At 40.7% G+C, this 72,089-nt stretch overlaps 1 long non-coding RNA gene across 1 annotated transcript; it reads right to left on the reverse strand.

Annotated features, from left to right (window-relative positions):
• Nucleotides 1-26,193: 26,193 nt before the first annotated feature.
• LOC138841674 (uncharacterized) lies at nt 26,194-30,755 on the reverse strand. Its single transcript, XR_011376476.1, has 3 exons — nt 30,674-30,755; nt 28,382-28,454; nt 26,194-27,102 (listed from the first exon to the last, which is right to left on the reverse strand). It is a non-coding gene; the product is annotated as an uncharacterized lncRNA (long non-coding RNA).
• Nucleotides 30,756-72,089: the final 41,334 nt, after the last annotated feature.

Consider the following 72,089-nt stretch of genomic DNA (forward strand, 5'->3'; position numbering starts at 1 on the left):
ATCTACATTTTGGGATGTCTCACCTTGATATTTTGTGTAAATATTGTTTAAGTAACGTCTAAGATTCAATCTTCTAGTTCCTTGGTTGAAAGTGGTTGTGGGGATTGTGTCACTCCTATGAACAATATTTTAGATTGTGTCTTTATTAGATCCTGTATATCCAGCAAGATGGCCAGTTTTCTTTATGTGAATGTTTAGAAAACGGGGCATTTTCAAACTGGTATTTTATCATTTTAAATGATGTCCTTTGGCCAACTCAGGTTAAATGGCTAACTGCAAGTAATTGCCCAAGTTTCCTCTGAGTATTTGAATACAGGGACATGTGCTATTTAATAACCATTATTGTAACATCATAAGACAAGAAATATATATTGTGTATATTTTTCCCCAGGAAAGACTTATACTTGAATTCCCCCTACATCTAGTTGCTGAATAGCCACACTTGGCTCTTTTATTTTTGTCGGACATGGGGCTTGAACTCTGGGCCTAGGCATTGTCCCTCAACTCTTCAGCTCAAGGCAAGCAGCTCTACCACTTGAGCCACAGTGCCATTTCTGGTTTTCTGTTAGTTTATTGGAGATAAGAGTCTCATGGTCTTTTCCTGCCCGGGCTGGCTTAGAACAGCGATCCTCTGATCTCAGCCTGCAGAGTAGCTAGGATTACATTCATGAGCCACTGTTGCCTGGCACCTGTCTCATTTTCTTGAGAAAGCTAATTGGGGAAGGGAAAGAATAGTGGGATAATAACAAAGGGAGGGGTAACAATTTTTGAGAAGAAATGCAATTTCCTTACTCATGTAACTGTAACTCCTATATGCAGCACATTTACAATAAAATAAAATTAACAAAAAAACAAAAGGTTCTTGCTTATAGGCGCTGGTGACTCACACCTGTAATGCTAGCTACTCAGGAGGCTGAGATCTGAGGATCAGGGTTCAAAGCCAGCCTGGACAGGAAAGTCCCTGAGATTCTTATCTCCAATAAGTCACTCAAAAAAACTGTAAGTGGGGCTGTGGCTCAAGCAATAGAGTGCTAGTCTTGAGCTGAAGAGCTAAGGGACTGTGCCCAGGCCCAGAGTTCAGCCACATGACCAACCAAAAAAAAGTGGTTCTCATCTTTCTATTGCCCTATTAGGCTCAAACCCTGATGCTCATCTTTGCCTCCTGAGTAGCTGAGAATTTGGCCACCATGCCCAAACAAAGGAATGAATATTCATGGAAACAGACAATTGCAAATGTTAAAGTTGCTGAAACCTTTTGCATGTTGATTCATGTTCTCTTCTTATTACCATTTTATGTGATCCGTGGTCTGGATCTCTGAGCCAGGACACTGTTTCATAGCTTTCTCACTCATGGCTGGTGCTTTACAACTCCAATCACAGCTTCACTTCTGTTTTCTTCTTTGGTTTGCTGATGAATTGATGATAAGAGACCATAGCCCTCAGATTTAATCTGTCTTAGTATTTAGGATTACACACAAAAACCAAAAACTCATGAATCATTTTGCAAATTTAATTGGATTTTCTTATACTTTTTTTTTCTATTTTTTATTTCCTTATGTATGCTGGGCTTGGGACTATAAATCAGAGTCTAGGTATTGTCCCAGTACATTTTTAAGACTGGCACTCTAATATGTGAGCCACACAATTTGTGGTTTTCTTTACTCTAATTGGCTAATTAGAGATGAGTACATGTCTTCTCCTGACTGGGCTGTCCTTGAACATTGATCCTCAGATGTGAGAATCCAGAGGAACTACAATAACAGGTGTGAACTACCTCAGTTTTGCTCATTTTAACCTCTAAAATTGTCTCTTCCTATTCTTCTTCCACCTTTCTTTTTATTTATGTATTTTATTATTTTTGTGTGTGCTGGTCCTGGAGCTAGATCGCAAGGTGTGGGGGCTGTCCCAGAAATAATTTTCTCATTTCTACCATTGGAGCCACAGGTCAACCTCCAGCTGTTATTTTCTTCTTTTTGGTGCTTAATTGGAAATAAGGTGGCTCAGTGGTAGAGCACTTGCCTTGCATGCATGAGGCCCTGGGTTCGATTCCTCAGCACCACATAAGCAGAAAGTAAAAAGCCAGAAGTGCTGCTATGGCTCAAGTGGTAGAACGCTAGCCTTGAGCTGAAGAGCTGAGGGACAGTGCCCAGGCCCAGAGTTCAGGCCCCATGACCAGACCCTCCCTCCACAAAAAGAATCTCATGAAAAGCACAGAATGACTCAGAAAATTGAAATCCGAGGATCACAGTTTGAAGCCATCCTTCACAGTAAATTCCATGAGACTCTTTATCTCCAATTAGCTGGTAGGGATCCCACCAATAAATTGAGAGTGATAGAACTCCAGCCTTGAGTAAAGTAGAACATGTTCAACCACCATGGCTGGCACACAAGGGAAAAATGCCCCATGGACTTTCTTGCTTGGGCTTGTCTTTAAATGGTATTTTCTGACTTTAGCTTCCTATGTAGCTAATACAACATGTGTAAGCCACCAGTGACTGACTAAAACTCTGTCACTGTTATTCCTTCTCATCTTCTATACTTCATTTCTTTTGTGGTGGACCTGAGGGTTGAACTTGGGGCATCAGTGTTGCTCTTTTTATGTCTTTTATGTAACATTTTTTCAGTTTTGTTGCTCTAAGGTTTTATTTTCTATATGGCTTTTTATTTCTTATACAAGTAAATTTTTATATCTTACAAAAATAACTTATATGGGTACTGGTGGCTCATACCTCTAATCCTACTCAGGAGGCTGACATTGAGGATCACAGTTTGAAGCCAACATAGGTAGAAAAGTCTGTGAAATTCTTATCTCCAATAAACAACCAAATATCCTAGAAGTGTTGCTATGAATCAAGTAGTAAAGTGCTATCCTTGAGCAAAAGAAATCAGAGCCCAGGAGGTGATTTCAAGCCCCTGTACTGGCACGAAAAGAAATTCATTAGCTTTACTAGGATTTCTGGTGTGAGCCACCAGTTCTGGGCTTAAGAACCAACTTTTGTAGCAGTTGCCACTTTTGATCTTTTCCTTAGGAGCTTTAATGATTTTTTTTCCATGCCTATATTTACATTCCACTAATGGCTTTATTTTTTTGGTTGGAAGGACAGTTCAATAATTCAATAACATATCAAAAAAGGCATGTCTTGAATTTTTTATTTTAAATAGGAAAGCAAACCATATGCTTAGTCTGAGACCAGCAGAGTGTGAATGCTGGTTTGATTGCAGAGCTGTGGAATGTATTTCAGGAAGTGGGAGCCTACCAGTTTGGGTGTTTCAGTTGTCAGGTCTTCCTGCAGCTTCACAATAAACTTCTATGATGTCACGGCCATCTTTGCCATCACAAACCTTAGGTGTCAGGCACTGATCTCACCCTTATGTGGACTTAGATACACAGGAAGGAAAAAAATAGAAGAAATGACGATTGACCACAAGACCACAGCTTTATGAGCTTTCCTGATTGAATTCTGAGATTTCATGAGCAGAGCAGGCTCATCTCCACACAAGACTCCTAAGAACTAAGGACCAAGCACTGTTGTAGACAACTGCAGAAACAGATGTGAATACAACTGCAAATGGCCTGCCTCCATGTAAATTTCATGCTGAGGGAGAAAACCAGAAATCACAATGAAAACGTCAAACCATCAGAAGGATGGTGATCTGGGGAGAAAGCTTCACATTGGAGGATCAGAGGAAAAGACATATGATCTAACAGCACGGGCCATCATCCATGCAATTAATGCTTTTCCATGCTGGCTCCAATCTCAATCCAAGATCTTATCCTCCTGATATGGAAACTGTAGGTGTGAGGCACCTGGGCTCTTTGATAAGAATATCTATTACCAATGTGTGCTAGGTTTCTTGGAATTTTCTTGTAAGGAAGGTTCAAAATTAAACGTATTATACTTCTTAAACTTTCTTTTCATTATCTTCTAATTATTTGAATATGAGTTGTCTTCTTGACTTCTTGGAAAAATCAAGATAATATTTTTCATTGTTAAAATCCTGGGGAGGGAAGGAAGATCACAGTTTCTTTGCCAAAATACTAGAATGCAATAGTCATTTTCACTGATCAGTTTTACCAAATAATGTGTCTTGTCCTTGATGGACTTTTCATCTTCCATAATATTAGATGAATGAAACTATAAATAGGGGGAAAGCAACCACAGAGTAGCAAGTTTATCACAATGACAAATATAAATTGTCCACTTTCGACCTAATGAAAACAGTTGCCTGAAGCATTAAAAACTTGAATAAATACTTGGAGATTCTTCCACTTTATACAAAGTTGTTTTTTTCTTAATTCCTTTTTTTTTCTTTTTTTTTTCTTTTTGGTTGTTCGTTGGGCTTGAATTTTTACCCTGGGGGCAGTCCCAGAGCTATTCAGCTCAAGGAGAGCGCACTACCACTTGAGACACAGCACCACTTCTGGTTTCCTGGTGGTCATTTGGAGGTAAGTCTCACCAACTTTCCTGCTTAGACTGGCTTTTAAATGAATTGCTCAGATCTCAGCTTCCTGAGTACTAGTACTACAGACATGAGCCACCAGCACCCGGCCAAAATAGTATTTTCTTTTCAGTTTGGCTAGTTTGAATGATTACCAAGGAAAAAATATAGAACCTAAAATTTTTAGCTTGTGCTAAAATTTGCAATAGTTTTGCCGTAAAGAATAGTGAAATATTTAGAATTACATATTTTGAAAAATGCAGCTGGTTAGCTATTATTGATTTAAAATACTACAGCATATCTTTTTTGGTAGACACTGAAGTCAGTTCAGAACTTGTTGGTGAGCATTCTGCTCTGTGAGCCAAATCCTTCGGGACCTTTTTAATTTGATCATTGATTAATTAATTTGAAACTTACAAAGCATCTTTTGGTAACAATAAGTAAAATAAGCCTAAACTCCCGCCTTTTGTGTAATGGAAGAAATCGTAATATCTAGAATGTATAAACTCAAAAAATTAAACACCCGTGGGGGAGAGACATGCAAAGCAAAAAAAAAAAAAAAATCTTCTGAATATGTTAGAAACAATCTCAAGAAAGAAGAACCGTTTGAATCTTTATCTTGGGGTTCATTTCACCTAATACCAACTTATCTGCTCTTTTCTGCTTCTTTCAAACATATATACTAGTTATTGCAAATAAGGGACCTATGTTTCTTTGCACCTGGCTAACTTCACTTAATATAATTATGACCCCTGTTTTCACTGTATTTGATGTTGGTATAATTTGTGAAGGGGAAGGGAAAAAACAAATAATTTAAATAGAGATACAGGTGGACACATTGTTACAGTGAAATGCACAAGTCTTTATGTGAAAAACGAACTTTAGAACTTTGGCCTGGGGAAATTGGGAAGGTGGAGGGTGAAAGGTGGGAGATGAGAAGGGATGGGAAGGCGAAACATAAGAGGAAGCAATAATGCTTGATAAAAAATGTACTCAATAACTTGCCCATGTAATTGTAACCTCTCTGTATTGTATTTTCACAATAAATAAATATGAAATTCCCAAAGATCAATAATCTTATTAATAAATAGGCAAGTGAATTGACTAGATAGGTCCAAAAAAGATATAGATGTCTAAGGAATACCCGAAAAATATTCTACATCTTTAGTAATCAAGGAAATGCAAATCAAATCTATGTTGAAGTTCCATCTCTACATAATCAGAATGTCTATTATCAAAGAAAACACAAATACCAGAAAGGAGTTGGGGAAAGGTACTCTACACAATGTTGGCAACTTAGAGAATCAGTGTAGCCACAACAGAAATCAGTGTGGAAGTTCCACCCAAGAAAACCTATATATACACTTGAAGAAACATAAGTCAGCCTTATGGTAGAGCTGTCTGTACACACATTTTTTACACATTCCAAATAGTCATGTTCTACAATAAGCCACCACAGGTAGAAAAGTATGTAAAACTGTTATCTCCAATTAACAATAAAAATAAATCTGAGAGTAGAGCTGTAGATCAACTGGCAGAGTACCAGCCTTGATGGAAAAAATGCCAAGCAAGAGATGAAGGCCATAAGTTCAAGCCTCAGGACTGCCAAACACACACACACACACACACACACACACACACACACACACACACACACACACACACACACACACAAAACCAATGCTACCTATATTCTTTTAGCCAAACTTCTTATTCTCTTATGATTCACGCACCTATGACAGAGCTAAATACAATGAGAAAGAGATATTTATAATGATAAACTTTTCACCTAACATCTGTTTTCATGGTATTTGATGTTGTTATAATTTGTGGAGGGAAGGGAAAAAACACGTTGTTTAAAAAGTGATACAGGTAGACTCATTGCAACAATGAGATGTACAAATTGTTATGTCAAAAAACCAATTTTACAACTTTGGCAGGGGTGGGGATGAGAAGGGATGGGAAGGGGAAACAAAAGAGGAGGCAACAATGCTTGATAAGAAATGTACTCATGGGCTGGGAAGGTGGCTCAGTGGTTGAGCACTTGCCTTGCATGCATGAGGCCCTGGGTTCAATTCCTCAGCACCACCTAAGCAGGAAAAAAAGCCAAAGTGGCACTGTGGCTCAAGTGGTAGAGTGCTAGCCTTGAGCTGAAGGGCAGAGGGACAGCACCCAGGCCCAGAGTTCAGGCCCCACGACCGGACCCCCCCACCAAAAAAAAAAAAAAAAGAAAAAGAAATGTACTCATTATCTTGCCCATGTAATTGTAACCCCTCTGTATAGTATTTTCAATAGAAAAAGAATGATTTACAAAATTCAAAAAAGAAAAGGTAAACTTTTACTGAAGAACCCAGGTATATTTCTTGTGTTGTTTTGTTTTTGTTGTCACTGGACTTGATCTCACAACCTGAGTGCTGTCCCTGAGGTTTTTACGCTCAAGGTTGATTCTCCACAACTTGGAGCTACAGTTCCACTTCTGGTTTTGTGGTAGTTCATTGGAGATACAGAGTCTTAACAACTCAGTCTTCCACATGCTGATTTCTAACTGCAACTCTCAGATTTCAGCTTCCTGAATTGGTAGGATTACAGGCCTGGTCCGCCAACGCTGAGCCAGAACCTGAGTATTTTCACCACTGATCATTGAAAGAGTTCAATTCTTTTTCCTCCAGACTGCTTGCCACGCACATTTCTCTCTGGATGGCAATTGAGCAAATAGAGAGTTTCCAGTAGTTCACACCTACACATCCTAGCTACTGAAAAGTCTGAGATCTGAGGATAGTGGTTTAAAGCCAGCCCAGACAGCAAAATCTGGGAGACTTTTAGTGCCACTTATCCACAAAAACATCTGTATGTTGAACTATGGCTCAAAAAGTAGAGCTCTACCTTGATCAAATACCCCTGGGATAGACCTCAGGCCCTGAGTTCAAACCCCAAGACAAGCGCACAGGTATATGCATGCGAATGTGTGCTCGCTAGCGCGCAAACACACACACACACACACACACACACACAATTTTATAACCGAGTTCTCAAACCTAGCAAGGTGCCATCCTAATCCCTTAATGTCCTGTTATGCTATGGAATTAGAAAAGCCTAACCTCTGGCTTGGGCTGCAATCCCTGCTGGTAAACAGCATCTGGAGGGATGAAGTAGCTCTGAGCCTAGACTGACTCACGCAGACCAGAAGCAGGAGTGAGGTCGTACAGGCAAGTCGCCCCTACTCACCCAGAGTGGAAAGGGGAGTGAGGTGACATGGACACATGGCCCCACTCACCCAGACCAGAAGTAGGAGTAAGGTAACACAAACATGAGGTCCCCACTCACTCAAACTAGAAGGAGGAGTGAGGTGACAAAGGCATGCGGCCCCCACTTACTCCATTTACTCCCTCTTCTCCAGGAGGGGAAGCAGGAGTGAGGTGACACAGACACACAACAACTACTTAGCCAGACCAGAAGCAGCAGTGTGGTGGTGCAAGAATGTAGCCCCCACTCACCCTGACCAGAATCAGGAGTGAGGTGGTACAGGCACATGGTCCTTACCCACCCAGACCGGAAGCAGGAGTGAGGTGACACAGGCATGGGCCGAACTTTCAGTCAGGAAACAGAAGTGAGGTGATGGTCTCATGCCACACCAAACGAGCCTTGAGAACCATGGAAGCCCCCTGAGGAGGAAGGCACAGTTCAGAGACCATCCAGCCTTCTCTCCTGCCTTTTGTGAAGGCCTGCTTAGTTTCATGGTGCACTCAGAAGGTCATAAGGCTCGAGCCATGGATGCCGCTGTCCTTTTCCCACTGGTATTGCACCTGCTGCAGCTACAGTAGCAAACTCAAGAAGTTCTAATTCACAGAATGTATACTATGAACCATTAATGTCTCCAGGTACCATGTGCCACTTGCTAGTCACTTAATAAAAGAGTTGCCAATGTCTTCAGTGTTCACTGACTTGTAAAAATGCTGGGTTGGGAATCTTAATATTACTGATTGTCTTTTAATTCCTAGGAATGATGATTTTTTAAAATGCCCATTCTGTGTTCTATATCTACTAAAAGACTTGTGCAAAGATCAAATTACTTACAGCCTGGTTGTTAAGAGTATAGACTCAGGGACTGGGAAGGTGGATCAGTGGTAGAGTGCTTGCCTTGCATGCCTGAGGACCTCGGTTCCATTCCTCAGCACCACATAAGCAAAAAGAAAAAGCCAGAACTGGCACTGTGGCTCAAGTGGTAGAGTGCTAGCCTTGAACTGAAGAGCTAAGGGACAGTGCCCAGGCCCAGAGTTCAGGCTCCACGACCGGACCAAAAAAATAAAAAGTAAAAGATATAGACTCAGATTCAAATAAATTCAAATTCAATTTTGTCTACTTACTGGCTTTTGGTTAAAGAGGAAGGCACTATAACACTGAGCTTTATTCACTTTTGTACATATGTGAATTGAGCCAGGGACAGGTAGCTCATGCCTATAATCTTACTCAGGAAACTGAGAGGGAAGGATTGTGTTTCAAAGCCAGCCCCGGCAGAACAGGCCCTATGAAATTTTTAGTTCCAATTAATCCCTCAAAAACCAGAAGTGGGATGAGAAGGTGGCTCAAGCATGCTTGCCTTGCATGCATGAGGCCCTAGGTTCGAATTCTCAGCACCACATAAGCAGAAAAAGCCAGAAGTGGCACTATGGCTCAAATGTTAGAGTGCTAGTCCTAACCTGAAGAGATGAGACACAGCACCCAGTCCCAGTGTTCAGGCCCCATGAACAACAACAACAAACTCCATGACCAACTAAACAAAAACAAAATCAGAAGTGCAGCTGTGGTTCAAGTGGTAGAGTGCTAGAAAGTGGATCAGGAACAGGCCCTGAGTTCAAGTCCCACAATGTACCAGAAAAAAACAAAGAAAGAAAGACAGAACGAAAGACAGAAAGAAAGAAAGAAGGAAAGAAAGAAGGAAAGAAAGAAGGAAAGAAAGAAAGAAATGCAATTGGATACTGGTATTTCCCATCTCCTAGGGTTTATGAATATTCAATAAACAAAATTTATTGAGCATTTCCTATTGAAAAGAGGGATTTTGTCTAACCATTAACTGATTTATGATGCTGCAGAGCATGCAATGGATACCCTCTACTTCAGTGGAAAGTTGAATGTAAATTTTGTGAGTCCTATTTGAATAGCTGGTGAGAAGCCAAATTGATGAGCCACAGACTCTTCTGAAAAATGGTTTCCTAAGGAAGATTCAGTTTCCCACATGTCAGTTTGCCTTTCTGCTTCTAGTCAGAAAATCTCTAAGGCTCAGGAAAGGATTCAAGCTCTCTGTTAAACCATGCTGTAGCCATTTTTATTTTTATTAAATGAATAAGTACTCTAGACATAGGTGGATCCTGCCTATTATCCTCCCTGCACAGGAAGCTGAGATTTTGAGGATCATGATTTCATACCAGCCCAGGCAAAAAAGTCCATAAGACTTGTCTCAATTAAGCAGTGATAAACCCAGAAGAAGAGGTGTGGCTTAATAATTAAAGTATCATTCCTAAGGAAAAAGCTCTGTTTAAGTTGCCCTAATGCTTCAGGTCATAGGTTGGGACATTGCCACCTACAATACTGCTGGACCCTGCCTTCCCTTGGTGTGATGGCCTACAGCCTGGCTTTCACTCCTGTGCATATAGTCTGTTTGGCCATCGACATTGGGGGTGGCATGATCCGTTTATGGAATATACTGCCCATAAAAACTAACTATGATGTAAACAAAGTTTGACAAGTTGTTAAGTCCAAAGGTACAGTGGTAAGGATGATTACTATTTAGCTTTTTTTTTTGGGGGGGGGTCCTGTCGTGGGGCCTGAACTCTGGGCCTGGGCACTGTCCCTCAGCTCTTCAGCTCAAGGCTAGCACACTATCACTTGAGCCACAGTGCCACTTCTGGCTTTTTTCTTTTGGCTTATGTGGTGCTGAGTAATTGAACCCAGAGCCTCATGCATGCAAGGCAGGCGCTCTACCACTGAGCCACCTTCCTAGCCCTAGCTTTTTTCTTTAAATAGTTAATTGCTTTTTGAAGTTTATTTGCTTATTTAATCTAGGAAATCAAAAGTTAATATTTGGGTTTTTGGTGAAATTTGAAACTAGGCAATTAAAAACACTCATTGTCCTCAAATTGAACATTTAAAATTATTAAAACTTTGTTCATTTGTTTTAGTTGTCAGAAATTTGAGCCACGCATGGGAGCTCATACTTGTAATGCTAGCTGCTGGGTCTTGACTGATACAGAGAGGATTATGATTTGAGGATAGCCCAGGGAAACATTCACAATATTGGATCTAAATCAATATCTGAACCCAATGCATTGTGCTTTATATTTCATCTACTCAGAAAAGGTAAAAAGAAGGATTGTGAACCATGCTAGCATGGTCATAAACAGAAAACCCTGCCATAAAAATGGATAAAGCAGGGCTGGGAAGGTGGCTCAGTGGTAGAGCGCTTGCCTTACATGCATGAGGCCCTGTGTTCAATTCCTCAGCACCAAATAAGCAGAATAAAAAAAGCCGGAAGTGGAACTGTGGCTCAAGTGGTAGAGTGCTAGCCTTGAGCTGAAGAGCTGAGGGACAGTGGCCAGGCCCAGAGTTCAGCCCCCCCTCCCAAAAAAATAAGGCTAAAGCAGAGCTGGGCTCAGGTGGCTCATGCCAGGAAGCTACTCAGAATGTTGAGATCTGAAGATCACAGTTCAAACCCAGTCTAGGCAGGAAAGTCTGAGAGACTCTTATCTCCATTAAACCACCAGAAAATCAGAAGTGGCACTGTGGCTCAAACAATAGAGCACTTGCCTTGAGCTTAAGAGTGCAAGGACTGTCTCCAGGCCCAGAATTCAAGACACATGACCAACAAAAACAAAAGTGACTAAAGCAAAAAGAGCAGGTATGTGGCTCACCTTTTCAGGACCTACCTTAAGTGCATGAAGCCCTTAATTTAACTGCTAGTATAGAATGGAGGAAAGGATATGAAGAAAAGAAGTAAGGGAGGAATTATGATATAATCAAATACTGGAATGATAAGTATTAAATAAAGAGATTACAGGTATTTTATATTAAAAGATACTGATTGTTTACTAAAAGGAAATTATAAAATGTGGAATTAAGGCTGAAATACAGATACAACTTTTGTTTTTCTGTAAAATGATACTTATGTGTCCCTTTAGTTTAAAAGTAGTAAATGAGTTTAAAACAATATGAGTGGTTAGAAATGAATCATTATTTCTTATCAATTTTTCTGCTATATTCACCACTTAAAAAATCCAAACAATGTTGATCATTTTAATTATTAATTCATTAATTTAATCTTTCATCTTTAGTGTATAGTCTATTGTGCACATCACTTAAATGTTTGAACTCTTTTCGTTTGTTTGTTTTTTGTCCATCATGGATCTTGAACTCTGGCCTGAGCACTGTCCCTTCGCTCTTCACCTCAAGGCTAGCACTCTACCACTTGAGCCACAGAGCCACTTCTGGCTTTTTCTGCTTATGTGGTACTGAGGAATTGAACCCAAAGATTCAACATGCAAGGCAAGCACTCTAGTACTGAGACAACTTCCCAGCCCTGATCTCTATTTTTCCTTCAGACATGGGACTTGACCACAGGGCATGGGTACTGTCCCAGAACTCCTTTGCTCAATGCTAGTACTCTACCATACCAGTTGAAACCACAGTGCCATTTCTTGTTTTTAATGGTTAATTGTAAATAGCAGTCTCATGGGAACTTTTCGGCCCAGGCTGTCTTTAAAACACCAAATTCATTTCTCAGCCTCCTGAAATGGTAGGATTACAGGTATAAGCCACCTGAACCCAGCTCCTCATTTTTTTTAATGTTATATGTTTAGTTCCCCCTCAAATACATACAAAGTGAGATGCAAATTAACTTTAAATGAACCACCAATTGAGGATGTTGAGATTACAAGTGATTGCAATTTTTTTTTACATTCTTTTATATGTGGGCCTTGAACTCAGGGCCTGGGGGCAGTCCCTGTTCTTTTGTGCTCAAGGCTATCACTATACCAGTTTGAACCAGTGCTGCTACCAGTTTCTTGCTAACCAGTTTATGAGATAATAGTCTCACAGACTTTCTTACGCAGGTTGTCTTTAAAGCTCAAATATCAGATCTCAGCCTCCTGTGGTGCTATGATTACAGGCATGAGCCACTGGCACCAGATTTTTAAAAAAGGGACAACAATTCATATGCCAGAAGCTTTGACTTATGCCTATAATACTACCTACTCTAGAGGCTGAGATCTGAAGATGATGATTTGAATCTAGTGGTGCAAAAATGTCTCTGTGAATCTTTTATCTCCCATAAACTGTTCAAGAAAATCCAGAAGTGAAGCTTTGGCTCAAGTGGTAGAGTGTACACTTGAGCAAAAAAGAAGCTCAAGGATAGTACCTAGATCCTGCAATCAAACTCCATTCTTACACACACGCACACACAAACACACACACACACACAAACATACACACACACACACACACACACACAAACCCAAAAGCAAATAGAAAATATGAAGAAATCAATGAAAAATTTTAATATTGTAAGGACTTTTGGGTTTAGAGTTATGACTTAGTTGGTAGGACAATAGCTATTGATTGAAACTATCATGTACCAAGGACATAAAAATGGAATTATCTGCTCTGTATTTTCCTATTCTCATATGTTCTTATTAGGGAACTCTCTTCTTTTTAAAAAAATTGTTTTAGCGGTGATATGTATGTCAGGTAACTAGTACATTTCCTTCCTTTTACGTAATCTCATCTGTTCCCCCATTCTCTTCCATACCCTCTCTCCCATCTTGACCCTTGACTTGCATGGTTCACTTTCATCAATGTCCAGTACAGACAGAGGGCTCTGCTGCTGCAATATTCTGTGTCCTTCCCCCATCTTCCCTGTATATTATGTGAAGAATACAGACTCATCAGAAAATGAAAAGACAAATTAAGAAAAGTCACTTTGTTTTCTTATTGGAACTCATATATATATACAGAGAGAGAGAGAGAGAGAGAGAGAGAGAGAGAGAGAGAGAGAGAGAGAGAGAGAGAGAGAGAGAGAGAGAGAGAGAGAGAGAGAGAGAGAGAGAGAGAGAGAGAGAATTATATAGAAAAGGTGCTTGAGTATTACAACTTGGTGATTTTCGCCAAAGGCTTCCTCTTCTGTTCTTACTATATATGATGCCTAGAGTCCTGTACAGTATGTCATATCCCATTGTGTTTTAAACCTTTCTTTTGCATATCAGGGGAAAATGTACCATTTGTCAATTTGATGTTGGTTAACTTTCTTAATATGATTTATTCTAGTGTCCTCCATTTCCCTGCAAATTTCATTATTTTATCCTTTCTAATGGCTCTGTAAAATTTCATTGTATATAGAGAGCATAATTATTGGTTCCATTCATTTATTGTGGGGCATCTGGGTTGTGTACATTTCTTGTCACTGTGAATTGAGCAGCAAGGAACATGGTTGTGCAAATGTCCTTGCCATTTTCTAGTTTCTCCACTTCCCCACCATCATTTGCTGTCTGAATTCAAGATATTTGGATAAGATGGTATCTCAGGATTACTTTGATATTTATTTTCTTTATGGCCTGGGATGATGAACCTTTCCTGAGATGTTTCTTTGCCATTCTTACCTCTTCTTCTGAGAAGTCTCTCCTTAGCTCCTCTGCCAATTTGGTGATTGGTTTATAAGTTTTGGGTGGTGTAGTTTCCTGAGATCCATGTATACATTGAAAATTAGCCCTTTGTCTAATGTATTGCAGGTAAATATCTTTTCCCAATTTGTTGGCTGTCTTTTTAGTTTAGTGGCTATGTCCCTAGCCTGTGTAGGTTTTTTCATGTGATGTAGTCCCATTTGTTGGGTCTCTCTCCTACCTGTTGTGCCCCTGGAATTCTATTCAGGAAGTTCCTGCCAGTACCTATAAGTTCTTTTTTTTTTTTTTTTTTTTGGATCCGGTCATGGGCCTGAACTCTGGGCCTGGGCACTGTCCCTCAGCTCTTCAGCTCAAGGCTAGCGCTCTACCACTTGAGCCACAGCAACATTTCCGCGTTTTTTTCTTTTTGCTTATGTGGTGCTGAGGAATCGAACCCAGGGCCTCTGGCATGCAAGGCAAGGGCTCTACCACTGAGCCAACTTCCCAGCCCCAAGTTCTTTTTTTTTTTTAATGATTACTTTAATGGTAAAAATTTTATTTACTTTTATAAATACATCACAAGACAAAACTTTTCAAAAATACTTTCCCCCCCAAAAAAATTTTAAAAATAAAGGAAAGCTCGTAATAGGTAGGCAGACTGTCTTGAGTCCTCTTTTTGTTCTTAAGGAGAGCTCTCTGCAGTGTAGGACAGGACAATTGCCGCACACCCAATACTGCCATGGGTTTGGCCTTGGGGAGAGAAAAGGCCAGCCTGGACTGAGTGTACTCTCCTGGTCACGGCCATACTTACACGTTCTAGTATCTATAACACTATCTTTGATTATCTAGTATGGATCCTATTATAGTTGGGCTATGCTGTATACAATGTTAACCATTGAGAACATATATCTCTCTCTGCATATATGTCTGAATTATAAAGTATATAAGTTGGACTCCAAGTTCAACAAACACAAGTTATTCTCTATGTGTTCCCAGAGTCCCTATGAGGATCTCTCAACAGCTGTTCATTTTTCCTGTTTAGATAACATTAAACACCATAGTTTTGCTAGGTCAAGAATAAAGATGAGGGGTGAAAATAAACTTTTGCCTTTAAATAGCTTATGATCCTCAACCCTAAAAGAGGAGTGAAATTAGAAAACATTTTGTTGTTGTTGTTGTCTCCAGAGCGATTACTCCATTACTGGTGAGGCCTGTGAGGTGTGGGGTACACTCCCAGCCTCCCCCATGCCTCAGGCAGGCGCGGCAGGTGGAGGCACACACTGGGCCACCCCGTTCGCATCACAGGGCTCACAACGCAGGAAGGGGCCCACGTCACAGGCGGCCCGCGGAGCAGGGCCAGGGGGTGAGCAGAGCTGCCCCTAGCACGGGTGTGCCTGATGCATGGCAACCGTCGCAGGGGCCAACTGGAGTAAGTGGTTACAGGGTCGAGGCACACAGTGCAAAATTGCGGGAAATGGAGCGCAACTACCAGTGCTCGGCATGCAGCTGCCCAGCTCGCACCTCAGCACCTATAAATTCTAATGTCATCCTTATTCTGTCTTATAGTAGTTTGGCTGATTTTAATGTAGGCAATCCATTTTGAGTTGATGTTAGTGCAAGCAGAGATCCACTTCTAGTTTTCTGCCTATAAATGTCCAGTTTTCCCAACATCAATACTTGAAAAGGCTATGGTGTGTGTGTGTGTGTGTGTGTGTGTGTGTGTGTGTGTGTGTGTGTGTGTGTGTGTGGTGTGTGTGGGGGTCGTGGGGCTTGAACTCTGGGACTCGGAGCTACCCTTCAGCATTTCATCTCCAGGCTAGTACTTGAACCACAGTTCCACTTCCCATTTTCTTGTGGTTTATTGGAGCTAAGAGTCTCATGGACTTCCCTGGCCCTGCTGGCTTTCAACAACCATCCTCAGATCTCAGCCTTCTGAGTAGCTAGGATTAATGGCATGAGCCACAGGCACCCGGAAAGGCTATGTTTTTTCCACACTACATCTTTCGCTCTTTTGTCGAATATCAGATGATTGTAAGTATGTGGTTTTATTTATGTGGTCTTTTCATCTTTTTAAATACTTTTTTATTGTAAAAATAATGTGCAAAGCGGTTACAGTTACATAAGGTAGGTAATGAGTTCATTTCCTCTCAAGCATTGTTACCTCCTCCTTTGTATTCCCCCTACCATCCCTACCCTTCCACCTCCACAACTACTCCTTTCCATCCACCCTCCCCACTCCCTGCCTAAATTGTAAAGTTCGTTTTTGAACATAGTGTCTTGATCTCATTGTTAAAATTGGTCTATCCCTAGTTAAGCATTTGGATTTTTCCCTTCACCTCCCAATGCTAGAGAAATGTATATACAAGATACAGGGCACCAACATCAAAGAAACAAACAAAAAAAAACACATAACTTAGGTTTCAAGATTGGGTGGAAGAATGATTACTGTTGACTTAATTTGATAAGTGTTCTTTAGTTTTTAATGGTAAGGCTTATTAACTCAAAGGGGGAGCAAAAACATTCAGAATAGTAGAATGTGGCTACTACTCATTTGATGTGTGTGGATAGATTATGATTAATAAAAATATATCTATTAACTCCCAGTGGTAGACTGCTATGCTAACTGGGAGGAGACTTTGGTAATGCCAGGGGTTTGAATACTGGTAATGAAGCAGAATATAAGGGGAGATCATTTGCTAAGGATGTAACTTCCTAGGCTCGTAACAAATACATTGTAGTAGAATGCTAAGTGATGATCAACTGAGCACCAAATTTTATTTGTTGACTTCTTTGTTTTGTGAAGTCCAGGGGTTTGAACCTAGAACCTGGGTGCTGTCCCTTAATTTTTTCTCAAGGCTAGTGTTCTACCAGTTGAACCTCAGCTTCATGTCCATAATTTTAGTGGATAATTGGAGATCAGTCTTTCCAATTTCCGCTTTGGGCTTGCTTCAAACCTGATCTTCAGGTATCAGCCTCCTGAGTAGCTCGCATTCCAGTTGTGAGCCACCAGAGCCTGGCTAGAATCACATGTTAAAAGTATTCACTAGGTGAATCAGACGTGTCTAGCTACTATTTGAGAACTTTGGTTCCAGTGGGTCATGTCAGATTTAGAATAACATCAGAATTTTTCTTCTTGTAACCTGCAGCATCCAATATCTATATCATTTATTCCGATCTTCATGTCTGATCTTTTTTTTCTTCATTGTACCTTTTTTTCTTACTTCACAAGCAAGCACGTCAGTGATGTTTTCCTTTTCTGAAGCAAGTTACGTCCTTTCCCATCACTGAGGAATGTACTTGCTGTTCTTACTGCCTGGAGTACCTGCTTCTAGTTAATTGCATGGATGATGGCTCTCAGGTTAATTGTCTCCTCCTCAAAGATATCTCCTCACATACCTGCTGTGAGGTTGTTGCCACAAAACTACCAATGTCATGTCCCTGATATATAGAAATTATCATTATGATTTCTGGTTTTCTTTTCAGCATGAAATTGATGAGGTGAGAGCCACATTCACTTGTTTCTCCAACACCTATAATAGTGCCTGGACCTTAATGCTCAGGAGCCTTGCATGGGGATCAGCCTTTTCCAGCTCAATTTATCCTAGCTTCTGGTCAGGACAGCTCTTGAAGCTGATGTCTGGTGGTTAGCAGTCATTCCCTCTTGTTCTTTGTGCCTTTCTGTGTTGCTGAGTCCACCTCAGAGCAAGATCAGTGCCTGACACTTATTTGCTGCTATGGAAAGATTGGTATGACATCATACAAGTTATGGGAATTGTTTTGTGAAGCTGTGTGATGAGACACATCCCCATACAAGTTCTCCAAGACAAGTGTTTCCCATGCCCAGGAGTGGATTCCACAATTCAGCATCCAAACTATCACCTACTCCCTGATGCACTCAGTGTATATTCCCATTTCCATTAAAAAAAGAAAAATTCAAGATATGCCTTTGATGATTTGTCATTGAATTACTGAAACAAAGTATATAATTTGGGGGCTGGGAAGGTGGCTCAGTGGTAGAGTGCTTGCCTTGCATGCATGAGGCCTTGGGTTCGATTCCTCAGCATCTCATAAGTAAAAGGAAAATAAGCCTGAAGTGGCACTGTGGCTCAAGTGGTAGAGTGCTAGCCTTGAGCTGAAGAGCTGAGGGATAGCGTCCAGGCCCAGAGTTCAAGCTGACAACCGGACCCCCCCCCAAAAAAAAGTATATAATTTTATGTATTTGTAAGTCTTTGTCCATCTCTCTTGAGCCCTGGGCATATTTCTATGTGTTTGCAGCTTGGAAAGGGAAATAAGGTTTAATTCAGGATAGTCAAAAACATTTTGGGAGGGAATACCAACATTCCATCTGATGTTCTACAGATGGCCATCTTGGCAAAGGAACTAAGTAGACTGTTATAGCATAAGAGACTTGTCCTGATTTCTACTGACTTTCCTCTGGGGTCACAGAGAGTGATCCTAGTGCATATGTGTCCCTTGGCTACACCCGAGGGACCAGGTCTCCTCTGAAAATCTAATGGCATGGGGGTAAAAGAAATTAAAACACAGAACCCAGCTTCCCACATTACTAGGATTACAGGCCTAAGTCTCATATACTAACTCATAACTGCCTTTTTATACATCGTTTAGCCTTTTTCAATATATTCAACTCATAGACCGATATACAAATATATGTTAATATTTATTGATCTATTTATAATCAGTGTTATATCTAGAAACACAAAAATATATATTCAAATAATTATAATCAAAGTTATATTACCACTTTCCCCAATAATGTTTTACAGTAATATTATGTGAAAAAATGCTTACTATTGAAAATGTTAAAAGCCCTTGTAGTATGAAAAATCATATTCGATCTTATACATCATATAATATACTATATAAAATGTAATGAATATAGCATGTATTTCCATATATCTGATTTAATTACTTCCTGATGTTGTGTTTGTCCATCTATGTAAGCCTTCTTTCTTCTATTGATGATGGCTTATACTTTCCAGTGTCGATATTTCCTATGTATTTTGTCAAATATATTCAGCCCTAAGTAGATTTTTTATATTAACGGAGCCAAATTTTTCTTCAATATTTCCCAAAGCACAATGAATATGTATAGAGGCTTGAACTCATTGTTGGAAGAAAGTCCCACATACCACTATAAGTATTGTAGCATTTGTCCCAATTGACAGAACAGCTTTCTAGGTCATCTGATCTGGTATGTCCTAAAGCTTTTGTAACCACCTTATCACCCCATGCAGGCATGGCCTGGCTTCCTTGCAACTCCCTGTGCACTTAACCGTTCCCTTTATATCTAGTAGTCTCTCTTGTTCAGCCCGCTGTCACTTTGTGTTTGCCCACACACAGAACACATGTGCATGGTGCTTTACATTGTAGGTGAAAAAAAAACACATTTAAGACTCATGAATTGTATAACATAACATAGACATTGACATTTTAATAACGTTAGAAAAATAATAGAGACGTGGAGAGAGTGGGCATCCTTGTCTTGTTCCTGAGTTAAGAGGAAATGGCTTTAGTTTTTCACCATTGAGTATAATGCTGGCTGTAGGTTTGTCATATACAGCCTTTATTGTATTGAGGAATGTTCCATGGATTCCTAATTTTTCCAAAACCTTCATCATGAAGGGGTGTTGGATCTTGTTGAATGCTTTTTCTGCATCTATTGAGATAACCATGTGGTTCTTATTCTTGCTCCTGTTGATGTGATGAATAATATTAATTGATTTGCGTATATTGAACCAGCTTTGCATCCCTGAAATGAATCCTGTTTGATCATGTGGTATGATTTTTTGGATGAATTGTTGAAGTCGATTGGCCAAAATTTTGTTGAGAAGTTTTGCATCAATGTTCATCAAAGAAATGGGTCTATAGTTCTCTTTCTTTGAGGAGTCCCTGCCTGGTTTTGGGATGAGGGTTATGATGGCTTCATAGAATGTGTTCGGTAGTGAGCTTTCTCGTTCAATTTCATTGAAGAATTGGAAGAGTATTGGTGTGAGCTCTGCTTTGAAGGCCTTGTAAAATTCCGCTGTAAAACCATCTGGTCCTGGGCATTTCTTAGCTGGGAGGTCTCTTATTGCTGTTTCTATTTCAATGCTTGATATGGGCCTGTTAAGCTGGTTTAACTCATCTTGGTTTAGTTTTGGCATGTCAATATTTGCTAGGAAAAGGTCCATTTCTGTCAAGTTCTCAAACTTATTAGCATAAAGTCTTGAGAAATATTCCCTTATAATTTTCTGAATGACATAGCTAGCAAGATCAATAGAAAGCCCACCGATTGGGAGAAGATTTTTACTAGCCATACAACGGACAAGGGTCTCATATCTAAAATATACTTGGAACTCAAAAAATTAAACCACCCAACAACAAATCCTCAAAGAAACAACTGCCCAATAAATAAGTGGGCGAAAGACTTAAAGAGAAGCTTCTCTGAAGAAGAAAGAAGGATGGCCAATAGACACATGAAGAAATGTTCAACATCCCTAGCCATAAAAGAAATGCAAATCAAAACAACTTAGGTCCCATGGTTTCCCTTATTTGCAATATCTAGTATAGGTATGAGTCAAGCGGAAAAGGTCAGATAATGTGATGTTAGGAAAATGAACCCTTAAATATGTATTTTAATGTTTTCGTTTCTTTCATGCATGTGTTTCTAACGCATTTATAAGATTATTTCTTTGTTGCTTTGTATGTCCCTCCCCCACAGTGCAACCCCCACTTTCACTATATTTGATGTCAGTATAACATGTGGAGGAGATGGTGACAAACAAGTCGTTTAAGGATTCAGGTGTACCTGTTGCAACAATGAGAAGTACAAAATGTCATGTCAAAACCAGCTTTACAATGTCGGTGTGGGGGGGAGGAGGGTATGATTGTGTGGGGGGTAGGGGGGAGGCTGGGAAGGGAGGTGAAGGGTAAACAAAGGAGTAGGCTGCAATGCTTGGTAAGTAATGTATGCATTATCCTGCCCATGTAATTGTAACCCCTCTGTACAGTATGTTCTCAAATAAAATTAAATTAAATTAAAAAAAAATAAGTAGAATGATCATTTTACAACAATCAGGACCAAAAAGAAATATAAAGATTTTCTAAAGAAGAGGGGAAGCAATCTCTAAATCTGGATTGTCTTCTAAGTTGCCTTCAGACACATATTCTGCCTCAGACTCCTCAAAGGGATCTACTTCCTCATTAAAGGCAGTATTTTCTTCCTGAGTCTAGGGAGGGACAGATTCTTATTTCTCAATTGGAAATTGGATCTCCAGCAGCAGGACAGATTGGTCTGGATAATCTGTGAGGACAGATTCCCTTTCCTCAACTGAATCTAGACTTTGAACCTAACATTGGTTTTCCTGAACTTAGACTGGGGTCATTTTCCATTAGCATATATTTACCCTGCACTCCAAAACCAATACTTTTTTACTGGTTTGGATGTGATCTAGGTGAATTGTGAACATCAATGGAAGACATGCTGGATCATCTTCCTTGGTGGTATGTGCATGTACACCTACATCACATGTGGCGTTCAGAACCAGTGGGATGTCCACAGGACTCAAAACCTACTTGAGCCTTTCTACACATTGAAAAAGCCTCTATGTTCACATGCTTTCTAGAGTCCAGTTTTGGCTCCCAATCTCCATCAGTCACCATAGGCGACATCACAGATGGGTTTTTTATCTGTAGTTCAGCAGGAAGTTCTCTACATTGACAGAAACATAAGAATGGAAATAGGTACAGGAATCTTAGAGTAGACTCTAGAAGTTAAAGTGTGACTAAACTTCTATGAGGATTTAATAGGAGAAGCTGTAGAACTTGAGTTTGGACTGAACACTGATGAGAAGGTAGGGTGTTTCTAATGAGTGGTTATGTCCAAGTTCTTTTAAAACGGGAACAGACATTACTAGGCATAGAACATCCATAAAAGGACATTTTGCCAAGCTGGGTAGTACAAAGGGCTCTTGGACAAGCAGGCCCATCCCTTGAGACCTAGGTTCCATCCCTACTCACAAGCTCTAAGGCATCTAAACAAGTACTACTTACTCTTTTTCTTGGTCTCATGGGTCATGCTTTGCTCCAGCTGGTCCAGAAGGATATGTAAGCAGGACAGCAATTCTGAAGAGGGCATGTTGAGCTTGTCATACTTTGTAAGTTTTTTTAGGATGTCAAGTTTCTTGTGCTCAAAAATCATCATGGTAGAAGTCCATCCAAATAGTTAAGACGGAACAATCGATGCTGTTGGCAAATTGTTGACAAGGAAAATGAGAGTCTGCCCTCTCCATCCTGAGCTTTCTACCATAGACCCTTTCTGGCAAGACTAGAATGTTGGGAAGTGGGAAGAGACTCCTGGAAGCAGGATGCTGCTCACAACCCACTTCTAGAAATTTCTAATACAATCCTCCAAAATTCTCCCTGTGATGGACAGAGAAAGTTGTTTCCCCACTGTATCTGACTTGCTACACACAACCCTCCCTGTCATTGAGGGCTTGTGATCCATGCGGGCCTGGTCATAAACAGAAAACCCTGTCATAAAAATGGCTCAAGCAGAGCTGAGCTCAGGTGGCTCATGCCTGTAATCTTAGCTACTCAGGAGGCTGAGATCTGAAGATCCCAGTTCAAAGCCAATCTAGGCAGGAAATTGTGTGAGACTCCTATCTCAATAAACCACTAGAAAACCAGAAGTGGCACTGTGGCTCAAACAGTAGAACACTCGTCTTGATTTGAAGAATGCAGGGACAGTGTCCAGGCGCAGAGTTCAAGTCACATGACCAACAAAAACAAAAGTGACTAAAGCGAAAAGAGCAGGTGTATAGCTCACTTTGTAGAGCACCTACCTAAAATACATGAAGCCCTGAGTTTAATTGCTAGTATTGAAAGGAGGAAAGGATATGAAGGAATGGAATGAAGAAAAGAAGGAAGGGAGGAATTTTGATTTAACCAAATACTGGAAAGATGTGAAGTATTAATTAAAGTTATTACAGGTATTTTATATGAAAAGATACTGATTGTTTACTAAAAGGCAAATTATAAAATGTGGAATTCAGGCTAAAATACATGTACAAATTTGTTTTTCCGTAAATTGATATTTACATACTTCTTTTGTTTAAAAGTAGTAAATGAGTTTAAAAAATCGAAGAGTTGTTAGAAATGAATCATTATGTCTTATCACTTTTTCTGCTACATTCACCACCTAAAAATTGAAACAATGCTGATAATTTCAATTATTAATTTATTAATTTAATCTTTCATCTTTCGTGTATATTCTATTGTACACATCATTTAATTATTTGAACTCTTTTTTTGTTTGTCTTTTGTCAATCATGGGTCCTGAACTCTGGGCCTGGGCACTGTCCCTTAGCTCTTCACCTCAAGGATATCACTATACCACTCGGACCAAAGTGCCACTTCTGGACTTTCTGCTTATGTGGTACTGAGAAATTGAACCCAAAGGCTCATACATGCAAGGAAAGCACTCTACCACTTAGCCACCTTCCCAGCCCTGAACTCTGTATTTTTTCCTTTAGACATGGGGCTTGAATACTGGGCATGGGTGCTGTCCCAGAGCTTCTTTGCTCAAAGTTAGCACTCTACCATACAAGTTTAAACCATAGTGCCATTTCTTGTTTTTTAATGGTTAATTGAAAATAGCAGTCTCATGGTAACTTTTCTGCCCAGGGCTGGCTTTGAAACACCATCCTCATTTCTCAGCCTCCTGAGAAGGTAGGATTACAGGCGTGAGCCACCTGTACACTTGTGCTCATTTGTTTTTCTTTTAACTGTAATAAAAGTTTAGTTCCCCCACCTAAATACGTGCACACTGAGATGCAATTTGGCTTTAAATAAACCACTAGTTGAGGATGCTGAGATTACAAATGATGGCAAATTGTTGTTAACTTTTTGTAATATGTGAAGCTTGAACTGAGCGCCTGGTTGAAATCTCTGTTCTCTTGTGCTCAAGGCTATCACTCTACTAGTTTGGCCCACAGTGCCTCTTTTAGTTTCTTGGTAACCAGTTAATAAGATAATAGACTCACAGACCTTCTTACCAAGGCTGTTACTAATCCTCGATTATCAGATCTCAGCCACCTGAGTTGTTATGATTACCGGCATGAGCCACTGGCACCAGTTTTTTAAAAGGCAACAACAGATTACTTTAGGGGAGGTTGCAGGAGGAAAGAGCTAGAGGCTAAACAAGCTCTCACATAGAAAATAGTTGTAGTGTTCCAGTGAAGAGTCCTAGGCCAGAGAATTACTAAGTGTGCCATCACAGTACAGAGAGTTTGGCCAGAGAGGGAAAATACAGGCAAGGAGACATATCTGAGCACTTGCCATTAGCTGCAGCTGCAGTGGCGGCAGCAATGACAGCAGCCTAGCCACCAAACGAACAACACAGAGTCTGGGACAATGGTGCCAGAAACAGCAGGTGACAGGATTCTTCTTAAAACCAGAAAGGGCTGACAAGTAGCAGGTATCTTCTTCCTGCAGATCACAGACCAGAGACAACCCAGGCACCAAGACTCCAGGGTGAATTGAATCCTGACATACTCACCTGCACTCACCCCCGGAGGTCTCCATATTTGATATTGAAAAGGCCCAGCTGAGGAGCTAGCTCCAACTCAGGCCTTGGAAAAAAAAAACAAACGAGTCATTTAGGAGGTCACAGGTACCTGACCTGACCTGCCAGGCTCAGCTCCTCCCTGGGAAAAGTCACCCAGCCCAAGCAGACAAAGCTCTGCCATGAGGGGAGTGACGTTCTTCACTGGGTAACAGAGCCAGAGGCTGCCCCTCCCTACAGCAGCCTAGACAATCAAGTAAAATTCAGTAAACATAAACCCTGAGAATGGCTCCAGGCTGGGCTCTGTGAGTGTCTCAGAAGCTACCCCTCAGGGAAAAGCTACAATTTGCTGAAAGGCCTCATTTCTACCCAGAACCTAGCCTCATCACAACTTCTTCAAACTAGAGGAAACAGCCATCTCCCTCTTTTGTGAAACTCAAAGCAGATCTCTCTCTCATTGAACTAGCCTGGGAGGAGGATCACAAAATCCTGGGTAAAGCAGAGCATTTTTCTGCCTGCTCAAACAAATTGACTTAAGAAAACAATCTAGCCACAGGCAAAAAAAAAAAAACACAAGCAGATTAGAGACTCCATCAAGAGACTGGTTACAGACACAGGGAGATACAGGATCTTCCCATCTAATCCCTCCGCGCCCACCCCCAAAGAAAAGAGCTCTTTGTTGTACCTTTTTTGTTTTTTTGTTTTTTTAAAAAATTGTTTTCTATTAATCTTTTTTTCTCCCCTCCTATTTTTTATTTTAGGTGTATATGTGTGTGTGTGTGCTTTGTTTAAATCTCTACTGACCTTTTGGTCCTTTTTTCCTTTTTTTTTCTTTTTCATTCTTTTCATTTTTCTTCTGTTTCCTTCTTTTTTGTGTGACTTAATTGCTGTTCTGCTCATCCTCAGATATATGCCGTCATCAAATATTAGACTGAAAGACCATAGTCCCCTAGGATACTTTCATCAATGGGAGGGCACCCCAGAAACTCAGGCTCCAGGCCGGGAGATGCAATAAACAAGTGGAGTTTATTTGACGTTTGCGCAAACGGACTCTCTGCCATGGTCAGTCAGAGAGCCCTGAGCAGCGGTTACAAGCCTTTTTAAAGGCAAAAAAAAATGATTAAAGCATAACACAAAGCATCCCATGATTGGTCCATTTAAAGGTCACCATATACGCCAAAAATCACTTTGCCAAGCGGGAAATTTTGTAACACTTTTTGTAAAACATTTGGCTCATGGTTGGTTTAAGGGGGGTTTACATGGTTACAGGCCTATGATTGGTTGACATTTGGCTTTGCTTGGGGTCTTGCCAGGTGGTCGTTATCTCAAGGTCCTGTCTGGGGTATTTCTAAATGGGAACTGAGGAACACGTACTGTCTGTTCTTTATCTATGACCACTGACCTTGTTCTGGGGCCGGCATCTGGTCTCTGAAACTTCTTAACTCATTTCTGGGAAGGAAGGGTCAGTGCTAGCGTAAGCAAGTTTACAGAAGCATAATCAGCAGTTAGCAAGTTAGTAATGGTAATGGGCAATTTTTTATCTTTCATTCCCCCCTTCTTCTCTCGACTAATTTTAATTAGTGTGGGGTGTCAGTTTTTCTGAGTGCTTGGTATTGAGATCTCAGAACTAATAGATGGACTGTGCTGATTTTTTTTCTTTTACAAAAGATACCAATCTGTTGAGTATACCATTTGCAACATACTCCTACCATTTGCTACATACTTAAACTTTCTGAGGTTTGTCTTAAAGACAATTTTTAAATTTATCCAATTCCTTTTCCAAGGCTTTCTTTACCATTTGCTACATACTTGAACTTTCTGAGGTTTGTCTTAAAGACAATCCTTACTTTTTAAATCCTTTCTTCTCCAAAGAGGACATTTTTTCCCCAATTCCTTTCTCAAAACTCTCTTTACTACCCTCCTCTTTGTTACAATTCCTTGAGCTTCTTTGTGGCTACAGTTTAAAACTTCCCAATTTTTCCTGTGGCTTGTGAAACCAAGTTATCTCAGAACAACCTCAAGGTACCACTGGGCTGGAGAAGCTTGCTAGATTTTAAGGCTAAGAGTATTACTTCCATTGATAACACACTCAGGTTATTACCATACCAGAGCCAAACTAGGCTGTGACCATAGAGTGGATTTCCAGTCACTATGCACTGAAGTACCTAAGGCAAGCAAGCCAGTGATATCCTTGTCCCCAATATCCACTGTGGGAAGAGAGGGTTTCTGGATATCACCCAAAAGAATGTCCCACAAGATCTTAGATTTAGCAGCAGTCAACCAGGAAGCAGACTCAGGTCATGGAATCAGGAAGGAGTTTCTCCAGGTGGTTGTCAGGACGTCGTCGAACTTTACCCATTAGGGTATGCAACAGCAGCAGCAGCAGCAGTAGGGTCTCTCAGTGGCTCCAAGGGACTGTCATACCTCATGCTGGGCTGTAAATTCCTACACAGACTGGTTAAGGATACATTGCATAGGCTTGGCAGACTTTGATCCTGCTAGTTTTTAAGATCTTTAAACAATAGTCCAGGACAATTTACCAAAATCACAACTTTTTTATTAACCAGATATTTTTGTAAATAGACACAGAAGGCTCAGAAGGCTTAGTCTTGTAGCCATCTCTGACAGATGCAGTCTCCACACCTTGCACACCGACAACTATTAACACTATTCTTTATGCCTTTTTAAAAAAAATTATTTTATCTATTTTGCCTCATTTTTTCAAAACTGACTATGGACCCTTGATCTTAAAATGGGGGTAGAAGGGCGAAGTTCCATCTTCTGTAACTTCTTCAAGCTGACTTCAGGGGCATTGATCTTACTTAGCCAGGAACCTATAACCTTAGCCTATTTTACAAAGAGGCTATCAGGGTTAGATGTCATTAAGAACAATATTTAACTTTTGTCAACTGCACAGACCTTTTCTCCGGCTACAGCAATGTAGCTTGTTTAGCATTCTGGTTTGCAAAATCATCTTTCTAGATGGCTTAGGGATGTGATCTCTAATGATCCCAACAATGCCTAAGTTATCTTTGCAGGCCTTTAGACAGATATCAATAGAAATACACTCTCAGGTTTACAAAATTTTTCCTGAGCAGATGAACTTCATGTAACTAGTGTCAGCTCAATTAGAGCTGCCAATTAGAGCTTTTGGCACATAAAGGGGTTGAGATTTAAACTATCCCCCACATTTTATAACATTAATTTTTTACTATCACAGAGGACTGGCAAGTTCCTGTCCCTTACAAGGTAGTCATGAACATTAGGCATGCTTACAAACTATCTCCCATGACCTCCTGGTTCTGACCAGTTTTGAAGGGCCACACAGAAATGATTCTAGGATCTGACATTTCTGCCATCCAAGCAGTGGCTTACTGTCTCTAGATGTTCCTCCATTGCTTTTGTCCTAGGAGTGTCTTCTCCACATTGGGATAAATGCCTCATTGGCATTTCCCTTTAGCTGGTCGCTCGACCTGAACTCGGGGCCTGAGTGCTGTCCCTCAACTGTACAGTTCAAGGCTAGTACTCTGCCACTATGAGTCCCAAAGCAACTCTGCTTGCTCTTTCAGCACTCTGCTGGCTGAGTAGAGGTGACAGTCTCACAGGGACCTTTTTGTGCCTGGGCTGGCTTTGAACCAGTTTGCAGATCAATGAGTCTTATAAAAGGCCACCTTACTCCAATTAAAAGCAACAAGGCTGTCAACATAGAAGTAGCTTTTAAGCATGCTCTTACCTGAAACGTATTAAGAGTCAAAGTTACATCAAACAAACTTGTAAGAATCCTCTGTGCTTTGCTCTGGGCTTTGCTGGAAAATTAAAAAAAAAAAAACCCTATAAGAGCAAACTAGAATAGCAATCATTTTGATAATACTAATCTTTTTTCTTTGTGTACATTGAGGCCAATGTTAAGAACAATTTTACATTTAAACTTTATATCCAAAAATCCATTTCCTATTTTTTAAGTCTCCTTTAATCTTCTTTTTAATATTGTATACCTCAGTTTTTATTTGCATTTTGAAAAGATCCCTTGAAATCTTGAGGCCAAGTGTCACTCATTACCTCTTGGCTGCTTGTTTTATAACAGATACACATTAAGATTTTTAAACTCAAATGACAATTTTTCCTTAATGCGAAAATAACAATCATCATAACTGAACCAAAAAGCTAGACTTAACACCTTTATAACTTTTAAAAACATCCTAATTGCAGAACAAAATTGAAAGTAAGCCACATTATACAAATAACTTTTTAACCCTCTTTTTAAGGCCTTCCTAATTTTAATGTTAACACACGCAAGGGAAGTTTTAGCAATACTAATCAGATCATCACATCACTCATTTTAACCATCATATTTTCAGTGTCTATCTGCAGGGAAAAGAGAGAACAAAGATGGGCCACTCAGCCACTTCTATGGAATGGGCACACACACAATCTGACTCTTTAGGTTTAGATGAACTGCGTTTGTGCCAGCTTGCCCTCTTTCACCATGCGTGGACTATTCCCAGGGATTGTCCCACCATGCATGTCCAGCTGAACTGAACTTCTGCTTGTTCACCCCTCACCCCTAAAGATAGGTCTTCTGTTGGCTTCTAAGTTTTTCCCCTTTTCTTATCTCTTGGTTTTCGAATGAAATACACAGTTTTTAGACAGACAGAAAAAGTAATATCTTTGATGGTGTTAAACTAACCTTTATATTTAAATTTTTAATATTTATCCCCAAATTTTAGCCAAGGGAACTAGATCCCAAAAAGCCAATGCATTTTTGTTAAGCCAGATAACTTGATTACAGTATAAACAGTCTTATGCATTTAAAACATTAGTTTTTTAAAATACCAGATTTTCTAATTTGCAAGTTAAAGAAACTTTAAAGAGCCATTTAAAACAATGTGAAAAATTTTTAAACATTTTTGTTAATGTCCAAACCTCATAACCTTTTGAACTTTTAAATTTAAACTCACCCAATTGTTACAGCATGCTGACAATTCTTATCTTTGAACACATTCACAGACACACAAAAAACAGTCACACTCTGGTTTGCAAAAGCATCTTTCTAGATGGCTTAGGAATGTTATCTGTAATGATCCCAACAATGCCTAAATTACCTTTGCAGGCCTTTAGACAGATATCAATAGAAACACACTCTCAGGATTAACCTTTTGAATTTTTAAATTTAAACTCATCCAATTGTTACAGCATGCTGACAATTCTTATCTTTGAACACGTTCACAGACACACAAAAAACACTCACACAGATCTTAAAGCGCGAAAAAATCAAAATCAGTCATACGTACACCTTTTAAAGTTTTTAAACAAAAATTTAAGACAGTATTTCTTTTAAACTAGGTACCTTTGTTGGGCTTTATTTTCCCAGAGCTTGTTTGTCTAGCAAGGCAATTCACTAATTAGTCTCTTGAATCCCTTCTGTTGGAGGAGAGCTGGGGGAGGGGGTCACCTAAAACTAAACTAGTCAGATTTTTTTAATCCAATTTTAGACAAGAGCACTTCACAAATTGTTACATTGTCAGGACTAGCTGAAAAAGTCCAAACCAGGCACACAGCCTTCTACACCCTCCTTGCCGGCAGCCTCCACAAGGAGAAAATGCAGCCTGAGGCTTGAAGGGAACCAAACTAGCCCAGCTGGAACTTTTATTCTCCCAGAGATGTTTAAATAAATAAATAACAAAAATACAGATAAACACAAAAAACAAGGATCCACATTTAAAACTGGTACCAATTCTAAAACAGAAATAGACAAAAACTGAAGGCTGAGTTGGGGACTAATGGGCCCAAGTTCATTCCTACCGGAACCCTGTGCTGCTCCCACTCAGCAAGCTGAATCCAGAGTCTGCTGAGTGAGCCTGCCACACTCACCCAGAACTTCCCTACCCCAGAAAACATAAAACAAACACACACACTAAAGTAAACAAGACAAACAAGTGGCCACAAAGACAAAATCAAGACTCAGTGAATGGGGCTACATCTCACCACCATTCGCTTACAAGGGGACTCAACACCCCCTACTCACCTCCGGAGGATTTTTCTTTTAGATTCCTGCAGACGTTGACTGAGGGGCCTTCCAAGGCAGAGGAGAATTCCCAGTCATCTTGGGGCAAAGGAAAACTAAAACCCCTAGCAGCCGTCCCCTCAGACTGACAGGTTCTCCCCCACGCTCAGACCCCCCTGAACCAAGGCCCAAGGCTGAGATCTAACTGGGGCCACTTGCAGGTGGTCAGTGGCAGCTTCATAATTGACAAACAAGCAAGTTACAAAAACAGAACCAGCAGTTTTTGTTTTCAAACGAACTAGGACAGGGTCTCGGGGTGTCCTAGGAGGGGACTCACTTGTTGTCCCATCTCTATAGAGAATACAAAACACACATTAAAAACGATTAACACTAAACAGAGACAGACAGAACCAGATGCCGCGCGGCAACCAAGTGAATACAGATGAGGAAGGAAATTACAGATGGGAGTGGCCAGCCGTGCCTTAACTCCCGAGAACAGAGAGACACTCGGATCTCTTCCTTCCTCGAGACGACCCTGGAGCAGCACTCCAGGGCAGGACCAGGGCACTGGGCACGTCTGCTTTTCCCTCTGGCCCAAATACAGATTCAGAGGACCCTGGAGCAGGGCTCCAGGGCGGGACTAGGGTACTGGGCATGTCTGCTTTTCCCCCTAGTCCAAATACAGATTTGGATCCCAGAACGCAAAACGAAAGTGACAAACACACAAGACAAGAGCTCTATCTTACCTCTTGCCGGTCCTGGAATCTGGGGTTTGGGGGCACCTGGTTCCTGGCCAATGCATCAAACAAAAGACCCTAATCCCCTAGGATACTTTCATCAATGGGAGGGCACCCCAGAAACTCAGAATCCAGGCTGGGAGATGCAATAAGCAAAAGGAGTTTATTTGACGTTTGCGCAAATGGACTCTCTGCCCCGGTCAGTCAGAGAGCCCCGAGCAGCGGTTACAAGCCTTTTTAAAGGCAAAAACCCACAAGATTAATGCTTAACACAAAGTATCCCATGATTGGTCCATTTAAAGGTCACCATATACGCCAACAATCACTTTGCCAAGCGGGAAATTTTGTAACACTCTTTGTAAAACAATTGGCTCATGGTTGGTTTAAGGGGGGTTTACATGGTTACAGGTCTATGATTGGTTGACATTTGGCTTAGCGTGGGGTCTTGCCAGGTGGTCGTTATCTCAAGGTCCTGTCTGGGGTATTTCTAAATGGGAACTGAGGAACACGTACTGTCTGTTCTTTATCTATGACCACTGACCTTGTTCTGGGGCCGGCATCTGGTCTCTGAAACTTCTTAACTCATTTCTAGGAAGGAAGGGTCAGTGCTAGCGTAAGCAAGTTTACAGAAGCACAATCAGCAGTTAGCAAGTTAGTAATGGTAATCATCAATTTTTAATTTTTCAATACCTTACCCCCATTGTATACACACTTAATCAAGAATTGTATTACTCAATTCAAAACTTCTTAACCTTAAATTCTGTAATAGCAGTATTATCTCTTTATACCTATATAATTTTTGAGAATCTTTATTTTTTAGTTTTTCATGTATCCTTTCTATCCCTCCCCTCCTCTCATCGTATCCTTTTCTTCTCTCAATATCACCTTAAACGTAGATAATTTTTAAGATTCATTTTTTAAATTTAAATATTCGTTTTTCCCATTTTTTTTGTCTGTTTTATCCTCTCTCCTACTATTCTGTCCAATCCATTTCCGTCTTTGAGATTAGAACTTGGTTAAATTCACTCTCCTTTTGCCTCTCCACATTCTTCTAATCCTATTTTTCCTCACATTTGTCCCTAAATATAATAATTTCTGGTTTGCCAAATTCATCCTTGCTGTTGTTAGCCCATTAATCCATAGTTGTTTGATGTTGAATAGATTGTATCTGTTGAACTAGATTATATCTGCGTACTTTTGCCTGGGCCACTACAGGACTTTGGTTGATGCATGCCTTGAAAAATGGATTCTAGCAGAAAACTGGTGTCACTTCATATCAAATGGGCAGAACAAGCCAGAAAAACACAAGAAAAATGCAGGTCCTGGTATCTCAACTCCCACTCATGATAACCAGGTGACAGAACAGATAATGTGTATTCCAGAGGAGGGTTCCCCAAAAGCTCTATAAATATTACTGGAAAACATGGTGAATGAACATGAATAAAACCTTCAAAGGACTCGGTGTGAACATGATAGGGAGAGAGAGGAAGCAAACCAAAGATCAATACAGTAATCTCATGAGCATGAGGAAGCTACTCAAAGATTGATACAGAAATGCATGAACAGGCTGAGAACACTCAAAGAGAAATACAGGAATTGTATGAACAGGCTGAAAACAGACAAAGAGAATGTCAGGAATTGAGTGAGCAGGCTGAGAAAAGTCAAAGAGAACTACAGGAATTGCATGAACATGAGGAATCTAATCAATGAGTAATACAGGAATTGCAAGGGAGGGACGAGAATAAACAAAGATCAATAGAGGCATTCATGGAATCCTTAAACAGACACCTGAAAAAATTCGGGGAGACCACAAAGGGAATGCTGAATGGAACCTGACAGAAGGAATGGGAATATAAGGAAACCATAACCAAACAACTAAGTGATTTGAAAATAAGCACTGAAGACCAAGTTAAGGAAGTAAAGAAGCTCATACGAGATCTAAAACAAAGCTTCAGCAAAGCATTTGAAGTCATCAAAGACAAACAATTAGAGGAAAATGAATAAAAAACAAAGAAGAAAGTCTTGACAGTAGATTAGACCATGCAGAAGATCGAATCTTGGTGACTGAAGACAGCCTAGATATTATAGAGAAAGAATATACAACTATACAAGACAAATCCAGAAATAGTTTTAGATATATTCAGCAATTGGAATACACCATCAGAAGGCATAATTTGAGAATAATGGGTGTAGAGGAGCACCTAGAGACAGAAGAAAATGGTCTAGGAAATTTGTTTAACAGGATCCTAGCAAAGAAATTCCCAAACATGCAAAAAGATAGGCCTATTCAGATACTAGAAACTTTTAGAACCCCAAATAAACCAGAAGAGAGCAGGACATCCCACTGTCATATTATAATATTCACAAGATCAATTCAGAACAAGGAAAAGATCCTTAAAGCTGTCAAGGAGAAAAGATCAATCATCTATGAAGGGAAACAAATTAGAATAACTTCATTTTTTCAGCAGAGAAAATTAAAGCAAGAAGAGACTGGAATGATGCATGCCATGATCTAAAGACAAAATATGAACCAAGAATACTGTAAACAGCTAAATTCTCCTTCATAACCAAAGGTGAAATAAAAACCTTCCATAGCAAAGAAAAACTGAAAAAATATATCTCCACCAAACCGGTCCTACAAAAGATACTTAAAGATGTCCTACACAGACAGAACCTACAAGATGACAATAAAGGCAAAGAAACAACACCCAAACTGAGAATCCAAAAACCATAGGAAGAACCAAGTTGCTGCAGCCCCCAAGAAGGTGGATAAAATTGCAGAAACTAGCAAACACTTCTTAGTCCTTTCTCTCAACATTAACGGACTTAACTCTCCAATTAAGCGACATAGACTGTCTAGTTGGATTAAAAAGCAACATCTTTCTATCTGCTGCCTTCAAGAGTCAAATTTTGCCCAAAAAAACAAAAACATTTTCAGTGTTAAAGGCTGGAACAAAATCTACCAAGCAAACGGTCCCCATAAACAGGTGGGAGTTGCAATCCTAATATCAGATAAAATAGACTTCAAATAAAAATTCGTGAGAAGAGATAAAGAAGAACACTACATACGAATTAAGGGATAATTCTTTCTTTCAGGAGGGTATTACAATAATAAATATTATTCGACAAATTATGGATCACCGAAATGTATCCAACAAACACTATTTTCCCCAAAATCTCAAATTGATCCAAAGACAAGTGGTGCCTGGGGGGGGAGGGGAGGAGGGAGGATTGGATAGGGGGTGGGGGGGAGGCTGGGAAGGGATGTGAAGGGTAAACAAAGGAAGAGGCTGCAATGCTTGTTAAGAAATGCATGCATTATCCTGTCCATGTAATTGTAACCCCTCTGTACAGTGTGTTCACAAAAATAAATAAAAAAATAAATAAAATAAAAATTAAAAACAAAGAATTGTTGGGGCCTTTAACAGACCACTTTCCACACTAAGATTAAGTAGACAAAAACTCAACAGAGAAACTGCAGATCTAAAGAACTGCCTAAATCAACTAGATTTAACAGACAACTACTGAATATTTCGCCCAGCAGCCTCAGAATTCACTTTTTTCTCACCACTACATGGAACATTTTCCTAAATAGAGCACTTTTTTTAATTGTGAAAATACTGTAGAGACGGGTTACAATTACATGGGCAAGACAATGAGTACATTTCTCATAAAGCATTGTAGCCTCCTTCTTTGTTTCCCCTTCCCATCTCATCCTTTCCCCGTCCTACCACCCAACCCTCCTCCCCACCCCACCAAATTTGTAAAGTTCGATTTTGACATAATGTATGTCTCGTTGCAATGAGTCCACCTATATGACTATTTGAACGATTTGTTTTTTCCCTTCCCCTCCACAAATGATAACAACCTCAAATACAGTGAAAGCAGGTGTTACACAGTGGGGGAGGCACATACAAAGCAACAAAGAAATAATCTTATAAATGTGTTAGAAAAAATTGCATGAAAGAAAAAAACATTTCAATAAATATCTTAGGGTTCATTTCCCTAATATCAACTTATCTGACCTTTTCTGCTTGACTCAGATATATACTAGTTATTACAAATAGGGGAAACCATGAGACCTATGTTTCTTTGGGCCTAGACTTTACTTAATACAATTTTTCCCAAGTCTTTCCATTTCCAAACAAATGGGGCAATGTCATTCTTTCTGATGGAGGCATAGAATTCCATTGTGTGTATATACCACATTTTCTTGATCCATTAATCTGCTGAGGGGCATCTGGGTGGATTCCATATCTTAGCTATGATAAATAAGGCTGCAATAAACATAGTTGTGCTGGTAGTTTTAGTATGGTCTTGTTTGTGATCCTTTGGGTAAATGAACAAAAGTGGGATTTCTGGGTCATAGGGGAGCTTTATGTGGAGTCGTTTGAGGAAACTCCATACTGCTTCTGTTGTTATTAGCGTTCTTGATTATAGCCATTCTAACTGGGGTGAGGTGGTATCTCAATGCTGTTTTGATTTGCATTTCTTTTATGGCTACAGAGGTTGAGCATTTCTTCATGTGTCTATTGGCCATCCTTCTTTCCTCTTCAGGGAAGTTTCTCTTTAAGTCTTTAGCTCACTTATTTATTGGGAAGTTTTTTCTTTGAAGGTTTGTTGTTGGGGAGTTTATTTTTTTTTGAGTTGCAGATATATTTCAGATAAGAGACCCTTGTCTGTTGTATGGCTAGTGAAGACCTTCTCCCAATCCATTGGCTTTCTATTGATCTTGCTAGCTATGTCCTTTGCCATGCAGAAACTATGCAATTTCATGGAATCCCATTTGTCCAAACCTTCTTAGATTTGTTGTGTGTCTGGGTCTCTATTAAGAAAATTTCGGCCTGTGTCTTTGGATCTATGTCTGATTTGAGGGAATGTAGTTTTTCTTGGAGAAATTTGGGTGCTCCGTTGTATGGTGAATAGATATTTAGAATTGTAATATCCTGCTGAAGGAGAGATCCCTTAATTAGTATGTAACGACCTTTTAATTTTTTCTCACTAATTTTAATTTGAAGTCTATTTTATCTAATATTAGGATTGCAACCCATGCCTGGTTATGAGGGCCATTTGCTTGGCAGAGTTTGTTTCAACCTTTCACATTGAAAATGTGTTTTTTTTTTACGGGCAAGATGTGACTCCTGAAAGGAGCAGATAGAAGGATGTTGCTTTTTGCTCCAAGTAGACAGTCTATGTCATTTAATTGGAGAGTTAAGTCTGTTAATGTTGAGATTTAGGACTGAAGTATTTGGGAGTTGCTGCCATTTTATCCACATTCTTGATGGCTGTGGTTACTTGGTTCTTCCTATGGTTTTTGGATTCTGTTTGGGTGCGGTTGCTTGGCCTTTATTGTGATCTAGTTGGTTTTCTATGTGTAGCACATTTTTAAGAATTTTTCGTAGATCTGGTTTGGTGGAGATGTATTGTTTCAATTTTTCTTTGCTACGGAATGTTTTTATTTGACCTTCGGTTATGAATGATAGTTTATCTGGTTACAGTATTCTTGTTTGATAGTTGTCTTTAGGGCATAGCATAGATCATTTCAGGCTCTTCTAGCATTAGTTGTCTCTGCTGAGAAATCTCAGGTGATTCTAATTGGTTTCACTTTATAGGTAATTGATCTTTTCTCCTTGACAGCTTTAAGGAACTTTTCCTCGGTCTGAATTGACTCTGTGTGGATTATAATGTGACTGTGGCATGTCCTATCCTGATCTGGTCTATTTGTTGTTCTAAAAGTCTCTTGTATCTGAATAGACTTATCGTTTTGGGTATTTGGGAAGTTCTCTGCTAGGATCCTGTTAAACAAATTTACTAGACCATTAACTTCTGTCTCTAGGTGCTCCTCTACACCCATTAGCCTCAGATTAGGCCTTCTGATGTTGTCTTCCAAATGTTTAATAGCTCTATCATATTTCTTGGATTTGTCTTGGATGGTTGTATGTTCTTTCCCTATAATATCTAGGCTATCTTCAATCCCTGAAATTCGATCTTCAGCATGGTCTAATCTACTATCAAGTCTTTCAACTTTGTTTTTTATTTCTTTTCCTTCTAGTTGCTCGGCTTTGATGGCTTCAGAATCTTTGTTGGAGTTTTGTTTTTGATCTTGTATGGACTTGTTTACTTTCTTAATTTGGTGTTCAGTGGTGTTCTCAAATCACTTAGTTGATTGGTTATGGTTTCCTTGGACGCATATTCCTTCTGTTGGGTTCCGTTCAGCATTCCCTTTTGTGGTCTCCCTGACTTGTTTGAGCTCTCTGTTCATGAATTCCTTGAATGCCTTTAGTGATCTTTCTGTATTCTCATCACACTCTCTCAATTCCTCTATTACTCTTTTATTAGCTTCTTCACATTCACACAGTTCCTGTAGTTCTCTTTGAGTGTTTTCAGCCTGCTCATGCCATTCATGACTTTCTCTTTGACTGATCCCAGCCTGTTCACACAATTCTTTTATTTCTCTTTAAGTGTGCTCAAGCTACTCTCGCAATTCCTGTATCAATCTTTGAGTAGCTTCCTCACACTCATGATATTCTTTATTTTGCCTCCTCTCTCTCCCTATCATGCTCATACAGAGCCCTTTGCAGGTTTCCATTCTTTTCATTTACCTAGTTTACCAGTAGTATTTGTAGAGGTTTTTGAGAACTCTCTTATGGATTATTTGCCATCTGATTTGTCCCCGGATTATTATGAGTGGGAATTGATATACCTGGCCTTGCCATTTTTCTTGATTTTTCCAGATTGCTCTGCCCATTTGGGATGAAAATAAACCAGTTTTGTGCTTGCACACTATTTTAAGGCAAGCATCAACCAAAGTGTGTAGTTGCACAGTCAAAAGTCTACAGATACAATATAGTTCAATAGATATATCTATTCAATATCAAACAACTAAGTATTAATGGGCTACGAACCGCAAAGAAGAATTTGGCAGACAGAAATTATTAGGTTTAGTGAGAGATGTGGGTAAAAATAGGCATAAAGGGATGTGAAAATGCAGTGGGAGAGTTAACTTACATAAATACTAAATTCAAAGCAGGAAATCGCTAGGATTAAATGATAGTAGTCAGAGAAAAAAGAAGAAACTGAAAGAAAAAAAGGCAAGAAAAAATAGAAAAACAAACATTAAAAATTAAGAAGTATAACACTTAAAAATCATGCAAATTTGAAAACATAATATTTGGAGAAGAACGTGGATAGAATAAGAGAACAGGAGGGATAGAACGGAGATGTGGAAAACTTAAAAATAAAAATCCTTAAAATATTATATAGGTATTAAGAGGCAGTACTGCTATTAATGAAGTTAAGTCTAAGTAGTTTTAAATTAAGTAATAAATTTCTGGATTAAGTGTGTACACAATGGGGCTAAAGTCAAATAATCAACTACGGGTATATGTGAGGATGAGAAAAGTAATTAAGTCATGCAAAGAATGAAAGAGAAGAAAACGTGAAAAGAAGGAGAAGGAAAGAAAAAAAAGGATTAAATGGTCTCTAGAGGTAAACACAGCACATTTATTTTAAAAGAAAAACAGAAAAAAATACACACATATAACCCCAAAATAAAAATTATAAGAGCAAGAAAAAAAAGTTAATAGAAAACAAAAATTTTTAGTTAAAAATTAAAAATTAAAAAAAATGTTTAGAAAAAAATTATAAAAGTTATAAGAAAAGAGATCTTTGATTTTTTTGAGGGGATGGGATGATCCTGTATCTCCCTTGTGTCCATAACCTGTCGCTTGTTGGAGTATCTGGCCTGCTTGTGATGTTTGATTTTCCTGTGGCTTGGATAGTTTCTTAAGTAAATTTGTTTGAGCAGGCAGAAAAATGCTCTGCTTTACCAAGGATTTTGTGATCTTCCTCCCAGGCTAGTTCAATAGGACAGAGATCTACTTTGAGTTTCACAAAAGAGGGAGATGACTGTTTCCTCTAGTTTGGAGATGCTGTGATGAGGATAGATTCTGGGTAGAATTGAGGCCTTTTAGCCAACAGTAGCTTTCCCCTGAGGAGATAGCTTGTGAGACTCACAGAGCCCATCCTGGAGCCATTCTCAGGTTTTATGTTTACTGAATTTCAATTCATTGTCAAGGCTACTGTAGGGAGGGGCAGCCTCTGGCTCTGTTTACCCAGTGAAGAAAGACACTCCTGGGACTGGGGGCCCAAACTGGATGACTTTTCCCAAGGAGGAGCTGAGCCTAGCAGGTCAGGTTAAGTTCCTGTGACCTGCTAAATGACTCTTGTTTTCTTCCAAGGCCTGAGTTGGAGCTAGCTGCACAGCCAGGCTTTGTCAGTATCGAAGATGGAGATCTCCAGTAATCAGAGGGGAGTGTTGGCCTTCCTTCCTCTGCTCCCTGAGAAGGCGTGAGGATGTCAGGCTTCTACTCAAGCCAGAGTCTTGGTTCCTGGGTCATCTTTGGTCTGTGAATTTCAGGATGAAGATGTGTGCCTCTTGTCAGTTCTTGCTGGTGTTGAGTAGAAACTGCTCGCTTGCCGCGTCTGGTGCCTAAGTCCCAGACTCTCTGTGTTGCAGGTATGGCGGCTCTGGCTGCCACCGCTGCCGCCGCATCCGTGGCAACTAGCAAGTGCTCTTATCTGTCTCCTTGCCTGGATTTTCCCTCTCTGGCCTAACTCTCTGTCCTGTGATGGCACACTTGGTGTAATTCTCTGGCTTACGACTATTCATTGGAACACTAAAATTGCTTTCTATGCGAGAGCTTGTTTAGTCTCCAGCTTCTCCTCTGCCATCTTCCCAGAACTCATCAGAAAATAACAATTAAAGGCAAGCCCATGCAGGAAATTACATGGGACATTTTGCTGTGTGTGCCAGTCATGGGGGTTGAATTTGTTCTACTTTACTCAAGGCTGGTGTTCTATTACTCTCAGCTAATTGGTGGGATCACTATCAGCTAATTGGAGGTAAAGAGTCTCATGGAATTTCCTGTGCAGGCTGACTTCAAACTGATAATCAGATTTCAGCTTCTTGAGACATTCTGTGCTTTACATGAGACTCTTATCTCCAATGAACCACCGAAAAGAGGAAAAAAAAAACACCTGGTGTTGAGCTGTGGTTCCAATGACAGAAATAAGACAATGATTTCTGGACAGCACCTACACCTTGAGATCAAGCTCCAGGACCAGCACACACAAGAATAAAATAAATAAATGAAAAGAAAGGTGGAAGAAGAAAATGGGAGCCGATTTCAGAGTTTAAAATGAGCAAAACTGAGTGAGCTTATACTTGTTACTGTACTTACTCAAGGGTCTCACATCTGAGGATCAGTGTTCAAGGCCAGCCAAGGCAGGGGTGTCCATGTACTCAACTCTAATTAGCCAACTACAGTTTTTTTTAAAAGCTCCAAATGTGTTGTGGCTAGTATTAAAAATATACGGGGATGGGGCTGGGAAGGTGACTCAGTGGGAGAGTACTTGCTTTGCATGCAAGAAGCCCTGGGTTCAATTCCTCACCAACACATAAGCAGAAAAAGCCAGAAGTGGCGCAGTAACACAAGTGGTATGGCTCTAGCCTCAAGCTGAAGAACTGAGGGACAGCACCCAGGCCCAGAGTTCAGACTCCATGACAGGCAAAAAAAAAAAAATAGAAACTGGGACAATACCTAGGCTCTGATTTATAGTTCCTAGCCCAAAATATATATGGAAATAAAAAGTAGAAATTAAAAAATGTATAAGAAAATCCAATTAAATTTTCAAAATGAGTCATGAGTTTTTGGTTTTTGTGTGTAATCCTCTTTTTTGGTCGGTTGTAAGGCTTGAACTCTGGGCCTGAAGGCTGTCCCTCAGCTCTTCAGTTCAAGGATAGTGCTCTACCACTTTAGCTACAGTGCCATTTCCTTTTGTGTGTAATCCTAAATACTAAGATAGATTAAATCTGAGGGCTATCGTCTCTCATCTTGAAATCACAAGCAAAACAAATAAACAAGAAAACAGTAGTGAATCTGTGATGGAGTTGTAAAGCACCAGGCTTGAGTGAGAAAGCTATGAAACAGTGCCCTGGCTCAGAGATCTAGCTTCAGGATCACAAAAATGTAAATAAGAAGAGAACCTGGAGCTGGTGACTCATGCCTGTAATTCTAGAACTCCAGGAGGCAGAAATATGGGTATCCAGTGTAAAGGCCAACCCAAGCAGGAAAGTCCAGAAGACAGTTGTTTGTGGGCCATCCTGGGGCAAGAACTGTAGTACTCCCAGATTTTTGGCAGTTAATTGGAGGTAAAGATTTTAGACTTTCCTGTTCAGCCTGGCTTTGAAGCATGAAGGTCCGATTTCAGCCTCCTGAAACAAGCCAGGTCTTGCATAAGTTCTGGCTCCAGCACCAGCACACTCACTAAAAATGAAATGAATACACTCAAAGAAGACTAGAAGAGAAAGAAGAACCAATAACTGAGGCTGCAATGAGTCAATCAGCCCATCACTGGTGGCTCATAACTGTAATTCTAGTTACTCAGGAGGCTAAACTGTGTGGATATTATTTAAAGGCCAGACCGAGTAGGAAAGTCCGTAAGATTTGTGTGTGTGTAAGTATGTCTGTGTGAGTCCTGTTGCTTGAACTTGTACTGTTTTGTTCAAAGCTCTACTAATCTCAGCTTTTTAGTGGTTATAATTGGAGATACCATGTACTTTGCTGCCCAGGCTGCCAAATTTTGATTCTCAGATTTCAGCCTCATAAATCTGGTCTGGCTTTACATTATATTCATTTCTAATTAAACACCGAAACAGAAAAAAAAATCCTGGAGTTTAGCTGTGGTTCAACTGGCAGAAGTGGGAAAATTTCTGGGACAGCACCCAGACGCTGAGTTCAAGCTGGAGGACAAACTCAGAAGAAATAAAAAGAGGATAGAAGTACAAAAGGAAGAGTCAGTGACAGAGGTTGAAATGAACCAAACATTGGTTTCTCACACATGTTGTACGAGGGACTCAGGAGGATTAAATCTAAGATTCACGGTTCATGGTCAGCCCAGGCAGGAGAGTCCATGAGACTCATATATCTAATTTGGCACCAAAAAAATAAGCTATAATTTGTACTTCGGCTCATTTGGTTGAGTGCTAGTCTCAAATAGAAACTTTGGGACAAAACCTAGGCCCTGATTTGAAGTCCTAGACATACATTTCAAAACAAACAAAAAAACAAAAATATACCATGAATTAAAAAAGGATGGGAAAAAGAGAAAATTAAGGTTTAAAAATGAGCCATGATTTTTGGTTCATGTGTGTATTCCTATCCATTCTAGGTTCAAAGCTAGACTGGGCAGTAAAGTATATGAAACTGTTAACCCCAACTACCCAACCAAAAGCTGGATGTGCAGATATGATAGTAGATGTAAAGCACTGTATTTGGTGCAAAGGCTAATTTAAAAACTGCTGACCCAGAGTTCAATTCTTAGTGCTAAAAAATTGTAGGAGAGTGAAAAAAGACCAATTGTAAATTTAAATATAAGTCTGGGGTTTGTTGATAATGGCTGTAGTTGATCCCTGGCTACAAAAATCTTCGGATCAAGTTTAAAGGCCAACCCAAAAGGCAAAGTTCAGGAGATTTTGTGTGTATATGTGTGTGTATGTGTGAATGTTTGTGTGTGTGTGTGTGTGTGTGTGTGTGTGTGTGTGTGTGTGTGTGTGTGTGTGTGTGTGTGTGTTTCTATTTGTGATGTGTGTGTTTCTGTAGTATCCTTTGCCTAGTGCCCTAGCATTCTCAGCTTTTGTGTGGTGAATTGGAGATAAGAGTGTCATCGACTTTCCTGCCCAGACTGGCTTTGAAACATTGTCCTCAGATTTCAGCTACTTTATTTAGCTGGAATTTGAGCAGTGGCTTAAGTGGCAGAACTGGGAAAATATTTTCTGGAACTGCATGCAGACCCTGAGTTCAAGCCCCAGGACATACACAGAAGAAATAAAGAGGAGTCGAAGTAACCAAGGAAGAGCGAGTGACAAAGGCTTAAATCAATCAAGCATCAGTGGCTCATACATGTTTTACTAGCGATTCAAGAACCTGAAATCTGAGGATGATGGTTCATGGCCAGCCTAGGCAGGAGAGTCCATGACTTTTGTCTCTAATTAATCAACCCTCCAAAAAAGTGCCAAATAATTATGATCATCTCATGTAATAGAGGATATGCTTGAAAAAAATCTTCTAGGACAGAATATGAGACCCAATTTGTCGACCCAGGATCAGCACACACAAATGCAAAAAATAAAAAGTAAACAAAAGAAGGAAGTGGCAAGCACATATTAACGTTTTAAAATGACACAACGGTTGTTGGTCCTGTGTATAATCCTAACTACACAAGAGCCTGACATCTGAGGATTGTGGTATCAAGTAAGCCTGGGTAAGAACGTGCTTGAGATGCTTATCCCAGCTACCTAACACAAAGCCCTGAGCTGGAGCTGAGGTGGTAAAGCAACACCCTTCAGTTAAATAGCTAAGAAAAAGTCCCCAGAGCCAGAGGTCAAGCTGCAGGACGACTAAAAATTACAAATAACAAAATCAATACAAAGGAGAGCGGATGAAGAGAGACTGAAATCTGAGGATCCACGATTTAAAGTTAATGCATGCAAGAAAATCCATGAGACGTTCTGTGTATGTGTGCATCTGTGTGCCATCTTGAAGCTTGTGTGTGCCTCCTTGAACTTGTGCTGGTTTGTTCAAGGACAGAGCTCTACCACTCCAATATTTGCAGTGGTTAATTGGAGGTCATGGTCTCATCGACTTTCCTTCTCAGCCTGGCTTGATTCATGTACGATTTCTTCAGATTCTTTTCTCCAATTAATTGTCAAAAAGAAAAAAAGCCTGGGAATTGAGTTATGGCTCAAGTGGCAGAATTGGGCAATCAGTTTCTGGGACAGCAACCAGACCCTGAGTTCATGCCCCAGGACAATCACAGGAGGATTAAAGAAAGAGAGGCTATAAGTGCAGAAGGAAGATCCAATAACAGACGTTTCAATAAATCAAGCATTCGTAGCTCACCAATGTTCTATCAGCTACTCAGGAGGATGAAATCTGAGGATCACCATTGAGGGCAAGCCCAGGTAGGAGAATCCATGAGACCCTTATGTCTCATTTGTCACCAAAAATATGACACTAGCTGTGCTCTGTTTCATGTGGTATATTCCTAGTCTTAAATAGAAAGCTCTGGTACAGCACACAGGCCCTGGTGCTGAGGTCCCAGCACAAAAACATACAAAAAAAAAGACAAAAGAGCACAAATTATGAAAGATGAGAGAGAGAGAAAATTATCATTTCAAAATGAGCCATGGGTTGTTGGTTTATTTGTGTATACTGAAGAAGTTGAAATATGAGGATCACAACTCAAAGCCAGCCTGGCTAGGAAAGTGATTGAAATTCTTATCTTCAACTACCCAGCAAAAGCTGGAAATGAAGGTGTGATAGTAGTTGTAAAGTACTTAAATTCGGTGAAACGCTGGAAGTAGTTTCCTGGTCCAGAATTCAGCCCAAAGTCGACCAAAAACAAAACTGAAAGAAGAGAAGAAATGACCATTTGAGATTTAAAAAATAAGCCTGGCGCTGGTGGTTCATGCTTATAATTTTAGTTTTCAGGAGGCTGAAGTTTGAAGATAGTATTTAAAGGTCAGTCCAAACATGAAAGGCATGGGGCTTTGTTTTTTCTGTTTGTCAACCTAGGGGTTGAATTTATGTATGAGCTCTACCACTCCCAGCATCTTGGCAGTTGATGAAAACAATCTCATGAACTTTCCTGCTCAGGCTGGCTTCAAACTATGATACTCAGATTTCAGCCTCCTGAGTCTTGCTGGGCTTTACATGAGACTAATCTCCAAAAGGAAGACAAATAAAACCTGGCGATTGAGCTGTGGCTCCAATGGCAGAAATGAGAAAATAATTTCTGAAACAGCACCCAGACCTTGATATTAACTTCAGGGCCAACATACATACAAAGAATAAAATAAATGTGGAGGAGGGTGGGAGAAGAAAGAGTCAATTTTAGAGTTTAAAATGAGCCAAGCGTAGTGGGCACACACCTGTGATGGTAGCTACTCAGGAGGCTCAAATCTGAGGATCACAGTTGAAAGCCAGACCAGATAGGAGAATTCATATATTCAACTCTAAGTAGCTATTTAAAACCTAACAATATCAACAAATAGCCACAAGTTGTGCGGTGGCTCATTTGTTAATTTGCTAGTCTTGAGTAAACACCTCGGGGATAGCACCTGGGCTGATTTGTGGACCCAGGACCAGCATATACAAGGAAATAAAAATACAAATAAAAAGGTGTAAGTATGGCAGAGAATATAGCTTAGTGATAGCGTGCTTGCCTAGCATGTTTGAATTCCTGGGTCTGTTTCCTCAGTACCTCATAAATAGAAAAGCCTGGAAACGGCACTGTAGCTCAAGTAATAGAGTCCTCAACTTCAGTAAAAGAAGCTCAAGAACAGTGCCCAAGCCCTGATTTCAAGCCTCAAGGCTAGGAACAAAAAAGAAAAAAAAGGTGGGAGAAAATCCAATTAAAGTTTAAAAATTATCCCTGAATTTTTGCTTGATGTGTTTAGTCCTAGTGATTCAGAAGGCTGAAATCTAAAGGTTGTTGTTCGTAGCCAACCTGGGCAGGGAAGTGCCTAAGTCTCCAACTAATCAGCAAAAAAATCCAGAAATGAGGATGTGGTTGTATTTGGAAAGTACCAGCCCTGAGGAAAAAAACCTATGATAAACAGTGCCCTGGCTCAGAGATCCAGCCTCAGGATCACAATAAGAGAAATAAATGATTGGAAGTAGAGAACCTTGGACTGTTGGCTCATGTCTGTAATTCTAGAAAAGCAAGAAGCTAAAATATAAGATCGAGTGTAAAGGCAAACCCAGTCAAGAAATTCCAGGAATCCATGTGACCTATTTTTCTTTAGGCCTGGCTTACTTCACTGAATATAATTGTTTTTCAAGTCTTTCCATTTCCTAACAAATGGGGCAATGCCATTCTTTCTGATGGAGGCATAGAATTCCATGGTGTACTGAGTCAAGCAGAAAAGGTCAGATAAGGTGATGTTAGGGAAATGAACCCTAAGATATGTATTCAAATGTTTTTTCGGTTTGTGGTTCATGTGTATAATTGGAGCACTTCAGGAAGCTGAAGTCTGAGGATCATGGTTTGAAGTCAGACGACCCAGAAAAGTACATTAAAATCTTACGTTCAATAAGCCAGCAAAAAGCTAGAAGTGGAGCTATGGTTGAATTGTAAAACATAATCCTTGATTCAAAAAGCTAATAAACACAAGGGTGCTGAGACTCTAGCCTATAATCCTAGATATTCAGGAGTTTGAGATATGAAAATCATGGTTCAAAACCAACCTGGGAAGGAAAGTTAATGAGGTCTTATCTCCAATTAATCACCAGAAAACCTGAAGTGCTGCTGTGGCTGAAATAGTAGAGCATTCGCCTTAAGCTGAAGAGTTCAAAGACAGTACTCAGGCCGAGGGTTCAACTCCACGCTCCTTAAAAATAGTTAAGAAACAGCAATAAGGCCCAGAGATCAGGTCTACTGACCGCAATTAAAAAGCATTGAGGTTGAAGGCAAGAAACAGCTGAGTAAAAATATTAAAATGTCAGAGGCTGGTTGCTCATGCCTGTAGATTCTAGCTACCTAGGCTGCATTTCAAAGCCATTATTAACAGGAAAGTCCATGAGACTTGTGTATGTAATTTCCAGTACTAGGTGTTGAACTTGCCCTGTTTTACTCAAGTCTAGAATAGGACAATCGCCAGCTTTTTGGTGATTAATTGGAGATAAGAATCTCAGACTTCATCTGGGAAGTTGGCTCAGTGGTAGGGTGCTAGCCTTGCATGCATGAGGACCTGGGTTTGATTCTTCAGAACCACATAAGCAGGAAAAGCCGAAAATGTTGCTGCAGCAAAATTGATGGAGCATTAACTTTAAGCTGGAATGCTGTTGGACAGCGCCAAAGCCTAGTTTTCAGGCCCACAACCAATGGCAAAATAACAATTTAAAAAAACCCTCAGACTTTGCTGTTCAGAATGGCTTCAAACCAAGACCCTCAGATTTCAGCCTCCTTAGTAGTATTGGGGTTTGCATGAGACTCTTCAAAAAGAAAGCAGCTGGAAGTTGAGCTGTGGCTCAATTGGCAGAACTGAGCAAAATCTCTGAGACAGTGGCCAGTCCCTAGATGGAGAAAAAAACATAAAAATTTCAAAAATAAATAATAAATTGTAATACAGAAAATATCATGTTTAATATGACACAAAGGAAAACTTTTTTTTTAAGTTCAGCAAACAAGAACATACTACAATGTTTCAAAATGACATACTGAGAGTAAGGGGAAAAAGAAAAATTTTAAAATTCATGTAAATATTAAATCCAAACTGTCATGACCAAAATCTAATATGATCAGAAACGTATCTCTCACTTGTAATTGCTTATAAACAATTGTCCCTCTAGTTTCAGCACTAGCATGGGGATTTATGTAGGACCTCTCTATGCAGCCTTGATTGAATAGGGATCTTCCTGCTTTAGACTTTTGAGTTAGAAATACAGGCTTTGCTCTTTTTTTTAATACACAAATTACATTTTAAAGCTCAACATCAATATTTAAATAATGGATTATGGGTAAAAGCATGAAAAAACATCCACCAGAGAACCTCTGAGCAATACTATCATAACAGTAGAAGAGCACCTACCACTTAATGTAGGTAACAGAAGGAAGATTTAGCATTTTTTTGGAAGTTCAGGGGATTGAACACAGGGCCTCATGTTTGCTAGGTATATAATTCAGTGACATTAATTATATGCACACTACTTTTTAACCATTACCTCTGCTTGTGAACTTTCCTTTCAATACTGATGGAATCCACACAATGACCTGCACCAGAAACTTTTGTTTTGTTTGGTTTTTGGTCGGTCATGGGGCTTGACCTTTGAATTGGGCACTGTCTCTGTGCTCTTCAGCTCAAGGCGAGTTCTCTACCGCTGGAGCTACAGGACCACTTCCGGTTTTCTAGTGTTTTATTGGAGATAATAGTCTCACAGAATTTCCTGCCCGGGCTGGCTTTCAACTGTGATCCTCAGATCTCAGCCTCCTGAGTATTTGGGATTACAGGTGTGAGCCACCCTCGCCCAGCCCCAGAAACTTTTAATCTTGCCTATTTACCTTAAGAAATTCTTTAGTCAATATATTTTACATAAATTGATTAGTGTCCATCCATGACAGACATATATTAATTGCAGCCTTTTGTGGATGAGTTATAATTTATGCACACCTCATTTTATAAACTTATTCATCTGGGCCCACATTTAGCAGCTTGTTCTGAGAAGAATGGTAGCTATTTTGGTAGCCACCTCTATCCTCTGCCATTTCCTATTCAAATTAGTCTTTGGTATCAGTTTGAGTCTGCTCAGAGGGTAGAGCCAGCCTGGTCTGGCTTTGAACCATGATCCTCAGATCTCGGTCTCCTAAATACCTAGGATTACAGGATTACAGACATCTGCACCAGGCCATCATTTCTTCCAAGAACATTTCAGGGGGATGGAATAGCACAGCACCACATACATTTATTAGCAACTGCCCCTGGTGAGCCAGATGCTCAGACCAAATCCATTGACCTTGATATTGTCTTTGGTGTCCAAAAGAATATTGTTGGAGTTAAGGTCTTCGTGTATGATTTTGTTTTGTTGTAAGTAGTGAACAGCACTTACATGTGTGACAAGCCTCCTGGTTTCATCCTCATATAGGCAGCAGAATTTTCAGATCCACCACAGGAAGTATCCCCTAGTGGCCAGTTCCATGATGAGATACACATTCTCTTCCTTCTCCTTTACCTGGTACAACCTGCCGTTGTGTTTGTGCCATACCTTCTTAAAAATGTCCACATTTTCTTTATCCAATGATGAGGACTCTCGCTTCCAGAGTATTTTAAATGCCACGTCCTTGTCTGTGAGGTGGGAATGGGTCAGCTTCACTTTTCCATAGGTACCTGTGTCAAAGAGCTCTTTCTTCTGGTATTGTTTGATGATCTCGTCCTTCAAGGGGCTTGAGAGTGATTCTTTCTGTACTTCCATCGTTCTGCTACAATGGCAGGTAGCAAGTCTACCTAAATAAATTAAATAAAGTAAAGGAAAACCCAGAAAGAGTAAAAAGAAATAACTAAATCCAAATAACAGCCCGTCCCCACTAACAAAAAATCATTTAACTTTGATTCAGTGCAGCGGGTCATCAAGCAAGAGCTCCAGGCTCTGTTAACTGATATAGGTTGGAGCACAGTGGCTTCCTATATATCTTTCATGACCTCACACAATGGAGCAATCACAACCAGGCATAGTGATGTCATAGAAGAAATGGACCAATCAGAGTCTGGTCCAGTGAGGTCAGAGAAATAGTGGACCAATCACAGCCTGCCAGCATTGACACTCTAGCTCTTAGACCTCAAAGACTGTTGCTAAGGAATCCATGAGGTTTCTCTTGTTGTTCTCGTGGCATTTCTATCTGAAACCACTAGGAGAGTGGTTAAAATCCTCTGATTTTCTGGAGGACTACTGAATCTTATAAATTTCTTCTCTGGAGACACTAGCTAATAGCCTCCATTCTTGATGGCCACCTTATCCAATGTCTTTTTCCAGCAATAGCACTGCACAAAGGACTCCGCCCTTCTCAAGGACAGCTGTGTCCTACAAGTTCCTCCTGAGGGGACAAGTTCCAGGCTGTCTTTGAGCCACCACCCTCACAATTCACCTTCCTGAGTTAGGATTATAGGCCTGACCATCGGTAGGTACTTAGCTCATCTCTTACATTTGGAGGAAGTATATTTGCTAGAAAGGTGGTTCTAGATATGTCCTTTTAACCCTTTAAATTTGTTGTTCTCTGAGTAAGGTTATCTACAGACCTCAGAGCACATCTTGGCTTTCTCTCTGAATATTTAGTTTCTGTGAAAGACTCGTCTCAGGCCTAAGTGTTTAAGGCTTCAAATGCTTTATAGGTTTCCAGACATATCCAGGGCTTGTTCTTTTTCATCTTTCAATGACAGCTCTAATTTCCTCCCTTAGTCATGGTCTATTGACCCCTTTGACTCTGGCATAAATGAGGGAAGACAGGCAGGGCTGTTGTGTTGCTAAGGAAAGCAGACAGAGCTGCCTTGTTGCTGAGAAAAAGAGGCAGGCCTGTCTTGTTACATAGTTTCATTTTATTCCCCAATGTTGGTAAATAAAACCTCCGGACTGGACTTCAGGAGCTGTCCATGATCATTGCTCCATTCCTTTTCCCTGCTCTTACCATACTGCCTTTCTATTTAAATTCATTTTTACTTTTAATTTTTGTTAGAAACAAAGATGCAATTAAAAATCTATATGTAATGTTAATGATTATTCTTGAATTACTAAAATACATGAAGAACATGTCAATTAAAGCAGCATAAAATGGCAGATGGCGTGAGCTTGATCACTGTCCCTCTACTCTGTCTCTCTTGCTCTACCTTGGGGTGACTACTGCAACTATTTAGCTTTGTAACCCTGCATCTAAACCAAATGTGCACAAAGTTCAGGCTATTAAAAAGAGACTTGCCCACAGCTATCCAAGTCGCTCAAACTGCTATCTTTGTAAGAGGTTAAATTTCCATTCAAACTATGGAGATTCAAACGTCTACACTCAGGTTCACAGACCTGAGCCAAGTCTGTGCTGCAACCAGGACTGAAGGTGGTAACTTATTGTTCACTAAGGGAGAAGTCTGCAATAGCTAGAAATCTGCATTTTGCCTTTCCTACTAAGTCACAGTATCAGGTATGAGGACCAAGGAGTTACACAGGCCTTTTAGAAGTTACTAGACTTTGGGTTTTAACTTTTGTAATTCCAAGTTTCTCTTCAGATTAAATATTGGGCCTGCACAACAGCAGCCCATGAGGAAGTGATGTCCAGAACTTGTGTAAGTGTCTGAGACTATTTGAATTTGTTTTTATTGAATTGTCTTTTTTTCTACAATTCACACCTATGGCCAAATAGAGTGTAGAAAAACAAGGCCATTTCCACCAAACCAGATTGTTGGTGTTCAAGACCTAACTTGAGTCAACTCCATTTGATGCAATACTGTTCAAAGGAACATTCATTCAGTGAGGAGTAAAACATTGCACATCTGTCAGAGATAGACGTTAACAGATATCCTTGACTTTTAACATTATATATGGTATTTGAGACAGATGATGGTGGCATATACCTGTAATCCTGGCTACTCAGCATTCTAGTTTGAAGCCACCCAGGTCCAGAATGTCTGTGAGAATTTTATCTCCAATTAACCACCAATAAGCCCAAAGTAGAGTTGTGGTTCAAGTGGTAGAGCAATAGTCTTGAACACAAAATCTCAGGAACAGCACCCAGGCCCTCAGTTGAAGTGCCAGGCAAGGCTAGCAAACACATACCAAAAATGTGGTATTTGCAACCAAAGAATAAATTTCAATTTGATCTCTTTTTAGCCAATTTAATGTCTGAGCTCTTGATCTGCAAGCCTCTTGGTCACTCTACTCTTGGAGAACAACAATTATTCAAGTGGAAAAGAAGGATCTAGAATTATTCTCCATTAGAGATACTGATGTTTGAAAGACTATGCGAATAAAAATACTTCAGTCTCTAAAAGAATATAGCACTCACAGTGGAACCTCTGAATTTGTTAATTGATGGTCAGTATCTAGGCTTGAACTCAGAAGCTGGGCTTAGTCCCTCAAGGCTAGCACTCTACCACATGAGACACATCTCCACCTCTAGTCTTTTTGGCAATCAATTGGAGTAAGAGTCTCATGAATTTTCCTATCTGAGCTAGCTTTGAATAATGATCCTCAGATCTCAGCCTCTTGAGTAGCTAGGATTACAGGCTTGAGCCTCTGATGGCTAATTGAAATTTAATGATACCTTCTACCAGAGATGGTAGTTAAGACCTTTACATCCACCACAAAAGTCCAAGTTAATTTCAGCTTTGGTTTCTCCAACACACTTAAGAGAAAGATAAGTAGATATCTACCATTAAACATTAATAGTAGAATTCAAATACTCTTGGCTTATATTTTCTTAATTGTGAGAATACCACACCAAGGAATTAAAACTACATGGGCAAGATCTTGGTTTATTTTGAGTCCTGCTAAATCCTTGATGTCCAGATACAAATCCCAAAATACAAGTGTTAGGAGGTCAGAGACAGGAGAGTTCCCTGAAATTGCATTAAAATTAATACTAAAAATAATATCATTTATTTAACTACCAATCTCGTAAGTACACTTAATATAATTTTTTCCAAGCCTTTCCATTTCCTAACAAATGTAGCAATGTCATTACTTCTGATGGAGGCATAGAATTCCATTGTGTATATATACCACATTTTCTTGATCCATTCAACTACTGAGAGGCATCTGGGTTGGTTCCATATCTTACTTATGGTAAATAATGCTGCAATAATAAACAAAGTAGTGCTGGTAGCTTTAGTGTGGTCTTGTTTGTGAGCATTTGGGTAAATGCCCAAAAGTGGGATTGCTGGGAAATACGGGAACTCTATGTGGAGTCTTTTGAGGAACCTCCATATTGCTTTCCAAAGTGATTGAACAATTTTACACTCCCACCAACAATGTAGTAAAGTTCACTTCTCTCCGCATCCCCTCAAGCATCTGTTGTTATTAGAGTTCTTGATTATTGCCATTCTAACTGGGGTGAGGTTGTATCTCTATGTTGTTTTGATTTGCAATTTTTTATGGCTAGAGAGGTAGAGCATTTCTTCATGTGTCTATTGGCAATTCTTCTTTCCTCTTGAGAGAAGTTTCTCTGAAAGTATTTAGCCCACTAATTTATTGGGCAGTTGTTTCTTTGGAGATTTGTTATTGCGGGATTTAATTTTTTGAGTTCCAGGGTATATTTTAGATATGAGGCCCTTGTCCATTGTATGGCTAGTGAAGATCTTCTGCCAATCTGTGGGCTCTCTATTGATCTTGCTAGCTATGTGCTTGGCCATGCAGACACTCTGCAATTTTGTGCAATCCCATTTGTTCAACCTTTCTTTGATTTGTTGTGTTTCTGGGTCTCTATTAAAAAATTTTCACCCTGTGCCAAGGAGACCTAGGGTTTCTCCTATTCCATCCTGTAATGTTTTCAGATTGTCTGCTTTGACTCTGAGGTCTTTGATCCATTTGGAGTTGATTCTGGTGCAGAATGATATATAAGAATCTAGCTTTCATTTTGTACAAGTAGTTAACCAATTTTGTCAGCACCATATATTAAAGAGGTTGTCTTTCTTCCATTCTATTTTTTGAGCTCCGTTATCGAAGATTAGTTGGCTATAGGTCTGTGTGTTCATTTCTGGGTTTTTAATTCTGTTCCATTGGTCCTGAGGTCTGTTCTTGTGCCAGTACAATGCTGTTTTGATTACTATGGCTTTGTAGTAGTGTTTGAAATTTGGTATTGATATTCCTCCAGCCCTGTTCTTTCTGTTGAGAATTGTTTTTGCTATTCGGGGTCTTTTACTGTACCATATGTATTTTTGGATTTCCTCTTTGAAGATTCCTTTGAAGAATGAGGGTGGAATATTAATAGGTATTGCATTGAATTTGGAGATAGCCTTCGGAAGAATGGCCATTTTCACGAAGTTAGTCTTTCCAAACCAGGAGCATGGGAGGTTTTGCCACTTTCTAAGTTCTGTTTTGATTTCCTTTTTCAGGTTTTCAAAGTTTTCATCATAGATGTCCTTCACTTCTTTGGTTAAGTTCATTCCTAGGTATTTATTTTTTGTGGGGCTATTACGAATGGAGTTGCTGTCCGAATTTCAGCCTCACTTTTTTTATTGTTGGCATACAGAAAGGCCATTGATTTTTGAGTATTAATTTTATACCCTGCTACTTTGCCAAAGTTTTGAATCAGCTTGAGTAATTTGGGAGTGGGGTCTGTGGGATTCTTTAAATACAAAATCATGTCATCTGCAAAGAGGGAGAGTTTTACTTCTTATTTCCCTATTGGGATCCCCTTTATGTTTTCATCTAATCTTATTTGTAGCTAAGCATTCTAATACTAGATTGAAGAGAATTGGAGATAGTAGATGTCCTTGTCTCGTTCCTGAATTAAGAGGAAATAGCTTTAGTTTTTCACCATTAAATGGAATGCTGGCAGTTGGTTTGTCATATACAGTCTTTACTGTATTGAGGAATGTTCCATGGATTTCTAATTTTTCCAGAACCATCATCATAAAGGTGTGTTGGATCTTGTCAAATGCTTTTTCTGCATCTATTGAGATAACCATGTGGTTCTTATCCCTGATACTGTTGATATGATGAATTATACTAATTGATTTCTGTATATTGAACCAGCTTTGCATCCCTGAAATGAATCCTGTTTGATCGTTATGTATGATTTTTTTTGATGAATTGTTGAACTCAATTGGCCAAAATTTTGTTGAGAAGTTTTTCATGAATGTTCATCCAAGTAATGGGTCTATGGTTCTCTTTCTTTGAGAAGAACCTGCCTGGTTTGGGGATGAGGGTTATGATGGCTTCATAGAATGAGTTCCGTAGTGAACTTTCTCTTTCAATTTCATTGAAGAGTTGGAGGGGTATTAATGTGAGATCTGCTTTGAAGACCTTGTAAAATTACACTTTGAAACCATCTGGACCTGGGCTTTTCTTAGATGAGAGATCTCTTATTACTGTTTATATTTCAATGCTTGATATGGGCCTGTTAAGGTGATTTAACTCATCTTGGTTTAGTTTCGGAATGTCAGTATTTGTAAGAAAAGGTCCTTTTCTGCCAATTTTTCAATCTTATTAGTATAAATTATTGAGTAGTATTTCCTTACAATGTTCTGAATCTTTGTTGTTTCTCTGGTGATGTTTCCATTCTCATCTCTGAGTTTATTTATTTGGGTGTGTTCTTTTATTTTTCTGATAAGATTTGATAATGGTCTGTCAATTTTGTTATTTTTTTTCGAAGAACAAACTCTTTGTTTTGCTGATTATTTCTATGGCTTTTTTTGTATTCTAATTCATTTAATTCTGATTTAATTTTAATTCTTTCTTTCTGCTCATTGGGTTGGGGTTTATCCTGCTGCTCTTTATCAAGGAGGCTCAGATGTGTCATTAAATTGTTGGTTTCAGATCTCTCCAATATGTTGATGTAGGAACTCAGAGTATAAACTTGCCTCTGAGTATTGACTTTGCTGTGTCCCAGAGGAGTTGGTAATTTATGTGCTCATTTTTGTTGAATAACATGAAATTTGAATTTCATTTCTAATTTCTTCCATGACCCACTCATGATTCAGCAGTGTTTTGTTTAACCTCCATGTGTTACAGGACTTTCTTTAGTGGCTTTTTGTGCTGAGTCCTACTTTTAATCCTTTGTGGTCTGAGAGAATGCAAGGTATAATTTCAATATATCTGAATTTGGACAAGTTTGCTTTGTTGCCTAAAATGTGGTCTATTTTTGAAAATGTTCCATATGCTGCTGAGAAAAATGTCTATTCTGATGCTGCTGGGTGAAATCTTCTGTAGATGTCTTTAAAATCTTGTTGTTCTATGCCGTTGTTTAGATATGCAGGTTCTTTGTTGTGTTTTTGCCAAGTTGATCTATCTAACGGGGATAGTGGTGTGTTAAAGTCTCCCACAATTAATGTCTTTGGATCTATGTGGGATTTGAGGGAAAGTTGGGTTTCTTGGATAAATTTTCGTGCTCCGTTGTTTTGTGAATAGATATTTAGAAGTGTAATATCCTCCTGAAGGAGAGATACATTAATTAGTATGTAGCAACCTTCTTTATCTCTTCACACTAATTTTCAATTGAAGTCTATTTTACCTGATATTAGGATTGCAACTCATGCCTGTTTAGGGGGGCCGTTTGCTTGGTAGATTTTGCTCCAGCCATTCATATTGAAAATGTGTTTGTTTTTATGGGCAAAATGTGACTACTGAAGGCAGCAGATAGAAGGATCTTGCTTTTTAATCCATCTAGACAGTCTATGTCAATTAATTGGAGAGGTAAGTCTGTTAATGTTGAGAGATAGAACTGACAAGTATTTGGGAGTTCCTGCCATTTTCTTCATCTTGGGGGCTGTGGCAACTGGGTTCTTTCTATGGTTCTTGGATTCTCAGTTTGGCTGCTGTTTCTTGGACTTTTTTGTGGTCTTGTTGGTTTTCTATGTGTAGGACATCTTTAAGAATCATTTGTAGGGCTGGTTTGGTGGAGATGTATTGTTTCAATTTTTCTTTGCTGTGGAAGCTTTTTGTTTGACCTTCCTTTATGAAGGAGAGTTTAGCTGAGTACAGTTTTCCTGGGTGATTGTTGTTTGTCTTTACAGCATGGCATACATCATTTCAGGCTCTTCTTGCTTTGATTTTCACTCCTGAGAAATCTGGGGTGATTCTAACTGGTTTCCCTTTATAGGTGATTGATCTTTTCTCCTTGACAGCTTTAAGGTTCTTTTCCTTGGTCTGAATTGATCCTGTGAAGGATTATAATGTGATGCTGGGTTGTCCTGTTCTGGTCTGGTCTATTTGAAGTTCTAAAAGCTTCTTGTATCTGAATACGCCTATCTTTTTCCATGTTTGGGTAGTTCTCTGCTAAGATCCTGTTAAACAAATTTCCTAGACCATTAACTTCGGTTTCTAGGTGCTCCTCTACACCCATTATCCTCAGATTAGTCCTTCTGATGGTGTCTTCCAAATGTTGAATAGATCTATCATATTTCTTGGACTTTTCTTGGATGGTTGTATGTTCTTTCTCTATAATATCTAGGCTGCCTAAATGCCTAAGACTTCGTAGGGACATAATAGATATCATTGAATACTAGATGCACGGCTCTGGCACTCTCTACTAATATGCATTTATTGGCATACTACCACCTGCCTATCCATGTATGGCTATTTTGGCCACCTCTGGGGCTTGATCTCAGCACCTGCCAAGAATTTCATCCTCGAGTAAGAAGCCAAGTGTGACACCTGTTTTCCTTTTCTGGGAGAGTGCTGGGTGTCAGGTATGATGAAGAACAAGTCTACAAATCTAGATGCAATGTGGTAGCATGTAAACAATGTCATACATGTTTAGGTGTCCTCACTGTCGGTAAAATAAATGGTAAATAAATGAATAAAACAGCAAATACAATGAATAACCACACTAAACATGATATAGACTGAATATCTATATGGAAGTTCAATCCTATCTTTAAAATATATATAAGGAGTATGACTGGGGCATGAATTCAGGCCTAGGGAACAGGCCTGAATTTCTGGTCTTCAAGCATAGTGACCTTCCCCTTCCCCCACAGTGCAACACAGTTAACCAGTTTCTAAGTTTGAATCCCAGGCCTTGCCTACAAAAAATCGCACATTCCAAGCCAAGGAGTTTCATTAGCTTTTTTAATATTATTTTATAGTTCACTTTGCCTTTATTTGAAACATTTTGATTTTATAACATGAGAGTTTTTCAAAAAAGGGGTTTAAACTTTTACATTTCAGCATAGCACATTGGTGTTTTTGACCATCTGCCATGAAGAGTGAGAATGAAAATGAGGATATTATTTCTCCTTAGAAGGTTGGGACAGTTGATGTTATTTCTTATTTTTTCTTTCTTCTTTTTTTTTTTTTTTGTTGGTCGTGGGGCTTGAACTCTGGGCTTCGGTGCTGTCCCTGTGCTCTTCAGTTCAAGGGAAACGCTGAAGCACTTAAGCCACAGCACCACTTCCAGTTTTCTAGAGGTTTATTGAAGATAAGAGTCCCACAGACTTTCTTCCCTGGCTGGCCTTGAGTCGCCTTCCTCAAATCTCAGCCTCCTGCATAGCTAGGATTATAGGCATGAGCCACCCGTGCCTGGCAGTTGATGTTATTTCTATTTAGAGTTATTCTTGTAATTATAAAATGTCTGCAATTGTGTCCTGTGAGTTTTCCTCAGTGCCTACCACGAAATAGACTAGGGGAGTCCTCATACCACCAAAGGTTGAGTTTCTGAATAAACACTCACTTCTGTGAGGACAGTAGGTACTTGTAAGCATTTTGGGACTAAACTGGATTGTAAAATGAAAAACAAAAATATTGGTACTAAGATGTAGCTCAGTAGTGGAGTAGTTGCTTAAAGAGCATAAGACCCTGGAAGAAAAGTTTCCTAAAGCTCAGAATTTTAGAATTTTGTCTGAACAAACTTATTTCCTTCCTTTTTTTTTGGTCTGTGGTGGGGCTTGTACTCTGGGATTGGGCATTATCCCTGCACTCTTCATCTGTTTGCAAGCACTCTACAGCTTGAGCCACATCGCCACTTATGGTTTTCTAGTGGTTTATTGGAAGTAAGAGTGTCCCGGACTTTCCTGCCCGGACTTGCCTTGAACCGACATCCTCAGACCTCAGCCTCCAGAGTAACTAGGATTATTCTTGTGAGCCAATGATGCCTGGTTCATGAACAAATATTTTAAGATTGATTCTAAAGAAAGAAACCTCGAACAAAGTTTTTTTTACAAATAATTTATAATGCCATAGTTAAGGCACTAATTCAGAAGTATTTTTTCTTTGGCTGGTTTCTTAGTTTATTTATATATATACATTATTAATTTATATACACACATATTATTAAAAACATAGCTTTGGAGTGTACCTAAGAATATATGTGCTCATGTAAAATTATACAAATGCACAAGCTTGATTTTTTTTCAGTTTTTTGGTGCCACAAATTAGGTGGGATTTGTGTATTGTTGTTTTGTTCTCTGATTTTGGAGGATTTCTCTCCCCTTTATTCCCCTACCCCCCTCTCCCTGCAATTGAACTCAGCTTGCTCTTTCTTTGCTTGGTTGTTCAGAGCTGATTTTCTAACACTTCAGCAATACCTGTTGACTGGCTTTTTGCCAGTTAATTGGAGGTGATATATCTCAGGCTTTGCTGCCTGGATTGGCTTTGAAACTTCATCTTCCAGTTCTCACCTCCTGAGTAGCTGGGATTACAGATGTGAGCCACTGGGGTGTGTAGGGATAAATTAATTTGGTTGATGTGTTCTTTCTGTTTTTCTAAGCATGGAATGATCTACTATAGAATTTCAATGAATGTCCTGGGTCTGAAGTAAGATATATGATACATATGCAAATCTGTATAGTTCTCATAAGATGTAACCAATTTAATACATGTTATAAGTGTTATAATAGTCAATAAAATAATGAATGAATAATACAAAAATAAAATAAATACACTCAAAGCAAATTGCAATAAACATAAGTATGTAGATATTAATCATTATTTCAAATGTGAATGAATATTGCATTAACAGGGCTGGGGATTGAATTCAGGCCTAGGGAACAGGCCTGAATTGTTTGTCTTCTAAGAGAATGAGTTTCCCCATCCCCCTAGTGAATTAGTGTTACCCAAACTCTGAGTTCAATTCCCAGGCCTGGCAGAAAAAAAGGCATGAATTCCAAGCCAGGGAGCTTCATTAGTATTGTATGTAAGTATGTATGTATGTATGTATGTATGTATGTATATATGTATGTATATATATGTGTGTGTGTGTGTATATATATATATATATATATATATCATGGGACTTGAATTCTGGCCTGGCCTTGGGAGCTCTCCTTGTGCTCTTAAGCTCAAGATGAGCGCTATAATGCTTAAGCCACAGCACCACTTCTGGTTTTCTAGTGGTTTATTGGAGATAAGTGTCTCACAGTCTTTCCTGCCCTGGCTGGCTTTGAACTGTGATGTTCAGATCTCAGCGTCCTGAGTAGCTAAGATTACAGGCGTGAACCATAGCCAGTGCCAGGCTATTTTTAATATTTTTAAATTATTTATTTATTTTTAATGTTTTTTTTTGCCCAGCAAGGGGCTTGAACTCATATCGTGGCAACTCTGCCTCAGCTAACATCAACCTAGGCTGGGATGGTGCAGCCTCTGGACCCACATCCCATCCTGGGATCCTAGGACTCAGGGGCTGACAGGAAAACAAAATGAAAACGGCACCAAAAAGAAGCCAGGAACCACCTACGGAAGGCAGTTTCTTGGTTTTCCTTCCTTGCATGGTGACGATCCCGGGTCCAAAAAACACTGCTGCAACTTGTAGGTCACCTGACATTGCTGAAGGCTGATGGGCTGTCAGCGAAGCCATAGGCCAACCTGGACACCTAAGCCCTGAGTTTGAATCCCAGTCATGCTACTTACAAAGGGCTGGAGAGCCTAGGAAACTATTGCTTGTCCATAGGAACGTCAGAGAAATGTGATCAATGTCATGGTTGGATGAGTAGTTCATCAATCAGTATAGTATAAATTTAGACCCAATAATCAGAGAACATAGGTTGATTTTCATGCATACTTTATTATGCATTAAAAGAATACTATTCAGTAAAGACCTGAGAATCTGTACGAACGTAGTATATGTCATTTAATTCCACATAGACATCATTGACAGTATCAAAATATCTAAATATATATTTATCTGTATACCATCGTCTGAATAGAAAGGTACTGCTATTTTGGCCAAACCTGTGGCTCCATCCCAGGTCCTGGGATCCACTTGGCAGCTGAATGGGCTAGAGACGCCATGCTGACACTCACCAATTCATGAATTGGGACTTCTAGGCCCTCAGTTCAGGTGCCAAAAATTTCATCTCGGAGTAAGATTCCAAGTGAGACACCTGTTTTCCATTTCTGTGCAAATGCTGGGTGTCAGGTATGATGTACATAATATGTGTGCAAAACTACATGCTATGGAATAGATTGGAAGAAATGTAATAAATGATATAGGTGCACTCACAGTCCATAAAATAAATGTTAATTCAATCAATCAGTAATAATATATAATGAATCACTCCAACAAACACGATACAGACTGAATATATAGATGTAAATATAAATCACATATTTAAAATGTCTATAAATGTTATATTTTGTGGTCTGGTGCTTGAAATCAGGCCTAGGGAAGAGTTGAGAAGTTCATGCATGATTCACATAGGAAATGATAGGCAAGACCTCTGGCACAACAATTATTTTTAATTAAGATTTTCACGAAATGTGACAATAATAATTACAATCGGTAAATCGAGGAATTGGGAAAGATCCAAGAATTGGTAGTCACATGGTAGATAGGATTCCAACATAGCTTGCCACATCTTCTCTATACAAATAGGTACTTATTAGCATACTAGCTTCAGCTTTTGAAGGGATGAATATGGCTGACAAACCCCACCCCAGAGCTCAATCTCAGGTCCTGGGTAGGGCCTAGATCTTTAGTAGCTCAAAAGCTGTTGTGCTCATATGGACCCTTTAGAAAGTTGGGCCTGCTAGGCCCAGAGTTCAACTCCCAGCAATGCCAAAAGTTTCATCCTGATGTGAGAAACCAATCCTTACAGCTGTTTTCCTGTCCTGTGAAACCCTGGGCCTCATCGAGGATGGAGAATGCTATATAGGCAACTCTATAGCCATTGGAATATGTTGTCATCCATGGCAACACAGATATACCTGCCACCATACTCAATAAAATACACAATACATCCATGAATAAGACTCAAAATTAAAATATAATTACAACAAAAGTAAGATGCATACCACACCTGTATGTAAATAGAGATCCTGTGTTTAAAAAAGGTAAACTTGTTATTTTGTCCACAGCTGGGGCTTCAGATCAGGCCCAGGAACAGGCCTGATGTTCTAGTCTTCAGGGATGATGAGCTTCCCCTTCCCCCACAGTGCAACGCGGTTACCCATATCTGAGTTCAAATCCCAGGCCTGACAAAAGATTCATCCTGATATCAGAAGCCGCACTTTACACCTGTTTTCCTCTCCTATGGAAGTCCTGAGTCTCAGCTCGGATGGAGAATGAATGCATAGGCAAAACTATAACCATGGGAACAGGTCATCATCCATGTCAGCAGAATTATACCTGTCACCATACTCAGTAAAATAAACAATACCTCCATGTATTAGACACAAAATAAGGAGAAGGATTGCACCAAACGCAAGATGCTATCCACACATATATGTCAATCCATATCCTATGATTCAATTATGAATTTATGCCTATCTTGGCCCTCACTGGGGCACAACCTCAGGTCCTGAGAATGACTTAGCTCCTTAGTTGCTCACAGGCCGGTGTCTTGACCTTGACTCTTTTGCCAATTGGGCCTGCTAGGCTCTCAGTTCAAATCCCAACACTGCCCAAACATGAATCCTGATGTGATAAGCCCATTGATCCACCTGTTTTCCTGTCCCCAGAATGTCCTGAGTCTCTGCTAGGATGAAGAAGGTGTAGGAAACTCTAGAAATGGGAATAGGTTGCCATCCAAGTCAGCACAGTTATATCTGTCATCATACTCAATAAAATACAAAATGCATCCCTGACTAAGACAAACAATAAAAAGAACAACTACACTGAAAACATGATGCATTCCACACATGTATGTAAATAGAGATCCTATGTGTAACATAGGTGGGCATATGATTTTTGCCTGAGCTGGAGCTTCAATTCAGGCCCTGGTACCAGGCCTGACCTTGTAGTCTTCAACGATAGTGAGCTTCTCCTTCCCCCACAGTGCAACAGAGTTACCTAGACCTGATTTTACATCCAAGCTCTGGCAGTAAAATGGCACGAATTCTGAGCTAGGGTGCTTCATTCATAATTTTTCAATTTTTCAATATTTTTTTGCCAGACCTGGGGCTTGAATTCAAGTTGTGGCAACTCCGCCTCAGGTCTGATCATCCTAGTCTGCAGCCTCTTGACCCACAGCCCATCCTCAGATCCTAGGCCAAAGTTTGTAGGAAAAAATAAAAAACCAGAGGAGAAAAAAGCAGCGGGAAATTCCACCTGGCACTTTTCGGTTTATTTTCATTTGAATATCGACCATGGTGAGACCCAATCCCGTGGACTACAGATTGAAGGTGACCTGGTGTGGCTGAAAGTCTGCTGGCTGTCGGGGGAACCATAGGACGATCGGGCAACAGAGGCCCCGAGGTCAAATCTTGGTCAGCTATCCTACATTGAAGGAATGGCAGGAGTTCCTGAGATACTCAATTCTGGACTGAGGAAGAGCCGTGAAATACGATCAATCTCTTCCTTGAATGAGTAGTTCCTGAGGATTCGAGTAGGAAATGATAGTCAAGACTCATGGGGTATCAATGATTTTTAGTGAAGAGTTGATGAAGCATGACCATAATCATCACAATCATTAAATGGAGGCATTGGGGAAGATCCAAGAATCGGTAGTCACAGGGTAGATTGGATTCCATCACAGGTCACCATCTCTCCTACTCTATATGTACTTATTTGCTTACTACCTTCAGCTTATGAATGGATGACTATTGTGCTCCCCCTGCCTTACCCCTGGGACTCGATCTCAGGTCCTGGGAATGGCCTAGCTCCTTAGTAGCTCACAGGCTGGTGTGCTTATGTGGACCCATTCACCGACTGGGCCTGCTATGTGCTTAGTTCAGATCCCAGCAGTGCCAAAATACTCATCCAGTCAGAAGCCAGATGTTGCACCTGTTTTCTTGTGTGAGTCCTGGGTTTCAGCTAGAATGGAGAATGCATGGGCCACCCTGTGGCCATGAGAAAAGGTTGTCATCCATGTCAGCCCAGTTACACCTGTCATATATACTCAAGAACATACATAATACATCCATGAATAGCATACCAAATAGAGAGGATAACTACGCTCAATGCATGAGGCAGTCCACTCACAGATGTGAATATACATCCAATGTTTCAATGATGCATGGAGTGCGGGGAGCCGGGCAAACGCAATTAGACTCTGCCCACTCCTTTGCAGCTTTGAGGTAAACAACTCCATATTAGGCAGTGCTTGGCGGGATGGTGGGTCCTGGGCTTTGCGCATGCGCGAGCCACGTAGAGTCCCCAGCCAATCCCGTGGCACTTGGTGATGGTGAAAGGCAGACGACCAATAGTAGAACGACACGTGTCCCTATTCCCTATATAAGCGGCCATTTTTTTGTGCGCTCTCTCTTGCGCTCAAGCTCTCCTACATGTAAGAAGGCTCTCCAGTAAAGTGTGATCTGAGAAGACTCCTGGTGTGGTGGTCGTTCTTCCTCGCTGGTTGAGAAGGCGTTCGCCGCAAGTGGTGCCGAAACCCGGGACCCACGCGAGAGGCTGAACAGGAGCCAGAACTCAACACACGGAGAGGAGACGTCGGTAAGTGTACCCCGGTATGTTGTTTACTATAGATTACTGGTTGCTTGCGTTGCTTCTTCCTTTGTGGTTTGTCTTTCTGGTGGTTCTCTGTGCTTGCCTACGTTGTGGGGAGCCTGGGAAGGTGTGCCGCTCTTAATAGCCTCACGCCTTAAGGGGCACACCATGGGCAATAGTCAGGGGACCGTTTGTGGACCAGCGGATTTTTACACTCCCTTACAGACTTTGTTAAGGCAGCGAGGGCTAAGAGTGTCCAAAGGCACCGTTAAAAGGGTTCTGGGCGATTTCCATGAACATGTGCCCTGGTTCGCGGTTTCCGGGGACCTCACTCTTCCTTGCTGGGACAAGTTGGGTAAGGACCTAACTAGGGCCCAGGAGGAGGGTTAAGTAACTGGTGCAACCCTCCCCCTTTGGCGGATGGTGCGCACCTGCCTCGAGGAGGGAGGGTCCGATTTAATTCAGGAGGGATGCAAGGCATTAATGCAGCATCAGGATAGTGTATCGGAGTCAGCATCAAGTAAAGGGGAGGAAAATAGGCCAAAAAGGAAAAAAGACAAAAGGATCCTAAAGAGTTAAAACAGGAGGGACTGCAGCCCTCACAAAAGGAAAAGGAAAAGGAAAAGTGTCTTAGGGACGACCGCAAAGAGGTCTCGAGGGGACCTCTGTATCCTTCTTTGGAGGAATTTTCAAACCGGTTCTCAGCCCTACACGTGGAAGGGCAGGACCAAGAAAACAGTGACCCTGTGGGTGACTCTGAGGAGGAAATGTTAGAGGAGGAGGGAGAGCAGCTCGATCCAGCTTAATGTGAGGACTTAGAAAAGGCTGAGGCTGAGTATGAGGCAAAGAGATATGGGGGGTGGCGTCCCCTAGGGGTGGGAGTACCGCAGCAGCAAGGAAGAGGAAACGGAGCTGGCTTTCGCCCGTCAGCCCCCCCCCCGCCATACCCGCTGGCAGGGAGGAGTCACTTTATAACAGGAAGCACATGGTCGCGGCTGGCAGCCGCCTTCCCGGTTTTTGAAAATCCAATTACTAATGAGAGGAGTTTTGAGCCAGTTTCCTACTCCCAGCTTAAGGATTTAGTTGAGGCAGTCCGGACTTATGGAGTGACGGCTAATTATACCACTGCCCTGCTCCGAAGACTGACCGTTAATGCTATGACGCCCACGGACTGGTTTGAGGTAGCCCGTACCTGTCTTAATCATGGGCAATTCCTCGATTTCCAGTCTATTGTTCAGGACAAGGCTCAAGCCCAATACAAACAAAATGTCCATGACGGGCACCCGGACTGGACCGTAGATATGCTTCTCGGGCAGGGACCCTTTGCTGTAGATCAAATAGGATATCCCTTTGAAGTGTATCGACAAGTGAATACTCTTTTTTACAAACCCTGGTGAGCCCTCCCAAATAAGGGAGAGACGGCCGGCAATCAAACAAAAATCACTCAGGCCCCTGATGAGCCATTTTCTGATTTTGTTGCCCGTATGCTAGAGACAGCTGAGCGGGTGTTAGGAAATCTGGAAACAGCCATGCCATTTGTACAACAAATCATTTTTGAACAAAGCACCAAGGAATGTCAGAGGGCAATTACCCCAGTAAGAACTCAAAGCCTAGAAGCTTGGTTAAGGACCTGCAGAGAAGTGGGTGGCCCCCTGACCAATGCGGGGCTGGCAGCTGCTATCTTGTCAGCTGCCAGGGCCGCAAAAGATAATAAAGGAAAATGATGTTTTCGGTGTGGTCAGTTGGGACATTTTAAACGGCAGTGCCCACAAAATGGTGGTCCTGCGCGAAACACGCCCAGGCCGCCAAGGACTCCAGGGGTGTGTCCTCGTTGTAAAAAGGGGAAGCATTGGGCCAACGAATGCAGGTCAGTTAGAGACATCAATGGACATCTTATCCCCCAAATTATTCCAAACACTGATTCGGAACCAGAGCCAAAAAAGGGGAAGAAGGGCCCTCGTCCCCAGGGCCCGAAAATTTATGGGGCATTTCAGACTCCGGCTCCCGGACAGCACCCACAACAACCCCCCAGCCAAAAAGAGCAACCTCAGGCACCGCAGGGTTGGACCTCTGTGCCACCTCCGGACTGGTATTAACACAGCAGATGGGAGTCCTATTGTGGAGACGGACATGACAGGACCCTTAGATGAAGGCACTGTAGGAATAGTTTTAGGACGCTCCTCCTCCACAATGAGAGGATTAATAATTTTCCCGGGAGTGATTGACCCTGACTATACGGGGACTATCAAGGTCCTCTGCCATGTCCCCCATGGAGTGGTGTCCATTTCTCCCGGGGATAGAATCGCACAGCTCCTGCTTTTGCCTTCTCTTCATGGCAACTTCCCTGCTAAGGAGATAAAGAGAGGAGATAAAGGGCTAGGCTCCACAGGAGTCGACCTTACATGCCTGTCCATAACTCTAGACCAAAGACCCATGCTAACTCTCCAAGTGGAAGGGAGAAGATTTGAGGGACTGGTGGATACAGGGGCAGATAGAAGCATCATCCAAAGAGGGGAGTGGCCAACTCAGAAATCCTCCCAGACCTTGCAAGGGCTGGGCTATGCTGATGCCCCACAGTTAAGTGCAAAAGAATTGACTTGGAGAACGGACGAAGGCCAGGTTGGAAAAATGCAGCCATTTGTGGTAGACGTCCCTGTCAATCTTTGGGGAAGAGACGTGAAGCAACAGCTGAAGTTAACTTTAACCAATGATTATTCTGAGGCCAGTCAGAATATAATGAGACAGCAAGGATTTGTTCCGGCCTTGGGGCTTGGTCAATGTCTCCAAGGACGCAAGGAGCCGATAGAGCCACTTTCTAAACAGGATAGAAAGGGTTTGGGTTTTTCGTAGGGGCCTCTGAAAACAAGGCTTCCACTGAAGGTGCGGTGCCCATACCTTGGTTAACACAGAGGGCGGTGTGGGTTCCCCAGTAGCCCCTCTCTCAAGAAAAATTGGAAGCAGCTCAAACTCTTGTTCAGGAACAGGTACAGCTGGGGCATATTGAGCTTTCAGTGTCATCTTGGAATACCCCAATTTTTGTGATCAAAAAGGCCTCCGGAAAATGGAGATTATTACATGACCTTAGAGCAGTAAATGCCCAGATGCAAATTATGGGGCCCATCCAAAGGGGACTTCCATTGCTCTCTGCGTTACCTCGAGAGTGGCCCATTTTAGCTTTAGATATTAAGGATTGCTTTTTTTCCATACCTCTTTATGAAAAGGATAGGGAGCGCTTTGCCTTTACTTTGCCCTCTGTTAATCATGAAACCCCGGATGCTCGCTATCAGTGGAAAGTTCTCCCCCAAGGGATGGCTAATAGTCCAACAATTTGTCAATTGTTCGTGGGAGCTGTATTGACCTCTGTTAGGAAAAATTTTCCAAAAGTACGGATTATCCATTATATGGATGATATCTTGTTGGCTGCTCCCTCGGTAGAGACTCTTCATAAAGTGTTTGGGCGGATAACGGAGACCTTAGCTGATAAAGGATTGATTATTGCCCTTGAAAAGGTTCAACAGACTAGTGTTGTTCAATTTCTGGGAACCATTGTTTCTCCTACTGAGATTAAACCACAAAAACTTTCCATTCGAACTGGTCATCTTAGAACACTTAATGATTTTCAACAATTGGCTGGAGATATTAATTGGATAAGGGGGTTTCTTAATCTCCCTCAGTCAGAGTTGTTACCTTTGTTTGCCATTTTGGAGGGTGACCCTGAAGTCACCTCTTCTAGGTCCCTGACACCTTTAGCACTAAATTCCCTACAAAAGGGTGAGGCAGCTTTGTCTAGGGCTCAACTTTCACGGGTTGATTTAAAATTACCTATCGATTTATGTATATTAAAAACAAAAAATTATCCCACGGAGGTTCTTTGGCAAAATGGCCCCTTGTGGTGGCTTCATGGCAATTCTGTGGGAGCAAGAACAGTTCAATATTTTCCTGAATTAGTGGCTAAGCAAGCACTTTTGGGCATAAAGTATTGTTTGATGCACTTTGCAAAGATCCCAGATAAATTAATCATTCCATATACCCGTGAACAAGTTGAGATTTTGGCCGCTACAGTGGATATGTGGGCAATTCTTGTTTGCTCGTTTCCCAATGTAATTGATAATCATTATCCTAAGCATCCCCTGCTTGCCATTGTTAGTAAAAACTTAGTGTATTTTCCTGTCGTTACTTCAAAGGAGCCCCTAGTTGGTGCCCCGACCATCTTTACGGATGGTTCAAAATCTGCACAAGGTGCCTTTTTTGTTCAAGGACACAAACAGCCGGTGGTCTTTAATTTTCGGCCGAATGTCCCACAGGCTGTTGAAAGTTTAATTGTGCTTGAAGTTTTTAAAAGATTTGATCAACCTTTTAATTTATTTTCTGATTCATTATATGTTGTAAATGCTGTTGCTTCCCTTGAAGTTGCTGCTTCAATTAAGCAGGCCAGTACAATTTCTAATGTTTTGTTACAGATTCAATCCCTTATCTTAAACAGAAAACACCCTTTTTATATTGGACATATTCGCGCCCACTCTATGCTGCCGGGCCCGATGGCAAGGTGTAATGCCCTGGTGGACCAGGCAACTCGGGCTGTGGCTCTGGTTGCTGCTAATCCCATAGAATTGGCAAAGGACTTTCATAAATTGTATCATGTACCTGCTAATACCCTTTGGAAAAGATATAACTTACCTAGACATGTGGCGAGAGATATTGTTAAAACATGTAAATTTTGTGTTACTTTTCTTCCCTCTCCCCACATGGGGATCAACCCCAGAGGGTTGAGGCCAAACGCCCTGTGGCAAATGGATGTGACTCATTTAACAGAATTTGGTAAATTAAAATATTTACATGTGTCTGTCGATACCTTTTCCGGTGTCATTCATGCTACACCTCTGGCAGGAGAAAAGGTGTCTCATGTCAAAATACACTGCTTAGAAGCTTGGGCAGCTTGGGGAAAACCCCTTAGACTTAAGACCGATAATGGCCCTTCTTATACCTCCCATGGTTTTCGCGCCTTTTGTGCACAAATGCAGGTTGCCCACACCACCAGATTGCCCTACAATCCTCAAGGAAAGGTATAGTGGAAAGAGCTAATAGAAGCATAAAAGAAATGCTTCAAAAACAAAACAGGGGAATTGCTGAGTCAGCGTCCCCCAGGGAAAGGCTTTCTCTTGCGCTTTTTACCCTTAATTTTTTAATTCTAAATGACAATGATCAGTCTGCCGCAGATCGGCATATGACAAGAGACTCCATGGATACTAAAGACATGGTTATGTGGAAGGATGTTATTAATAATAAATGGTATGGACCGGATCCGTTAATAACGAGATCCAGAGGAGTTGTTTGTGTTTTTCCACAGGATCAAGAAACACCACATTGGGTCCCAAGTCGGCTAACGAGACCTGTCAAAGAAAACCAGGACAAGGAGGAAGATGATCGTGAAAGTGTTGAGTGTGACAATATTATTGATGGTCAAGATCTGCCCCAGCCAGGGGGAACTTCGATGGGGAATCCTGTCGGTATTCCTGAGGCCGATGCCAGTCCAACATGATGCCAGACTGTTCCCACGGTTATTTGGGACCAACAGGACCATGGATATCCCATATATTTTGCTAGATGCAGAGGAAGCCCCACTGGGGGACAACAGGTCTCTTGATTAGCAGGGAAGCCTGTGCTTTCAACTTGTCCGAAATACGTCCCTTTCTTCTTATTCCTCATGCATTTTGCTTACATCACAGACAGCAGGCTGGTTTGACATTCCTTGCGGGCCACTTTGTTATCAGGCCAATGCCTCCTGGGTCAGTGGGTGGTGGCCAGCAAGGAGGGAGGAAGGCGACCTGACTAGCTTTCCAAAGTGGGCTCCCTTCTGTGCTGGTCGACATTCGGGAAATGCCTGGCCCTGGACAGGTTGTCAGTCCCGTATTGGGACTTGGGTTACTAAAGACAAGACCTTTTTCTTCTCCCCTGGTATAAGCACGGGGTTTAATCAGACGTATAAGGGACGAAATTATACTGATTTAAAACCCAATCAGGCATGTTTCTAACCCCTTTGACAATTGGTTGTTGTGTGGTGTGGATGGGAGTTGTCTGAACTTGGAGCCCCTGGTTATGATTGGTGGGGGAAAGATCGGGTTAAGCCAGTTTGGGTGGAGTTCCTCCAAACCATGGGCTTCCTGGGACCCACAGGAAAAATTAACCACAATCTCAGCAGGCGCAGCCACACCATTCAAGTGGAGGACCAATACAGGCTATTATGACGACGGAGTTAAGCCATATAATAACATCACATATGGTCCTACCCCAGTTTGTGTGTATCCCCCATTTGTCTTTGTTGTTAGCAACATAGATCCTGCTAATTGTACTGATAAATCTTGCTCCTATGCTCAATGTTGGAATGCTTCTAAATATGAATATGCTGTGATAACCCGTATGCCTCGCTGGGTGCCTGTGCCCGTTAATGCTTCCAATGCGTTGACCTTGTTTAGACAAAAGAGAGATTTTGGCATTTCTGCTGCTATAGTTACAGCTATTTCCTTGGCGGCTGTAGGAGCTGCCACAGCAGCTGTTGCAATGAGCCATACGGTACAAACGGCACAAACCTTAAATAATCTTTCTGCCAACGTAGTCCATGCCCTGGATGTACAGAGGGGCATTAATTCTCAATTGCGAAGAGGGTTAATGGTGGTCAACCAAAGTATTGATCTCGTCCAGGAACAAGTGGACACCCTTTGGCAAATTGCTCAGCTTGGCTGTCAGTGGAAGTATGAGGGGTTATGTGTGACAAGCATTCAGTATGATAACTTTACCCGAGCTGCAAACTTATCTAAACAGTTGTCGAGTTATCTTATAGGTAACTGGACTGGTGAGTTTGATGAAATGCTGGATCAGCTGCGGATTGCCATCGTGACCGTGAATTCAATGCGAGTGGATCCTGGATTTGTGGAGGGACTCCAGTCTTGGATCTCCTCTGCAGTCTCCTGGTTTAAAGAGTGGGTGGGAGTCGGAATGTTTTTAGCCTGCTGCCTGGGAGGATGCGTGGTCTGCCTATGGTTGGTCTGTCGCCTTCGAGCCCAAACCAGAAGGGACAAGGTTGTTATCTCGCAAGCATTAGCCGCTTTGGAGAGTGGATCCTCACCCCAGATCTGGCTGTCGGCCCTGAGAGGCAATTAAGCCTTACCATTCTGCATAGACTTAGCACCCCAAGGGATCAGGGGATCCCATTGGACCGGGACAGGTATGCAACTTGCAATTTGGGACAGGGTGCGAGGCAAGTGCACTGCAATTGAGGAGGACCATCTCCTCAAGAAGAGCATGTTGGGTTGCAAGTGGGTTGATGCCCAAGATCCCACCTCTGCAAAAAAGGCATCGGACGGGCCTGGTCATCACTGGGGAAGGCGCCCCTCAGGCGAAGGCCAGTGCAAGGTCCTCTCATTAATGTTTTAGACAGAGGCCCAACCTCTACTCTTACCTGTTGCCAAAAAACAAAAAGGGGGAACTGCGGGGAGCCAGTGCGAACGCAATTAGACTCCGCCCACTCCCTTGCAGCTTTGAGGTAAACAACTCCATATTAGGCAGTGCTTGGTGGGACAGTGGGTCCTGGGCTTTGCGCATGCGCGAGCCACGTAGAGTCCCCA

Source organism: Dipodomys merriami, unplaced genomic scaffold, assembly GCF_024711535.1.
Source record: "Dipodomys merriami isolate MVZ:Mamm:240054 unplaced genomic scaffold, mDipMer1.0.p SCAF_327, whole genome shotgun sequence".
NCBI classification, from domain to species: Eukaryota; Metazoa; Chordata; class Mammalia; order Rodentia; family Heteromyidae; genus Dipodomys; species Dipodomys merriami.